General features: G+C 46.4%; 1 protein-coding gene across 1 annotated transcript; it reads right to left on the reverse strand.

The window, feature by feature from the left end:
• Positions 1-7,237: 7,237 nt before the first annotated feature.
• On the reverse strand, positions 7,238-24,633 carry FABP7 (fatty acid binding protein 7). Its single transcript, XM_069606593.1, has 4 exons — positions 24,239-24,633; positions 23,312-23,484; positions 8,880-8,981; positions 7,238-7,597 (listed from the first exon to the last, which is right to left on the reverse strand). The coding sequence occupies exons 1-4, from the start codon at positions 24,309-24,311 to the stop codon at positions 7,547-7,549; spliced, it is 399 nt and encodes a 132-aa protein (XP_069462694.1). The 5' UTR covers positions 24,312-24,633; the 3' UTR covers positions 7,238-7,546.
• Positions 24,634-72,089: the final 47,456 nt, after the last annotated feature.

The raw sequence follows: 72,089 nt of genomic DNA on the forward strand, positions 1-72,089 counted from the left end.
TATGGCGCAGCTCGGGCTAAGAGCACTAGAGGGAAAAGAGGCAATAATGGGGGCATCAAGCGATTTAGAAAGGCTGGGGGTTCGTGTCTCCAGTGCATGCCCAGTGGAAACCTTAATACCAAATCAATCAACATCAAAATGGCTGTTAATGGAGACATCTATATTGTCACAGGTCTTTCTGAAACTGGGGGTGGGCTCACAGCCTCTTTAATCAGATGGGGTTAAGACTGATATGCTGGAACACGCGGGGACCGAATACGTTCACCTCGAGAAAATTGAAAGAGCACATATTCTGCACTGGCGACATATTGATGTTGCAAGAAATATGGTTGGTTAACCCGATTGAAATTGAAGGGTATACAGTGTACACTCAAGCCGCACTCCAAAATGCCAAAGGCAGGCCAGCAGATGGCATGCTGCTGGCTTTTAAAAATGCATTAATTGGAGATACTCCTTCGATCCTTAAAAACGAAATGGGTATTCAAATCTGTAAGGTGTGCTTAAAATACCAGAGGCCCCTTCTAGAGGTGATAATTGTGAATGTATATTGGAACCCCGCTTGTACGAGCTTGCAGAACTTCCTGGGAGAATTGGCTACATCACTGGAAGAAATTAAGTTGCTCTGGGGGGGGTGCCCATATAATTCTAGGAGAAGATCTAAATACCCATTGCTTACGACTCACAAAAGAGAAACCCATATTGAGGCCTCATAAAGTGTCTGAGAAGGGTAGAGCCTGGTTGGAGTTTCTGGCCGGGTGGGGGTTGAGAATGACAAATGGGGCACTCCCGGGGTATAGACCAGCAAATACCACCAAACATCAGGGCTCATCTACCTCTACCATTGACTATATTTTTTTGTCAGCTGACCTCTTTACTTTTGTCTCATTGAACATCGAGAGTGAAGGCGGGAGTGATCATTCCCGGTTGGAGTGACCTTTCCTGACATCTCTTGTGGTCCAGACAGATGGAGGCGATCGCTCGAAAGTAGGAAGGGCAGAGTGCACCTGCCCAAATATAAATGGGAGGGGGAGGCCTTGAATAGCCATCTCATGGAAACACTTGAGTGCACTCTACAGGAAAATTGCCAGCTGGTCGTCCTACCCTCCAAGTGTGGGAGGGAGGGAGCAAAAGGCAGGTCCATCGCCACTCGTTTGACGAGGAAACTATGCAGAGAAAAAAGCAGTTAAATCAGAAGTTGAGGCCATTGAAGAATTTGAATCTAGATAAGGGGGACTTTGGAAAAAAGTCCAAAGCCCTTCGGCAGAACAATAAGCAGTGGTCGGTGAGGAGGACGATTCTTTGTCTTCAGCAGGATGGTGAATAGATGCCGACGCTAGTGGCAAACATGGGATCCAGCAACTTCTGGTCGGTCATCCACCAACTTGAGGGAAATTCAAAAAGCACGTTATGCAATTTGGTGCCAGAAAAGGACTGGATTGACAATGTTTCCACAGCCTTGAGGATACCCTCAGTACCCACGCACTTTGAAACAAAGGGAGCAGATTGACACTTCCCATTACATTAACAGAATTTAGTAGATTTAATTAGGAACAGCTCAACCTCAAAAGCAGCCGGCCCAAACGGGCTAACCTGCCAAGTCTTGAAAAATAATGCTCCACTGCGGGCAAAATTGTTATATTGGCTATTCAATGAGATTCTGGCGAGCCAAAGGTTTCCCCCATCTTGGAAATCTGCAATAGTCATCCCGCTGTTTAAGGGGGGTGGGAGGGGAATCGGTCAGTTCCAATAAACTACCGACCGATCGCCCTCTTAGACATTGATAGTAAGCTATTCATGAGAATTCTATTTGTGGAACTAGAAAACTGGGTGAAAGAGGCAAACATCCTTTCCATGCACCAAACTGGATTCAGAAGGGGCCTTTCGACCGCCCTAAATGGAGTAGCTTTAAACATCATGAGTGAAAAGACGTGGGGAAAAGGGAGAACTACTTTTCGGGGCCTGGGTGGACTTCTCAAGAGCATTCGACCAGGTCAACAGAAACAGATTATGGTCGAAGCTAAGAGCGTGGGGTATCCCTGAGGGTCTCCTGGCAATGTTGCTAGAGTTCCATAGGGACACCACAATCAAAGTTCGCCTGGACAAGGAAGGGCACTTATCGGAGGCGATCAGAGTTGAAAGAGGGGTCCCACAGGGCTGTCTGGGGGCTCCCCTATTCTTTCATTAGTACTTGGACGGACATGGAGGAATTTTTGAAGTCGTCAGCGTTGGCCAGGCCAGTGATCAATAGATCTAAGATTCACTGGCTGGCCTACGCTGACGATGTGGTCTTGCTGGACAACACAGCCGTGGGGCTGCAGCGGCTCCTGAACAGATTAGACTGTTATGCCAGAGAGAATGGTCTTTCTCTCAACCCCAAAAAATCTAGGATCTTGGTGTTTAGACACAACCTCAAAAGGGTGATCTATCCTCACTGGGAGATGGGAGGGCAGTGGATCACAAGGGTGGAGGATCTGATATACAGAAGAGCTAATCAAAGCCAACACAGATCTCCAAACACTAATCTAAAACCCATGCAAGGTAAAAAAAAAAAGGCATTGTACGAAATGTATTGGATTAGCACTATAGATAATATGCGTTCCACAGGTGGAGCAAACCAATTTATGATGGTGGAGAAAAGCAAGGCTATATTCCAAGGTACTTAGTGAAATTCGCTGATTGGAAGATCAGGAACAACTTCCTCAGAATATGACTAAACATAGCCAAAATGGGGGAGGTTCTCTAACAAAGGGATTGGGAGAATTGGTCATAAACGTATGTAATGGGTGCAAAAATCCAGAGGACCAAACTCTTAAACATCTGCTATTGGATTGTCAGGGAACTCTGCCTGTAAGATCACTGTTATTTGTTAGATTTGGAGTTGGCATGGAGAACTTTTTTCCAGAGATGTTCTGGGACCGGCTAAACTCAGGCCACGATCAGACTCTTACAATAGCAGTGGTACAAGTGCTGAAAAGTTGTAATATTGCATCCTAATCTGCTATATGCAAAGGGGACCCCAGGAGTTCCGGCGATGTGCATTGTGAATAAGCTGAGAAATTCCACTCAGTGATTGAAATCTAGAGCTGATGAATAATTGGGAATATGGAACACTGTCTTTTTTAATTGCTTTGTAGACATGTCTTTATCCCTTTTATTAATCCCGCCTCCGTTATGGTTTTTGTGACTAGATGAGCAAAACTTTTTATTTTTGTCTGATAGTTATATGCGCGTTTAATTTTTTATAGATTTTAAGGATTTCCTTTTTATTTTTGATCGAATTGGAAACAGATGTGAAATGTTACCTATTTTGTAATGCGATGACTTTTTGTAAAAGGTTAATTTTAACCAAATACAATAACAAAACAAAAAAATATGATGAGGTCTCAGTTTCCTGCTGTGGGAGAGATACCAGCATGTTCACCCCTAGAGGCGAATGTCTTTCCCGAGTGCATGAGCGGGAAGGTCACTTCAACTTTATATCAGGTACTGGTGGCCTTTGGATCTCTGGAATTGTCCTGACTCAGAGGCAAGTGGGAAAGGGATGTGGGGATGCTGGATCTGGAGGAGTGGGTCAAAGCACTCATATTGGGAAGGTGGCCAGGTTACGCCTGATTCAATATAAAATATTCCACAAACTATATTACTTGCAAACATCACTGATGAGATGGAGGGCGACGATAATTGTTTCAGATGTGGTCGAACTGCGGGTACCTTTTTTCACACTTTATGGGAATGCGCACAAATACAGGTGTTTTGGGAGAAATGTATTCACAGATTGCCTGCAATAATGTATGGAACTCAGTCACAACACAAGGCCCCCACGGCCAAAGTTTGGGGTGCTACGGTCAACTCAGGCTCCACTCATGTAAACCTAGTAAATTCTGATGTCACCGGTTCCATTCTGTCAGAAGTAGGAAACTTAGGGACCACTGGGTTTTGCTATCCAACTACAGGTTCCACCGCCTTTCATTTTTCCCAACCTTTTGATACAGGAAATCAAGGGGCGCACATTTGAGGTGTGCAAGAAAAGTCTGTAGGGGTTGAGCTGCTTTAGTTCTACGGCACAGAAACATTGGAGGGGACCTTCTCCACAAAAACTAGGCACATCTGTTCCCTCTCTGTTTGCCCGCGTTAGGAGTATGCAACACAGAAGCACTACCCCACTTCCTCAGGCTGAAGGTTCTCGTTGCCTCCTAATCATCTTAGTTTGGTGGAGCAAGTGGCTCCCAGTCTTAGGGTCTGATCCCTGAGAACTACCCTGATGTGGGGCCTTTAGTTTGCAAACCACTGACTCAGGAACAGGCAACACATTTCCCAGGGTTAGATACATACTTCTATATTGTTTGTGACAACTACCTGTCACCCTCCCTGCATCTCCTGTGGGTTGTCACTTGCGCTATGCTGGGAACCATGCAAGGACCAACCCTTCTAACCTTCCCCAGAGAACCCTTAAAGGTGCTCCCAAGCCACATACTTTCCCTCAGCTCAAACCTTGAATGCTATATCCCCTTTTTTTATGGTATATCTTTTGGGACTGATGTTACCCAGTGTTAAGGGTGTCCACCTCTTTCTTAATGTTTCTTAGGGTCTGCTGAATTGTCCCTTGACTTTTCGATTTTGGGTCCCTGAATACCATTTATGTTCAGCGCCCTTGCCTTTCCCCTTTCTACCTAACCACTTCTCTTCAGGTGAAACCCCTCCGAGAATGTCTCTACTTTTTGGTGAACTCAGCCAGCTGCCTGGATGTTGTGGTCTAGGGAACCACCTAGGGACTGTATGGATTCTGTGCAGGCAAATCCATGAGTCTCTGTGCTAGTCTTGAAAATTTCAGGAAATGTGTCACTTATTCCAGTCAGCCAAATATAAAACGCTTCATTCAGCCTTCATTCCTGTGATTTAAAGTCACCATTAGTGGCATAGATAGGTTCTCCCATCTATGCCAAATCAAGTGTTTCATGCATGTGATTTAAAGTGACAGGCATAGATGGGTTGTGGCAGCAGCCTCATTCAAATAATATCAAGTGTTCCTTTGTCGTGTTCTGTTGGTGACATGGCATTTCCTGGATTTTTTCATGCGTGACCCTACAGCACCAACTGCACATTGTATAGCTATTTTACCTCTTTTTGTCAAAAATTGTGCTGCAAAATGCATAATTTCACCACATAATTTGAAAAAATGCTCTGGGGGGGAAAGCCCCTCACTGTGCTCCCCTTAATGCTTTATGACTCGCTCGCTACGCTCGGTCACTCATGCTGATCTGAGGAAAAGTGTAGGTCTCTTCACTGAAAACATTTACCACCTCCATGAGGGCTCACCCCAGATTAGTTTAGGTTCCCTTCAGGAACTGCTCGCTCCCATCCTTTCCCTTATCCCGCCGCAACCAAAAGAAATCGAAGATGGTGGACCCCTCTCTTGGTTGTACCTTCTCTCCTGGGTTGCTTTATACTGCCCTCTTCCCGGTCAGCACAACATCAGATACTGCAGGCATGACCCCCTCTTGTGTGGTATCCCCATTGTGCCAATAAAGCTTTCTTTGAAACAGTGGTTGTTATCTGCCACCTTGAAGGAAGTTTGTTCCTCTAGGGAGGTGTCACACCTTCCCAGCAAAGAACAAAGGGAGCTTCTAGGGCTGGACCAACAGTTATTGGGTGAATTCAACACCAGACAGTGATATAGAGAACTCAGAGTTTCGGGGGTTCCTTGAAAGTCAGTTGAATAAAAAGACATCATATGGGTTTTGGTCATTTATAAATGTAGCTTCCTAAAGACCACTGCATCAATCCAGATATAGGTTTATATGCATTTTACCAAACTACTGTCAGGCCTTACGGATATGTAGTTGACAAATGAACTGTTTTTTACTCTCAAAGGGCTAACCATTTGTATTCCAAAGAAGGTCAATGAACAATTTATAATAACTTTGCTTCTAGAGATGTCAGTAATGCATCCTTTAAAGTAGTCTTGTAGAGTGCTGCCACTTTTGTTGCAGATTTAGCAACCAAAAACTGGTATGCACTTTTTAGCAAAGAGATTGGCTGGGAGCCTTTCTAAAGTAATGACCCACTGCTGCTAAAAGCTGAAATGCCAATTACTGCTGCCTAGCTGCTTCTATACAAGTAGTTGCCTTATATATGGCTGTTGCTTAGATTCACAATGCATCCAATGGCCGAAAGCCCCACCTGGGTATAAACCCACCAATGCCCGTTTGTAAAACACAGAGCAGTGTTTGAAAGCAAGGCTGTTTAGCTGTTCCAAATTTCATAGCAGAATCCACTTACTAGGGCTCCTAAAATTGCAGGAAAATCTGGGCGAGTCCCCATTGCAGATGGAAATCCGTCAGTCAGTAAGAATATATTCTTCCCTGCTGGAGTTCCCTTGTCCCTGCTCAAAAAAGAAGCAAACGGAAGCACCCCTTTGTGTTCGTGAGAGCCCTTAGCCACTCCCCCTTCTAACCAAACCACCATATGTTTAGTTTTCACCAATAAAACACGTGTTACACCTTTAACACTTGTCAAGTGTTGTGCACCGGCTCAGCATACTCTGTGACAAGTATTTGCCTCAATGAAGAATTAGAATGGCTCTCAATTGTGTAAAACAGTGTTTTTACTCATGGAACACTGTTTTTCTGTCCCATCAATTTCAATCCTTGATGTTCCTTCCTCATAAAGTGTAGACCCCTAGATCTGATAAGCTCTTACCAGTGATACTGAAGGGAAGGTCTGGGAATGGCATCAGATGGTTGATGTTACCATTGCAGGCCACTGCAATACAGATATACACAATCATCTTATCAACGTGTGCAGTACTTCTGTTCTGTATGAAATCGAAATGTACATGTGTGCATGGAATGCAAACAGTTCTATGCCAATGTTGATGAGGGGAAGAATTGGTCCAAATGATGTGCATAGGATTTCTACTGTTTAGACACTGCTGTTGTATTGGATTTCCCCAAGAATCCCCATCCCGAAAATGGGAAAAGTATTCACAGCATGTGAACTTATGAAAGTCCAATGCAGGGGAAACAGTGCATTTTTCAGGTAGCACCGGTCTGAAGATGACTACATCTCACTCCATATGGCTGGAAGAACAGTGCAAGTGTTAGCTAATGCACAGGCCAGGCTACTCTGGACGTGTCCCTGCTCTTGTTCAGACGGCTGCATACCAATTTGTGACATGACACACACACAGGCTTATGAAACCAGTTTAAACCAGACAATAAAACACGAGCCACCAATGTACATTACTGCGCAGATGTAAAACGTCTTTATTTCAATCTGACTTTAACTCCGAAAAGAGGAGTCATGTAAAAATATTTGCGGACTTCATAAAAATAATGTTTGGTTAATTTCATAAACAGTAGCCACACATTGGCCATTTAACAAAACACAGCGTTATTATGTGGTTGGCGTAAACAGTGACACTTTGTCCAAGAAAAACATTGTAACGTGTAATCAAACACTTTCAGTGATGAAGAGGACGACTTTGCTTCATCCACGACAAGTAACACTTTGATAGGCAAGGGGGCAGCACCCAGAGGGCAGCATTCTATGCTTTCTCATAATGGCGGGCAGCAATCACGTCACCAAAAGTTAATGTCTGTGGGTACAAAAGGGAAATAGAAAATCAGTCTGACAAAGATTGGTAACTAAAGTCTGGTGTGTCTGAGATAAAACCGTTTTCCCTCAGGATAATGATTCTTGTGGGTTTTATGCTTACCACCGAATACATTCTAAGACTCGTGCCATAGTCCCCTAAAGGGCTCCCTCCATCTACACACTGCATTCGGTTCCTCTGTACTAATCCTTGCGTTTTCCCTTGAGTTGCTGAATAACTTGTTTCCATAGTATGCAGTTGGTATATACATTGTTTGTAAAGTTGCCAACGCCAGACCAGGCAGCTAGAATACCATACAGTAGCCCCAAAAGTCTATGAGACAGTTGAGCCATGTGTATGTGTGACATGCCATATATACGGTTGAATGCATAGGGTAAAAAAATCCTGCACATTGTGGCTAATATTTTGCACATAAAGAGACCCAATGGGCCATGTTAGACAAGGGCCTCAGACAAAGAGCTCTGAAACCATTGGGTTAGTGAATATTTGGTTTCATCTGGTATAATCTCGCTGGGGAAGTACTCTGATGAGTTAGACCCTGGAAGGAACTTGTCATTTGGAAGCATGAAAAGGTGAGAAGAGTGTTGCATGAGAAGGAATAGTAAGGATGGTCTGTACCACAAAGCAGGCTATTTGTAAGTGCTGCACAGCCAAGAAAGGGAGTCATTGAAAGCCTACCCTTCAAAAGATGGCAGTGAAAGTTGGAGAAGAGGAAGGGTTAACATGGAGACCGTACAGAGTCCTTTGGTGCTGCAAAAGGCAGGAATCATGCGACTAGAAAGGCCTTTAGTTCCTTTACTGAGAACATGCTGCCCCAGTTTTCGCCGGCTATGTCTTATTTCAAGGCTTTACATGTCTGGGTCTCTGTACAGAACTTGTCAGGTTGACATCTCTCCACCGGTATTAGCTCTAGGACCGACCAAGGTCGCAGCTACCATGTAATGTATAGCTAGATTTAACTAGACAATTAGTGAATAGAACATCGTAATGTTAACATAGTCAGGTTTCACAAACCTAGTGGGTGCTTCAACCTCACGAACACCCTTAGAGTATGGATACAACGATGATACTTCATGGACAACTTGGCTACTTAAAGCTAATGTTTCCCTCTCAGACATACTTAAGTTTATGTGTATTTTAGTATGTTGATGAAAAAAGACCCTGTCTAGTTCGTGGAAAGCAGAATTAACAGGTTATTTCCCCCATTGACACACATGTACACGATTTACGCGAAATAATCTCTGTGCAGCGCACTCATACTCACCATTGTCATTTTGCCATCTTTAATTTCTCTAACAAAGGAGGTCTCCTTGCCGTCCCATTTCTGCACATGCACTAATTTGTCACCTTTCATTTTTATTACAGACTGCAAGGAAGAAAAGCACACATGTAATTAGGAACTCATTAAATAAGCTGTGCAGTATTCTCTTGGCTATCTTGTGCGTGCATGGCAAACAGTCTGATACCGGATGGCCCACATGACTGTAAACGGAGATCCTGTGATTATATATTAGAATCAATCCACAGTTACTGGACAGCAGATGAGCTGGTGAAGAGCTGTGCCATCGAGCATCATGACACACCAAATTAGGTCTCCTGATATTTTTTTCAACAATTGTCAAAACCACCATCATATAAAAGAAGAATAAGTACAATGTTTTTTTTTAAAGCAACAAGAAAACGGTCCCATAAAAGATGACATGAGCTTAAACATACATTTCCTCACCAGCCCACCTCTGAAATGAAAACTGCCAAAATGCATACACATTGTACAATGAACAGATATACAAGAAGCCCAAAACATCCCGAGAGGTGCTTTATAATGAATACAGTGAAAGGTTTTGCAAAGAACTGGCCCTGTGAACAGAGGCCTTCTTTTCTTTCTTGGATTCAATCTCTACGCAGAAACCAACAGGCTAAGGCTTTATGAGAAATGTTTAGTGTAACAAACGTTCATGTGTCCACTAAAAGCGGACACCGCCGTTTCCACCACACTGGAGACTTTAGGCAAATCTAGGAGTTCTTCCACCAATGAGGTATTGCTACTTCTGCTGCAAAGAGGATCTGACTTACTAGTCTACAGGTCTTGTTTTTCAGGTGGGTGGCGTTATCCTCATCAACGACTCCCAAAAGGACCCCCATAGGATCTGCTGATAAAGAGATGTGTGAGCCTTTATATATCAACGACATCTCACTCCATAATAGTTGACTGAGTGGGCAGCGTCACCATTCATGAAGCATTGTACCCGATGCCCTGGAGTTTCTCCAACATGGGGATGAACACGTGAGACAGATTTTGCTCAGACTGTCTGGGGTTGGATACCACCTAAAAAATATCTTCTAAGCAATGTCTCAAAGCTGGGTGAAGTGCGAGAATCTCGCTGTCCACTCTCAATTGTGGGCCTATGTAGATTGAGGCATTTCTTTGGGCAATTCCAATTCCCATTACTCCACATAAGAAAATAGCTGGTGTGAGCCGTTCTGGATTAGAGGGCCTTGTACATTGCAGAAAACAACTGTGCAGAGTAGACCCTAATCACTTGTCCGAATTGCATCTGTGGATGGGAGCCTCCTTCTTGAACAACTTCCTTGGTTCTTCAGTGTCTGAGCTGGATGTATCTGAACCTATTGCTCTCGGTTACACAAAGTGTCTTTTAGCAAAGTCTAGTGGAACCCACCCACCCCCCAGAATAACTGTCCTAAAATTGCAAGGGAGCCCGTTTGATAACGCACACAGGTTTGACCTGCAAGCCCCAGCAAAAAGAGTTTGAAACACTGTAATTTGGAGGGTAGGTGGCGAGGGAGGGAGGGGGTTGAGTGTCTGGTGGGATTGCATAGGTGTGTCGTGATACCCATATGTGATCATGGCTTCACAAAGTAACTGCAGGATAAAGGCCAACAAGGGGAAGATTCCACCTGGATCGAGCCAGGATTTGACATCCACCCACAATAGAATTTGTCGAGTGTCGCAATTCAACACATTCAAGCAGTATTCAGGGCCTATCAGTGAGGGCCAATTGTTATTACAACACTGTCTAGAGCTGGAAACCAGGAGCTGCAAGATCTCGAAACTCAGAAAGGAGAGATCAAATTCTCTTGAGAGACGAGCCGGCCTAACCGTCCATGAAAAGTTTGCCATTTTTCCGGAATTGCCTCAGCAGATCCAAGGGGATTTCTAGTGGGAGAGTGGGCAGTACATATATAAGGGGTGGGACAAAGAAGGCAGCTTTGAAGGAACTATCTAGCCTCAACCATCATGTTAGATCTTGATGAAAATCTAATGGCAGCTTGGGAACATTGTGTCTGAAAAGGGTATCATGCTTAGTGGTTAAATGTATCCCAAGACAAGTGATATATTCGTTTCTCCTATTCCAAAGGATCGGTCCTTTGCAGCAATTAGATCATACTTTCAGATGTGATGTTTAGTCCCTTGGATTTAGTGAGGTTCATTTTCTAATTGAAACCGACTGGCAAGTCCTTTGTTCTTTATCACACGGGGTATGGCTTGAACAAGATATCTTAGTGCTTCCAAGCCATGACAATGGCAGTAATACGCTATACAAATAGCAGTTAATATAACATGACAAAAACCAGCTTCAGTAAATAGTGTTGCTTTATGTTTCGGGTAGGCAGAATTTTAGCACAGAATGTTTATGTTCTGACAAATGCACTGGGTGAATAGCTCTATAGGCCATACCAAGGGGAAAAGAGGCACCTCTGCCTGGTACATCCCAGAAGACCTATTCTGGGCAAGACACTCATTGACTCGTATTCTTGCCCTTGGGTGAACATCATTTAATTGGATGAATGTACAAGCTACAAAATGTGCACTTGGCGAGTGATAACTCACCCTTGGAGAGTAAGATATGAATCCTGGGGAGAACTGCGCTGGGTGCATGTGGGAGTGGTTGACTTTTATGCCTGGAGAGTGGCTTGCAAATTGAGTTTAACCATGGAGGTACACATTACTGGGGTGAAGCAGGCCACCTTAGGACTTTTTAACATCCAGTGCCAGAAGGTTCACAGAGAAAAGGGCTAAGTGTATACTGGCTGATTTAGTAGTAATTAGCACTCTGTAAATAGTGTCACATGCTTGTCTATTGCTGATGAAACTGATTTGTTGTGAGTTTTCCAGAAGGGAGGTGATGTAGTCGGGGTGCAAGTATTGTATTTTAGGAAACATTCTCAGCATCCCGATTCAGAAGGGCTGGGAGCATTTAAGGAGAAAGTTTATTGCTTCAGCTAAGGAATTTGAGACGAATATTGAGTTATGGAAATCATTGAACAGGGATGCCATGGATTTTGATTGTTGTTTCTTTAAATGTCTATAAAAAAAAGAGAGGTCACTTTGGAATCACACCGAGGGCAAGATGTAGCAGATAGTCTGGAACCAGTTGCAGTTCTGCAGACTCCTCTGTGTAGAGTTTAATGTGATATGAGTGGAAAGTATTGAGCCTGACAGCTTCTTTATAATGTGCAGATGTTCTCTCCTGCTCTACCTTCTTTGATATACCTCTAGATGTTAATTGGTATGCAAGCAGCCTGCCTGCTTTGTTGCCCTTATACAATTCGTATGTTGAAAGCTGCAAGATTTTCTTTTCCGGCTTGGTAAGTGAGGAGTATATTCAGTTTTCGCTTGGTAAGTGAGGAGTACATTCAGTTGACCTCTGATATCTGGGATTCAGTGGCAGAGTCTAGTTGAACTCGTTAGTTTATGGGGTTTTCTAGGCCACTAAGCATGTGGGTAATTCATTGGCCTGCCATATGTATTCATTTCGCCCTTCCCCCCATAGAGTTATGCGTATTTATTCAGCAGGACACTGCAAACAATATACCATATGTGGTAAAACTGCGTTCCATCAATGTTCTCTTAAGCCTATGTCTTTGGTGTCAATCAATGACTTTCCATTCAGTTTGTTATCTTAGTCCATGTCTGCGAGTCAGAGGTGTTCATTGTTTTGAACTTCTAATCTACTCTCAACTAAGGGTACAAGATAGATGTCCAATTTCAGTTTCTGGCAACCCTGTGTCCATATGAGCAGACAGTGGCAAAGCCAATAGGCCAGGCCTTTTCTCCATAAGAAAAAAGGAAGGGGATGAGGGATGGAAGCAGAGAAACATTTACTTTGGTTTACAGAAGGATGGGTGCAAGTCGGTGAGCGAATGCAGAGATGGATGGGTAAGTGATGGAATGGGTGCGCTTGTAGGGCGACTTGATTGGTGGGGAGCAGTTAAATGGGGCGATTGATTAGTAGGTGGCTGAAAGAGTGGATGCCCAAAACAGTGTTCGTATCCGGCCTGAGTGGTGGACAGTTTAGATGTATGCATTCTATCTAATGCACTGAAGGATTTGCCAGACCCTAATAGGGCCACTGTTCAAGGGTGGTCAGAAAGGTGTAAACCTCCCATATAGCACTATGTCCTACCTGCTGCATTGGCGGCCATGTTTAAGTTATTGCATTTGGTGCACTTTACAATTCACCACATGCTATTTTTTTTTTAAAGTGCATTACGCTAACAGGGAACCCTGTTCGCAATGGTTATGGGGCTGGAGGAACCAAATTGGATGTCGACATTCTAAGTTGTAAGGGACCGATAAGAAGCACTTTCTGCATCGTTGGGCAGCTAATTAACAGCAGAGCCCTTCTAAAATACTCCCCGAAGTGATCTCTCTCAATGCACACCTAAACAAATGAAACAAGAAGCTACTTCTACTCCTGAACACCTAAAGATTATAAAGAAGGGAACTGTTCTTCGTACATATGCCATTGCCAGCCAAAATGGATTCCAAGGAACCAGAAAAATGTACAGAATGGAAAAAAAGGTAAACAAATCCAACCTTGATATTCCCACTGCTACAATATTCTGTAGGGAAAGGATATCCAAGTTGGGTTAAGTTTCTGCATAAAAGGGGTGACAGCAAGCTCCCAATATCTCATGTGTTGTTCCTCAACACTTTCCTTAGGTTGGCTGTGTAGAAGGTTTTCAATTAGTTGTGTGTTGGTTTACCCCAATGACCACAGCATAGTTAGTATTGCTTGGGAAATTCATATTGCTCAACACTGTAAATTGTTGATGTCTTTTTTAAGTACCCTACAGGAAAACTGGCAGACAATTCTGTGAACAAGAAAATTGATAAATATGTTAAAGTGGGAAGCCACTAGCCAAGCATAAACAATCAAGAGCCCCCCAATTCTCCACATGCACACAGCTCACCATTTCACAATTTGGCCTAATGGACAGGAGTCAAGTACCAGTCAGAAATTGATATTTGTGGGACCAAGAATCCTTATATCTAGTGACAGCTTTCAACCTCACTTAAATGGTGAGAGCTGAGCCGGGGCAAATCATAACTTTAACTGAGCATATGTCCCCTTCTAGGCCAAATTTAGAAGCACTAAGAAACTGTTTAGCGCGGTTAAAAAATCCTTTTTTACTACTTTGGGAGGGGAGGGTTCCGCAGTTAGCACCTGCTGCTTCCCATTCTGGCTCCTGCACTCCCCTTCAGTGCAAACTCCAAGCATAGTCCTTTCTGCCCTCATGAATTTCTTTGGTGGCCTAAACAGCCTATCATGTGTAATTGCATCACTAAATTATTTCTCTAGCCCATCATCACCCCAACCCCCCTTCGGCTAAGAGGGAACCAATGGTGAACAAGACACACGTCTATGCCTGGGTAGGTGGTCGTCCTGGGGTTGGCTGGATGATGAAAAGGATATTTTTTGGCTGTTGGGCAGTATGAACCTTGGCAGTGTTCTCTGCGTTTTTACAGCGCGCCGGTGTGTAGAAAGTGCCCCGTGTCCCGCTACCAGACTATGCGAACGTGTTAGTGGTGGCAGTTAACGGTGGGTTAGCGGAAAAGGGAATTTACGCGGTGCGACTGTCAGGCATGCAAAACAGTCTGGGGCAGGGTTGAGTGTTGGGGGAGAACCGATGTGAAGTTCTAAATAAACTATCAAACTATCTAGAGACATTTCCAAGCCAACATCATAGGAATCTCTATACGAAATTTCGTCTTAATCTATCACTGACCAAAGAGGTCACAGAAATGTGGAAAAACAACCCATTCAAAGATAACAAGTGCAGATTTTGCAATGACACAGTGGAAACACTAAAGCACTTAACATTATTTTGTTCGACATTAAGATCCTTGATAACTAAGCATATGGGACCTCTCATAAAAGAAGGGCCACTCCTATGTGGCAAAGATTGCTGGTTATTATGCTGCAATGGAACGAACAACAAACTGATCTTCGCATTAACCACCTGCTTGGACCAATTAACCAACCTACTGATAGTAGCAGATGATAACATGTAAAAATGAGGTCAAATCTGGACCAACAGTAACCGAAGAAAAGTCTGAGAGGCTTGAGACCGGTCTATGACCATAATGGGATAGATGCGTGCGAGTGTGAGATGCCATGCCAATAATGGAAAGAAGAGAGTGAAAGAACTGGAGTTGCCTTCCATTTATCTGTAAGGACATGGCGATTGTTGATGAATGATGATGAGCGGCCGGGACCCTGTGGGTGTGGCTGAAGGAGGGAGTGGTATAAGGTGTGGTACAAGGTTTTGAGCAAGGATGCAATTGAAAGAAAATAACAGGATCCAGGGGAGTTGATGAAGGGAACAGAAAAAATGGAAGAAGGAGAAATATTAGAAGAGGTCTATATCTGCTGGAAGACGCTGGGCTGGTCTTCTCTTGTTTGGGAAAGCTATTGGAGAACAAATAGTTAGGAGCGGCAAGGTTTGAATCAATTGTGTGAAGGATGGTTCACGGCGGAGCAATGCGTGATAAAGAAAGTTAATTCGGAAAGTTGCTCTTGGTCTTTGCTGCAGCAGGAGTCCAGTGAGGGGTTCAAGAATGAAGCAGGCATTTTCATCAAATTGTGAGGGAAAGAGGGTGGTTTTTGGCATTGGAGAGAATGCTCAGAAGAGGTGGCATGGGGATGGACCATCCAGCATGCAGGAATGCAAGGAATAAAGTAGAGGCCTGGAGGTGGAAGGCAACAACAGTGTAAAGAAGGTGGATGGGGAGGTACACATGGTAATGGAAGGCGGAACTAGAGGGAGACCTGGTGGTAACATGGGGAGAGAAGAGAAAAAAGCAATGGGCTGAAGCAAAAAAAGGGAAGGAGGAGATTGGGGCAGATGAGCATGGGGCAACAATGTAAGAAGCACCATATAACAACCATTGCTATAGGGTGTACATGATCATCGTGACAAAGGAAAGGGGAAATGTGTTAAATTATTAAAATTGCTGTATTAATACAGCTTTATGAAAAACATGGATGTGATCTGGAAAGCATACATAAACTTTGGAGGGATGGCATGTGTGCACTTCATCCTCCACCATTCTTACCTGTAACTCCTCATTGATGTGATGGGGGGCAAATTAGAAATGGATCTCAAAGGTAATTAGATTGCTACCCACTTGCCAGGCGATTTCAGCCCATATAGCAAAGGTCCCTTCCATGACACCCTTTCTCAGACACACCACCCAAGAAGGGAAGTGCAGGCTTTCAGAAACCAACAAACAATGTTGTGCCAGGCCTGCAATAAATAGGCATATTTTCAGACTGTGGAAATCCAGTCATTGGTGCAACAGATGTGTGGGACTGCAACTGGTCACAGAACTCCAGAGCAGTGGATTGGGGTGGGAAAATACCGTGAGCAGGGGAAACAGAAGAGTGTTGGGGAAGGGCACATACTACATTTAGAGTGGAGGTACTCAACAAATGGTTGTAATGTTATTGCTATAGTTTGGGTGCGATATTTTTGAGGGAGGGGCTTCCAAGCAGGCTTAAAATGGGGTGAAGGGAGTATTAGATGCAGAGGACCAAGAATCTTAGATCAGTTAACGCAGGGGTGGAAGAACTGGCTAAGCACACAGTCCTTAGGAGCCAGCTTTGGTGTGGCCATCTGGAGGTGACTCTAATGTCAACAGGTAAAGTAGGGATATACTGGGGGAATCTGTTGCCTGCACTGCTTTGCATGAAACAGGGGCACCCGATCCAGGAATTATTGTAATTAATGTGTGGCAAAAATATCCGTCATTAAGAAAATAAGAAGGAATCGCATATAATTGTGATCATGTGAATAGTTTGCAAAAGACCGAGCGAGAATGAAGATTTATATGGAAATGAACAAAAATGTAATGGTTTGGAAGACTGGCACTTCATGTTTCAAAAAAATGAAGATAAAAGGCTGTGACAATGTTTCGCAGGCCTCCAATCTGTGAATGAAATGGTTGCCAATGCAACTAGTTTATAAAAAATGTGCCTCGCGGTTTGAGGTTAGGCGTCACTGGCACTCTGATGGCTATTACATTGCACTAGAAATAGTAAAAGGACTTCCATAAACTGGCAGTTGCACTGAAGTCTTTTCACTGTGTCTATGCTTAATATTATAGTGTGAAAAGCCTATCTTGCACGTTTTTAAGTTTTGGTATCTATTTAATTGGTGTAAGGGTATAGTTTAAGTATGTTTTGTGAATTTACAGCGCTATCTGTGATGGTAATATCACCATCTGAGAGGTTACTACTGTAAGTTCACAAAGTGTACTGTGAGGTAGGCATGGTGACAGGAGAGGCACAGACACAAAAGATAGCAGTTTGAAAACCTTTCTTTCAAGATAATGGGTTGGTGTAATGTCTATCTTGTCCTCTCTATTTTGGGTATTCCTGTAAATTATGTTTCTAAGGATAGTCAAGGTCTGTAAATCGCTAAACAAAACCTGTCTGTGTCAAACCTATGCTTGCCCTCACTCTTGAAACAAATGTTGTGCTAGATCTTCTTAACAGAAAAATGGTGTTCCAAAAAGAAGTATAAAATAAGAGTGAATTCAGGTGGCCTTATCGTCAGGTTAATGTTACCAGTTCAAAAATAGTTCAACGTAGAAATGCCCTTGGAGTCTTCTAGGCAAGGATTCTGCAACTTCAAATCAATTTAGTTCACACAAGTTCCTAGGCTGGCATGGACTCCCTTCCCCAAACTTCATGAAACACAGATGGGCCTCTCAGGGTTCCCTTCGCCCAAGCTTAGGCCTGCTGGTTTCAAGATACACCACAAAGTTCACAAAAGCACAAAAGTTCTGCTTTTCAAGATTCACTTTCAAAACACAGTTCTTCCTCTTTAGTTCAAACAGCCTTTCACAATATTTTGGGGGTTTTGCTCCCACTTCACTTTCGGTATAGCTCCCCCTTTTTTCACCTTCTCTCAAGTGGTGCTTTTTTTATCTTCCTTTTAATGTTGAGTCAGTATCAGAGACTTTCGAGAACGCACAGCTTTACTTTCTCCTATGCGCATCCACTCTGACTCTTGTCATTCAGAAACTCACCAGTTTACGCGATGCTGTCGGGAAGGCTCGCCAGCTTTGGCGCTGAGGTCAAGGGGTCTCACCACCTGTCCCTCAGATACCCCTGGGAGCTGGACTCCTCCCAGGGGAACGAGCATCTGCTTGGCCAGGGCCCACAAGACCAAGTGCGTCCAAATCTGGCTCTTTGGAGACACAGCTCCCTCGCCACACAGCAACCCTCACACAGTACCGAGTCAGTGTCTCATTCTCCTCCAGATATTTCGGGTACTCCAGCTGTAGATTCCTGTTCTCTGGCTTCCACGGCTTGCTCATCATTAACAACTCCCTCTCTTTCTCTGGCAAAAACGGGTTTGGGATCAAGATGGGAGCCCCTGCTGAACTCAGCCATGCAGCCTCCCTTCTGCTCTCCTAACTGCTGCTCCCTGCACTGCTGAGTGCTCCACCTTTTATACACCCGTGCCCTGTCAAAGGGTTTCAGGTGTGAGTCCTTGGCCTCCCTTGCCTGACTCCAATTAGGCCAATTAATGGGACATGCCTCACCTATTTATCCCATTACTAGAGTGCTAGGTAATAGAGTGCAGGTGTGTATAGCAGTTGTCAAGTGCCTCACTTTGCCTGACCTTGTTAGAGGGACATATGGGTAGTGTGGTGTAGTAGGCCTCTCCATTCATCTTCCTCCTCACAGTTCTGTAGGGCCTTTTCCCATAGGTAATCTTTCTTACTCTGATACGCCTCTTCCTCGTCTCAGTATGTGTTGGAATTGGGGGGGGGGGACAGAATAGGACTGGTAATTTCATATAACGGCAGAGGGAGAGTAGGGTGATGGATAATTGGAGGGGGTACTGTGTCTCACCCTCAGACATCTCCTTCCCACTCCCCAAGGACACCCTACTCAGATGATCCTCCCTCACTTGTCCGCCCCCAGGGTTGGGATCCAAAAGTGATGGCCCTTCCCTGGCCACCTGAGTAAAGGATCCCAGGGGAGTACATGTGAAGACGCCCTCAGGTTTCTCACAGTACTTAAATAATGTGCCTATACTATGTGTGCAAGTTTTGCTATGCATGCAAGGACGTTTTTTTTTTATGGGTCTTTGCTTAATGAAATAGAGTGCAGAGACTAGCTTGCAAACATTTTGTGAAGAATTCTAAGATGGTGATGTCACCATTCTGGAAAACACTGTAAATTCATAAAGTGTATTTAAATAGTGTAAATATACCTAATAAATACACAACAAAGAGTAACGCATGCTATTAGATTGTTCTGCCCTTTTAACAGTAAGTCAATTCTGTTTCAAAGCGCCCACAGGGCAACAGGGAGGGAACATGGGATTGAAATATTAAATATAGAGGAGGGAAAAAAGGAAGAACCTGCTATGCCTTGTTAGTATTCAGAATGTGCAAGTGCAGCAAGGAAGAGAGTGTGGGGGTAGGTGCTGGGGTGTCCGTGCTCGTGGGTTAGCAACAGATGAAGTGCATGGTATGGTAAGTGCTAAACGGCCTGGAGCCGCCTTGGGTGAAAAAAGTGTGAACCTCCTGGACGGAGGCCCGCCAAGGCAAGTGCTGAATGGTAGACAGAAGCTGGGGCGATTGGGTGTGGAAGGTCAAGGACCCCGAGGATGCATAAGGGCCCTGGACACCAATCACAGCAACTGTGAGATTAGCCAAGAAGGGAAGGCAGAGGTAAAGAGTAAAGTCTTCAGGAGCTTGCAGGGTTTGAGAAAGTCCAGCTCAAGATGCAGAGAAAGGGGGAGGCTATTCCACAGGAGGAAGCATGCTTATGAAAGAGGTTGGCCTCCTGCCTTCTGTTTAGCAAAACACTTTACACACAAAGAGTTGGTGCCAGAGGAACATTGAGGGTATTGCGGGTAAGAGAGGATTGCAGATAGTGTGGTCCCCGACCCCAGATGGCATAGCTTTGGTAAAAAGACTTATGTGCTCTTATGGGTCAACAGAAGTCTTTTTACTTTATGTGTAATGTAAACGTGTGCAGAGACTAGCTTGAACAGTTTTTAAGCTGTCTAATGCAGAGTGTACTGTAAGTTCACAAAGTGTACTTAAATAATGTGCCAGTACCTAGAAGAAGTACACACATTAAAAAGGTTACATACGTGTGCAAGTTTTGGAATGCATCCAAGGACGTTTTTACTACAGTGGCAGAGAATAGCTTGCACACGTTTTAAACTGTGTTGATGTAGGCCCATTATTTAAGTACAAAAAAGGTAGCAGGCGCCTCTCTCTAGAAAGAACATGGCATGATAACCTGTTCTGTGGTTTTTACCCACTGTGAGAGTCTACAACCATTGCTTTTTGCTCACTGTACTTTTCACAAAGGAGGAAGAACCATTTGCATATTAATCTTTGTCCCACCCACAGGGGCAGTTCAGCACCGAAATGCCCCCTTACTCACTGCGCTCAGAGAGCCACAGTTCCACCTCACAGATGAGGCCCGACTAGGCCGAAACACATGTCTGGGGTTGCTGTTGGCACTCTTGTTCAGAGGAGGTTTGCCAGGCATTTCGGTGCTGGGCTATCCCTGTGGGCGGGACAAAGACTGAAATGCAAATTGATATTCCTCCTTTGTGAAAAGTACAGTGAGCAAAAAGCGATGGCTGCGGACTCTCAAAGTGGGTAAAAACTATAGAACAGGTTATCATGCCATGTTCTTTCTAGAGAGAGGCGCCTGCTACCTTTTTTGTACATGATTTAAGTACATTATGAATTTACAGCGCAGTTTGAGTTAAAGATGTCACCATTTCTGAACGCGCTATATATTCACAAAATGTGCTTTAATAGTGTGCATAAGTAGTCTCTCTAAATAATAGTCTCATAATACATGGCGAAACTTAAAAACGTAGGTGAGTTAGTTTCTGCACATTACCATAAGCATGGATATACCAAGTCTTTATACGTTGTCTATGATGTATCTAGTGTGCAGAGATTACCTAGCACACGTGTTTAGGACATGTAATGTATTTACTAGGTGAAGTACGTTATTTAAGTACTCTCTATGAATGTATAGCATTTTCTGAGACAGTAACATTACATATAATGCGTTGTAAATTGACTGACCCGTTGAAAAACACTTTTGAAAATCAAGCCCTAAAATTGTTCTGGGATTGGCAAACTGTCTATACTAGCACTGCAAAATGGAGATTGAAGAGCATTTTGCCAAAGCCGCATTATGGGTGTATATTTCAATGATCAAACCAGGCATATATTTGGTTTTCAAACTGGGAGTCTGCTTAAAATATATAAAAATGTAACAGTATGCAGAGACTGTACATGGAATGGATCTGCAATAATGCCAATGTACCCTAGTTTAAATAACTATTTCGAATTTTACATCAGTATAACTCCAGTTTGCAAAATGGGAAAATATATGGGGAATTGTCATACTAAAAGCAAGGAGGAATTGTTCAAGTTGGGATTCTACTGCTATGGCCTAACCAGGAATGTCAAACTGCAAATATACTTGGAGTGTACAAATTGGGAAATCGACTGGAATTATGTCCCAGTAAACTAGTAGTAAAATGGTTACTGTACAATAAATAGCATAGTGAGAGTATACCAAAATTGAGCACTGTGGGACTGTACTAATAAGTATATATATACTTGAAGCATATTGGAACTGTGCATACTAGGACAATCTATGATGGGTGGAAGCTTACCTTGTTAGTGAACCTTACCATATACTACTTTAGTGCAAGCAGACTAGGAACATAATAGGGTTATACAAACGGACTTTAGTTTTGGATTGACAACCCTTGGAATGTGTTTAACAGTTTGACAATCCAGTAAACTCTGAGAATGTAGGAGGATCATGCAAACTGAAAATATACCCATGTTGTTTTGAAAGGTGGGTTTGACAAACTGGGAGTTTGCACCAGTTTGCACCGGTCAAGCAAACTGGCAATATGCGGATGCAGGCCTGGGACGGGTGCCCATGTGGCTGCATGGTGCCCAACACCATGCTCCCAGCCCTGGACTTTTTCTTCTACAGCCATGTCCATTCTCGGAACCGCAGAGTAAGCAATTAACCTTTTGGGTTAAACGATATAGGAAATGGTTTTGCTAGTTTTCTTTCAATAGCATTTTGAATTTGCCAGTAGGTACGCGTCTTTTGATGCAGTTGTGGGGTTAGCAAATACATTAGGGTAAAGTTGGGATGGGCTTGGTTAGTTCTGCTTGGATGATCAGGCTGTCCTGGTTAAGTTACCAGCTGCCTTTTTCAAATATTAAGGTGTATTGTGATTGACTGTGCGGTCTCACCCTCCCACCCCAAAGTTTAACATTATTATTGCACCATTCCTCTGTCGTAGAATGTTCCCCTTCAGCCAAGCCCTACGACTTGTGTGTCCCATTCTTAATTGCCTGCTGCTTTTATGCCAGTTTTGTCTGTCAACAACTCCACCGCCCTATCCTATCAGCGCTTGGTTAACCCAGTGCGGCACCAGCCTCATATGACTCTTCTCTTGAGGTCTTACTCCCACCCAATGCTCCTTCCCAGTACACGGTATCATATATTACTCTCTCTTACCCTAAATCAGTGTCGAGAGCGAGAACAGTTGATGTCTGGAATAAGAAGATCCACCTCCCCGCCCACTCGGCGTCTCGCCTGATAAAATATGTGCTGTGAATCCGCTATCGGTTATGAAGCTTAGCCTCACAATGTTACATGTTCAGCTGGGACCAATTATACCACAAAATTACCTAAGGTTAAAATACAAATTCTAATGGGGGAAACGTGTGTTGTCAGATGGCCCTGCTTGACTTTTTTATAGAAATAATGAAATTGCTTTGTATGCCATCTATATGAGATACATGGCTGCAATGAACGTTGTGAGCTGCAAAGCAATCAAACCAACATTAATTAGAAACATTAGGAAATCCTTCGTGTTGTTATTTTACATTTACACAATTTCAAATACAATATTCCAACAATAACGAAGTCTCCATAAAACAAAAACGTAAATAAATCAGAGCATCTGTTGAGTATACTTATGCACCAGTCGTTTTGTGGTTTTTGTGTTTACCGACGATAACTAACCCTCCCCCTCCCCAACAGGTGGGCTCTCCCTAAATGTACGTCACGAGGGTTAAACTGCCATGCGCGCTAAGGGTTCACGGGACCGCAGCCTGAGGTAAATGTCGCGCGTGGCCCCCTTCAGGGCCTCATTTCATAGCGCAACCAACATTCCACATTAATCCCTAGTTCAGCGCTAGCTTCACTGTTACTGGCGGGTCCACCCACTCACTCTTCGTCTGGTGGTGGTCTTTGTCGTGGGGGAATTGTCAATAGGTTAGGTGTATGCCTGTGTGTGTGTGTGTGTGTGGGGGGGAGGGGGGGGAGCGGGCCCCTGCGTCGGGGGAGGGCTCACCTTGCAGACCCTGTCGTCCACGGTGGTCTCGGAAAACTCCTCGCCCAGCTTGAAGGCGATCTCGGTGTTCTTGAAGGTGCTCTGGGTGCGCAGCACAATCCTGTCGGCCTCCTTGCTGATGATCAACGTGGGTTTGGTCACGTTGCCCATTTGACGCGTGGCAAATGGCACTCCTGCGGAAAAGAGACTCGGTTTAAGTATAATGGTTTGGCATTGGGGAAGCAGGTGGCTGGCAACGGGGGCGCAATCTGCGCGCGCCATGGCGCCCTTTGCCCACATTGCAAAGGTGGCAAGGCTGGGGGGGGGGGGGGGGGAGGGTAGACGACAGTCTTCCAGCAACATTCCACAAAACTACAAAATGAAATTTTTGATTAAGTATGATAAAAATGACATGCACTGAAACTGGCACATTATGCCACGACATTTGGTAATGAACATCCACTGTAAAGAGGCAGTGTGAGACTTACTTTCTGGGGGTGAACCTGGAGAAGGGTCATAGTGAGAAAATAATACATTCTGGCACAGGCGTGTTCGGGTGCATATAAGTTAATACATGTGCATCTTGGAGAGAAAAGTGCAATGCGAGAATCGTGCAGGCCAAGTGTATCCCAAAGTATATAGGAAAGATGAAACGAAGAGTCAGGGAAATCAACAACATGCCATGTTAGAAACGTGCATTACTTTAATGTGGTAGCCCCAAACTGCCCTGAATAAAATTAAGAGCCAGAACCATGGAAATTTACAGCTAAGTGTGTGATATGAATAAATAATAATAACAGCTAAATTACGCGCAGCCCATGACTGTGGAGTATCGGTAGTGCTGCGCACCAGATAGGGCCTGTTGAGAACGAGAAGTTGCAAGGGAATTCTGCATAGCGTCGCCCAATTCTCACCCAATCGCAAAGGGGCACCAAAACTGACACTTACCCAGTGCTTTCATGTACTCATCGAAGTTGATGCTTTCGACCAGCTTCCAGGTGCCTATGAATGCGTCGACCATGGTGCCTGTGGTGAGGTGGTGGAGTTTAGATTGGGTGGTCGGACAATATCGGTGCTGCTGCTGCCCGCTTCAGAAGAATGCCCAGTGCCTACGCCAACACCAAGGACCCGGACACTGCTATTATATGAAGCGGATCGCCCTGCCATTTGGGCGAGTCCGACAAACCACACCCCTCCGTCTATAGCAGGGTGGTGCGTGTGCCTACATTTGCATCCCTGCGCTGATTGGCTCAGGCCACCTGGTCAGGAGAGACCGGACTGGGAAAAGCCAATCCCGGGACCCCTCCCCTAGAGTCTCTTTTCAGCTCTCTGCAATGCAAGCAGCTCCCTTGCTCGTGCGGAGCGCTTTTATGCCTGTGATACAGCTCCCACAATCATACTTGGCAGTTCCACAGCCACTTACATTTCTGGAGTTCTTCGTCGCAAACGGTGCATAAACATACATCAGCACCATCTCACCCACGTTGTTCCCTGATTAACGTACACATATTGGTAAATTAAATGCCACCATTTGCTTACATTTACGGGTATAATGTTGCCGCGTCGTCCAGCATCTGTGCTTCATCTGAATTCCACCCAACAACATATATCTGCGGGTTCAGGCAACTGGTGTAGTGGTCAATGATGTGCGTACCCTCCCGCCCCCGTGCCATTTAAATGTTACATTTTTGGCGGGCAAAAAGGACGGTCCCAGTTTGTTCTGCCCACGTGTTATTTGCAAGTGTATGCTCTGCGTTTTTTTTGGCAAAACAAGAATCCAAAGGTTTTGCAAGAAAATAATCCTATTTATGGTCTTATGTCCTCATTTAGCTTAGAACCGGGAATTTGATAATTTTCTTGCAAAATATGGATGGGTGTCTCCCACCTCTCCGGTAGCCAGAGAGCCAGAGTTTGTGACTGACTTCAACGAAGCGTGTCTAAAAATAGGTAATTAATTAAAAAAAAAAGCATGCTATTGCTCACGTTAATGACCTTAATGCCATGGAGAGTTGACGGTGATACCGAATATTTCACAACGCCTGAAATTATTTCACAATTGTGTGTGTCGCACGAGATAAATCAATAATAACTTGATACAGAAGTTAATCATTTTTTAACAATACAAAGAGTCTCAGTCTCCAATTACATTTATTACATATAGAAAACCTCTCACCTGTAACACAGGGACTTGTCTAATCCAATACAAAAATCCAATACAAATCACTTCATATAAAAAAAACATAAATGAAATCCATACCATACATATCCATTCAAACTTAGTCATACATCCATTCTTCCATTTACCTACACACATGTAAACTCATATATAAAAAAATATGTGCCCCATCATTGACAGCATCATCATACGAGCTGTTCGGTACCATACGTTCCTCAATCATTGACCTCAATAATACTATTTACAAGCATATGTTCTATCATTTTCCTTTTCTCAATATTCTATTTCGTGCAGGACAATATCTGTGACAATATTAGATATTAAGGGCATGATTTGCAGAAAAGTCTGCATTGATCCTGCAAAGTCCCTGTGCCGAAAAAAAGCTCTACGGGGCTCTATGTGCAAAGTTTACAATGCACGGTCCGCGTATTCATGGATTCAAAATCGCAAAAGCCACCCGACCCGCAAAGAAAACCCAGCTAAGCGAGGAATCCACACAACACGCCCCCACTCAAACCAAAAGGATAGCCATAGAGCAACCTTGGTGCAAATCTCTGCGTCCACCTCTGACCCCCCCATCCAGCACCTCTGCAAAATCGTGCAAGCCCCCTCGTAAGCCAAGGCTGCACCCCTGCGAAAACGCATAAGCACCCTTGTAAGTCAAGGCTGCACTGCTGCGAAACTGAGCAAGCTGCCCTGTAAATCAAGGCTGCACCCCTGTGCAGTGGCGCAAGCTCCCTCGTAAGTCAAGGCTGCACTCTTGAAAAACTGTGCAAGCACCATAGTAAGTCAAGGCTGCACGGGCTGCACCCTGCGAAACTGTGAGCCATACCCCTTACTCCTAAGGCGCCCAAACTGCCGGTTTATACCCCTACATCAGCCCCTCAAGCTCAGACACCACCCACCAGCCCCCCTCACCTCCAACACTATACCAGGCAGCACCCTCAAGCTCAGACACCACACCAGCCAGCCCTTACAAGCCCAGATACCACCCACCACCCCCTCACCTCCGATACTACACCAAGTAGCCCCCTCAAGCCCAGTCACCACCCACCAGCCCCCCTCACCTCCAACACCACACCAGGCAGCCCCCTAAAGCCCATACACCACATACCAGCCCCTCTCACCTCCGACACCACACCAGCCAGCCCGACAAGCCCAGATACCACCCACCTGCCCCACTCACTTCCAACATTACACCAGTCAGCACCCTCAAGCTCAGACACCACACCAGCCAGCCCTTACAAGCACAGACACCGCCCACCAGCCCCCTCACTTCTGACACCACACCAGCCAGCCCCCACAATCCCAGATACCACCCACCAGCCACCCCTCACGTCTGACACTACACCAGCCAGCCCCCACACGTCCAAATACTACCCACTAGACCCCCTCACCTTCGACACTACACCAGGCAACCCTCTCAAGGCCAGACACCATCCACCAGCCCCTTCACCTCTGACACTACACTAGGCAGTCCCCTCAAACCTAAACACCACCCACCAGCTCCCCTCACCTACAACACTACACCAGTCAAACCCCACAAGCCCAGACACTACCCACCAGCCCTCTCACCTCTGACACTGCACCAGCCAGCCACCACCCACCAGCCCCCCTCGCCTCCAACACTACACCAGCCAGACCCCACAAGCTCGGACACCACCCACCAGCCCCCCTCATCTCTGACACTACACCAAGTAGCCCCCGGACAGCCTGCCCCCCCACCAGTCCAATGTATAGCTGTAACTCGTAAAGGATGTTTTCCCACACAATAACTGCGCCACACTGTTTGCAAGTTCAAACTTGCACATCCGACGCACAGAGACTGCAATAAGCTACCATTAGGTGGGATTTTAACCCGTGAACTTTAGTCAAGTTTTGGTGGACTATATATTGTCACATGAAAATATATTTCACGCTTAGGACATGTGACTGTAACATGTGATTTCAATTTATGCCCTATATGTTTTGAGAAAGGCTCTTGTGAAGCCAAAACACGTGAAAAACCAACCCCAGGGCACCACAACATTTGTTGCAATTCATCCTTTCAAATATAACTTACCTGAAAAAGAAATTTAAACAGTGTGGCGGGAAACCTCCTTTACGCAACTAACCACGGAGGTAGGGGCTTTTGGATCCTCCACAACCTCCCACACCAACGCGACACGTCCGTACGGAAGGGATATCAGGTCGGAGACATAAGAAGTTGTACCCCTGTCTAACCCCACAACCTGAATATAGCTGTAACTTACCTGAACCTCTGTGGCCTGCCTCCACCATGAAGCAGACCTCCAACATGTCCACCACCAACATGATCAACTGGAAGCACTGAAGAGCAATCCAGGACCGGAGCATCTCCTTTCATTCCCTGGTAGACCTAAATCTGCAGCACCTCAACTGGACAGCACAATATTGCACCAACACCACTGTGGCCACCCCATCCACATGTGACATGTGAATCCAATGCAAAGTGGCATGTGAATATTGGCCATGGGTCATTGCAAAGGCATCAAAGCACAGCAAGTGAATGTGTGTTGAGGACAGATGCACACACAATCAAACATTGGGCAGTTCTACAAATAAGGACCAGGCGTGTTACAGCCCGAGCATAAGTATCCCGAGTGGTAGGGGTGACAAAGTTCCTGTCAGGGATGACAACATGACAGGCCTGTGTGTGGGTGATGGGAGGTCACTCAGAGAGTGCATGACTCAGGGAGACAGGAAATGTGTGCTGCCACACAGAAACAGAAAATATGGGACACAACTGCATTCCAGTGGCAAAGGTTGAGCATGACATGAGAGCAGGCAGTGTATAACTGCACATGCTCGTGGGCGTGTGAGCATGACATGGGAGTGACACAACAATGAAATAAGAAATGCGCAAGTGATGTGTCCAGCCTACCCATCCACAGTGAGCCCACCTCCCACCGCAGCAACCACAATGCACAATACACACTACAGTCAATAGAGTGTGGGCACATACACATTCCCAAACATGTGCAACTGGGGCACATGACCAACAGTGGACCTGAAATGAAAACAACGTGAACTCGTGCAAATACACATGAGCAGCTGGCAATCCATCCACAATAAGAGTCAACCAAAAAATACAGAAGCCTCCACCTCAACCACACTGATGCCAAACACGCATTGATGCTGGACACATAATGGAAAATGAAAATCCTCTAGTGCAGCCTCCACTCGCCTGATGGCCTCACCCCCAGATGTCAGGCACAAACATCACAGCATCAACATGACACACACAGGCACACCACGATACACATGACCTGCAATGAAGAGATGCACTGGGAGAAATGTAAACAATCAAATGCACAGACAAATTAACTGCATGAAGCGTGGAATGTACTCATAGACAACCTGTATTGAATAAAACTATATACACGAAAAACAGGGAAGGAATGTTCCAGAAGTCCGGGGTAAAAGAAGAAAACAGAAATGAACCATATTCCTAATTAACTATATACATGAAAAACTGGGACGAAATGTCACTGAAGTCTGGGTGAAAAGAAAAAAACTGAAATTAAACCTATACACAAAGAACTATATACAAAGGCAGCGGGCTAGTCCTCCTCGGCAATTTCTGACAACCTGCTGACCACGGCTGATTCACATGCAACTTTCTCCTCCCTCAGACGGGCCTCTGTTGTTGCCTGGAGGGCTTGCAGTGTGGACAACAACTGATGTTCTGTGTCCCGTACCGACCTGCAAGTCACCTCCAGGATGGCAGCCTGCCTCCGTGCCTGATGCAGCACCACCTCAGCCCTGGCCACCCTCACCTGCGCCTCCCGTGCCTGCTGCCTCTCTGTAAGCAGCTGCCTCTCATATTGCCGGAACACAGAAGAAATTATTGTCAAGGCCCCCCCCTATGGTCCTCCTGCCTCATTGATGCCACCTGCCTCTTGGTTTGCCCTGTAACATTCTGCCTCCTCATATTTGCCACTTGCTGTTGCTGTATCCAGAGCACGCTGTGTCGGTACGCCCTCCGACGTGATGACATTTGTTGGGGGTGTACAGCACCTGCACTGCCCCGAGTTGCTTGCTGACCCACCATTGCGTGTGCCGGTGCCTGGGTAGGCACGGTGACCACCTCAGCTGACGTAGATGGGACTCCTACCTCGAGTGGGGATGATAGCTCCACCAGACGTGGCGTTGGTGGTGGGACTGGTGCACAGTGTATGTGGCACGGAAGGCACCCTGGAGGACAACTGGTGCATAGAGGATCAAGCCAAGGAGGGGGGTTGCAGCAGTGAACATCCCACGGAGTCCACTAGAGAATAGGCCTGTTGCCAGCAAGGCCATGAGGTGGCACAGCTCATTGTGATGATGGACAAGCATACCACAAGTAGCCTGTCCATCATCACAAATGGCTGCAGTATGCCTCGTAAGGTCACCCAGAAAGGGGCAGCACCTGATTCCTAATGGGCACATAAGCTGGTAAGGGGATTCTGGTCTGGGTGGAGGCATCCCAGTAGGTGCGCACTGCTGCATCCGATGGCCATGGGACAGGACTTTGAACAGGCACCTCAGCGTTAGCCAGAACAACCTCATGCACCTGGGGCAGGGTTGCTGCATGAGCACCCACCTTGACACCCCCACCTGACCCCATGGGCTGGGCTGCAACGGCCACTGCCTCTGCTTCCACCTCCGTCAACCTGGATGACTTCAGGGTGTCTTACCCCTTGAATGGCCTCTGTGTGGCATTACCCTGTCCCACCGCTGCTAAGGAGTCCCCTGCCATCTTCACCTCCTGGGGTTTACCCTCAGCAGCCATGCTTAATGGGCTTGGTGCTACCTCAGCCACATCGTTCCCCGGTGGAATGGTCCCTGCTTCCATCCTCCACAGCACAATTTCCGCCCTCTTCTTCAGCTGCAGCAACTGCAGTAAAGGAGACACAGAACACCAACATCAGTGTACAGTGTCAAAGCCTGTGTGGCATACACATCATTTACAGTAACATGAAGTAGGCATGGTACAACCAGCAACATCCATACTTACACACATGGCCATGCAATTCCCACTGAAACAGACACAATCCAGGGTAAATGATGACCATAGTCATTACACATTCAGATGTAAACCCAGCACAAATAGGGCAGTGCGCAGACACATACCAAGATATATGACATGGCACAATGGCAAAGGCAATGTGACCCAACTGCAACCTGCTGTGTTGCTACGGGAGAGATGGCACTGGGGCGGGCAGGGATTCAACTGGTAGGTTGGCCAAACACAGAATGCATTGAAGCACTGATGGGTGGGGTACTGCTGTATATATATAGGTGGCAAGACACTCACTTCAAACAACATGCCTCCCTGACAGCCTGAACTGTGAGCATGCAGCACATAGATGCCTCAATTGCAGAGGCACACGTGAGTATGCCATAGCCCCAAGCACATACACATGGCATGCGCACACATCAACTCAGTGTACACATGCAGCGCCATGACAGATCACATCAATGTCCCCGAAATGGCAATGACACAACTTGATACCGCCAAACATCCATACACACATGTCTCCTCCATATGTTGAGGTTGGATAGGCACACATTGCAATGGTCCACACAAGATCATGTCCATCAAGCATGTCCCTCACATGGGCACAACATCCTCATCTGCCACCCTTGCTATCCAAGCACTATCCGGCAGGCTTTAGCCAGCCCACATGCTCAAAGACACACTATCTAGGCCCTCTTCTCTTTTGCCCTGCGCACCTCCGACACTGCAGTGCATGGACTTGGTCTCCTCCATAGAAGATGGGTGAAATGCGATCATCACCTCTTCAGATCGCTCTGCACTCTCCTCCATACTTCCTGGCACCAGTTATGAGGTCTGCACACTGCGGTTTTACTATTGAGGGAAAAATGGACTGGAAAAAAAAGAAAAAAGAAATCGACCAGCTGATTTTTATTTCTGTTCATCTGACTTTGATCCGGCATGTATATTTGTTGTGTGCCACCCCTTCTCCCTCCTGTTACCCTCTGTTCTCCTGGGCCTGTTCATGCTGCCGTGCTGATATTGTTCTCCATTTCACCTCCTCTTATGTGCTGGCCTTGCGGCTATTTCCATCATGGCTGCCGCATTTTGCAGTCTTCAGCAGCCTTCCCTGCAATCCAGAGCTGCTCAACACCATTGGCCAGGGGTTGGTGAAATGTGGCCTATCGTGAGCCGGCAGGCTTTAGCAGGCCCACATGCTCAAAGGCCCACTATCTAAGGCCCTGTTTGCCCCCTGTCAGCTACAGGTACGTGACCCACCCCCTCTGATCCCCCACTCCGTTTCTAGGTGCTCCCACCCCCTCTGATCCCCATTCTGATTCGATGTGCCCCCCACCCCCCTCTGTTCCCCCGTTCTGTTTCTATGTTCCCCCCACCCCCTCTGATCCCCTGCTCTGTTTCTATGTGCCCCCCAGGTCCCATGGTCCCCCGTTCTGTTTCAATGTGTCCCCACCCCACTCTGATCCCCTGTTCTCTTTCAATGTGCCCCTGCACCCCCTCAGATCCCTGTTCTGTTTCTATGTGCACCCCACCCACCTCTGGTCCTCCATTCTGTTTCTATGTGCCCCCTACACCCTTCTGAACCCCCGTTCTGTTTCTTTGTGGCCCCCTTTGTTCCTCTGTAGGCTTAAGATGTCTGTCTACTTAAATCCCTCTTCTTGCTGTCCCACCCTCTCCCCACTCCCCCTCTCCATTCACTTTTCCTTAGCACTTATGGTATTCAGATATGTTGCCTGACCTGTATGATAGCTTCTTGCTTGTCTCCCCTTATTTGTTTTCTCCCACCTCTCCCCCTCCAGCCCTATCTGAAATGTCATCAGGCCTTTTACGTTAGTCACTTGTTTTGTTCTTCTCCTTCCCCTTTACCCCTACACCCCTCACCTCCCCTACCTCTTGTTAAATTCCAGAACGACCTCAATTGTCGTCAGGCCTAGTACTGTAGTTGCTTGTCTGTCCCATTCTCCTGCCCACGCCTCCTCCCCTCCTTATCACTATCAGTAGCTCTTACTCTATCAACATCGTTTCCTGACCTGTTTGAACAGCTTGTTTGCCCCCCCACCCCTTTGTTTTTACCTGCAATGTCGTCAGGCATAGTAATGTAGCCGCTTGTCTGTCTCATTCTCCCTCCCTCACCTCCTCATCATTGTCTATAGCATTTGCACTATCTGAAATGTCGCCAGGCTGATTATGATAGTTAATTTTCACATTCTTAATGTATCAATGACTTATAAGAATGTTACTGTATTCTGCCATGTTTCCTCTCTGCCTTGAAGTGCTTTTAAACACATTGTGTATAGGCGCTATATAAATAAACACTCATTCAATCAATCAACCATCAAGTGACATTGCATTGACACGGTTTGGGCAACTTTACAACTACACACACTGCAAATACCAGCGCATGTCCAATGAACAGATGTCACACTTCACACTTGGGGAGCATTATCTGGGGACTGCATGGCACTGCAGTTCACAGAAATACGCATGCCGCATACATAAGGGTGTAACTACAAACATGCAGGCCCATGCACATTACACTTGCACTGTAGAGCAGTGCACCACATGGCTACTCACCAACATCCTCCAGGCGCTGTTTCCAATCGCAGATCTGGGTATGCAGCCTTGGGTAGAACCTCGCCAGGACCTCCATGTTTGTGTTGGAAACCTACACCTGCCAGCACAGTGCACCTCCACGGTTGCACCGGCTTTCAGGGCGCGCAATGCCTGGGTGTGGGTCCTGCATTTGAGGTCCTCCCATCGCTTATGAATGCTTTCCATGTTGATGGCAGCGGTTATGTCCTCCCAGATCTGCTCGAATCCTTCTTTCCTCCGTTGCTTTGCTAGGTCGAAGAGGGCATCATAGTTCTTCAGGACCTGATCTACCAGGATGCCAATTTCCCCCTCTGCCTCGCTGCTGCCGGGTTGCCACTCTCTTGTCAGGGGATGATGGTGCAGATATAGCAACCCCTCAGGCAGGTGTTGGTGTGCCGAGTGGTCCTGGAGATGTCCTGTGGAGCAGTGGTGGAGGAATGGAGATGTGGGAGTCTGACACGGCAGCTGAGGTGGTCACAGGGTCGGACACAGGTGCACAGCCAATGGCAGGCCAGCAGGCACTCCCAAACCAGTACATGTGGACAGAAGGCACTCACACTGGGGAGGCAGCAGCAGCAGATGGCAAGGTGGGAGGCAGCACAGGGCAGGAGGAGGCAGTATAACTGGCACAGAGGCATGAGAGGGTTTTCTTCTGTGCCTAGCTACGAAGGCAGCCAAAAACAGAGTAAAGGCCCTTAGTGCGTAAGTTACGTGATATGCGCTGCACGCAGCATGCCTACACGGTTCATGGCATTGACAGTGATATTTAAGAGTCATGATTCATGAGACTTGTGAGCGAAGGAACGAAGCCGGCGAGTATCATTTGCACGTATTTGGGGGTGTTACGCAAGCCCTTTTGTTCAGTTAACGCGTACTGTATTTTTCTTTATGGGGGTTGCCGCTGCGCATACACGCATTTATTTGTGTACATTTTAAGGCCTACGGTGTGTTGCCTATGCAATTTTTGGTTTCGGGGTGCCTCAGCCTATCGCGTACTGCTTTTTACACCTTTGCGAAGCTTTCCGGGTATTGCGTATGCAATTCTTGAGTTTTGGGGTGCCTCTGTGTATCACATACCATATTTCTTGCTTTTGGGGTACATTGAAGCCTTGCTGGACCACACATCTACATCGCACATCACGTAGACTGTTCCCTTCCTCATATTGCCCAGAACAATATCTTAGTGTGCCTTCCATTTCACCTTTGCATCTGAAACATGAGTGGAAAGGTCCCAAGAGGAATGGGAGTAGAGGGGGGTCAGGGACGTGTTGAGGATAATCTGCCCCAGCCTCAGGAGGATGTGGCGGGCCTCAGCCCACAAGTGAACAAGCACCGGCACGTCAATGTGGTCGCAGCCAGACTGGTGAAGCAGCACCACCTAGGGCCTCTCGGGCCAAGAAGGGATGCCCTGTAGAGCACAAAGAGGCTCCAACCCAAGACACGGCACAGGAGACGGGTCCGCATAGGAAGAGGCGCTTCACTGATGAGGAGCTCTAGATCCTCGTTGACTACCTAACCGATCATGATCGTAAGATGTGCCATTATACGGGGAGCACCCATACACCTGCACAACGTACAGTGGGTTGACAGCGGTTCACAGTCAACATCAACGCCTTAGGTGTGGAGATGCACACTGCTGAACAGGTCCAGAAGCGGTGGAATGATCTCACACATAGGACCAAGCACAAGCTCAGTTTCAACTTGGCCTCTACACTGGCCACTGGAAGGGGGCCACCAGAGGAGGGGCAGCTGACACTGCATGAAGAGGCCACAAGTCAATTCATCACGCTTGAGCAGGTGCCTTGGGAGGTGAGGAGACTTATGAGGACACATCTGGTGAGTGGCATTCCTTATGCATTGTATGTTCCGCCAATCATGTATGACTGAACCATATATGTGTAGTGGTACATCTCGCTGCAGTTATCTAACATCCTTGGGGAGTGCTTGTTTGCTAACGTGTAGACTCATGTCACATGGACGTAATTCTGCGAGTATTCTGTGTGGTGGACATGTGTGGCACATGTTCATGTGACAGTACACATCACTGCCTGCTGACCTACATAGCATGCCCAATGCCTCTGGTGACACATTGCTGGGCATTTGTGTACATTGACTCCACAGGACAGGTTTGACACACTTGCTGCATTTAGGGTTGTAGAGATATGTGCATGTGTACCCCTGACGGACTGTGTTCCCCAAGCAGGTCACTTGTCATTCATTGTTAATTTCTGTATGTTCTCTCCACCTAGATGTATTGCATGACTTTTTTTGTATTACTTGATTTAATCTAGCACTATGAGTGACTGCACAGTGTGTGCACATTGTGGGCCCATGCATGTGGTACATCGTCCACTCCCCCAGCTTGTCTTCATATGTTGTTCCTGTAGGTATTGCCAGTGCACCCTGGCATCCATGCACAATTGCTGGGGTTGTCTTGCACAGGGAATGTGGTCTGTTGGAGGGTGAGTGAATGGCTGCATATTGTCCTGAGGTCCATTTACAGTGGTGTCCAGCAGGGGAGTTAGTGCAGGTTATGGGTATGTGGTTGTAGGCACTTCTTTGCGGGGATGTTGCGGACATGGGTCTCTTTCATCTTTGCATGCCATGGTGAGTTGTGCATGTTGTTTCTTTGATGTAGAGATGCTGATTGGCATTTCACAGTTGGCTTTTCCTTGCCCATCTGCCCTTCTCAATCACCCACCTTTGTCCTTCCTCGCCCACTACATGTGCTATTTTTCCATCTATGTGCCTTCCAGGCTCTCTGACCAGGCTGTTTCTTTTACAAGTGTTCATTTCTCTGTCTTCCTCTTTTGGCCACCTTCTCTCTGCCCTCACCGACTGTGATGTTTGACATATCCATCCTCATCTCCCCACCAGCCAGTCTCCTTCTTTCTCTTTACTTTTCTCTCTCTCTCTCTCTCTCTCTCTCTCTCTCTCTCCCTCTCACTCTCTCTCTTTTGCACTGCTATGTATTCATCACTCTGTGACCTATCTCCCTCTTACCCTTTGTCATCCGTCTCATCAGCTACCACACTTGTACTTCCACTCCCAAGTCAACCAGATATGACTAGCATTAATGAGCCCCTGATAAGGTTGAAAGAAGTCTCTTTAACACAAAAATAGTGGTGTGGTTAGTAGGGATGTGAGGAAAACATTTCAACCATTTCGTGTATCCTCATGTTGTTGTGTAATTGTCCTTGACTATGTCAACACTAAACAATGTTTGTTTGTTTATTTTATTTTATTTATATAGCGCTCCAGACCCGGGAGTAAAAGAGCGCTTAAGGATAGGTTACAAGGCACAATAATAGAGATTGCAACAATACATTTGTCAGAATATGTACAATATATACAGTCAGAGGTAGTTAGATATACAGTTGTGGCATTTATGTAAGTACAATATATACCATTTGTGGTAGTCTAAATCAAGCTATGGTAGGTGTTTTGTTCAGTAACCATCCAATGGCGAGTGTCCTAAATAGTTGGAAGGATTTGGTCAGCTTGATGTTCAGAGGCAGAGTGTTCCAAAGTTGAGAGGCGAGGACCGTGAAGCTCGAACCGCCGGCTCTTTTAGAGGTGAATCTGGGCACTGTGAGGCAGAGAGTGTTGGAAGATCTGGTGATTCTGGTGGCTGGCTTCATGGTGAATTTGCTCGTGAGGTGGGGGGGCTAGGTGGTTTAAGGCTTTGTAGGTAAGGCACAGGGTTTTTAGATCAATTCTTTGTTGAATGGAAAGCCATTTGCAAGAGATTCTAGTGGCAGAGATATGCTCGCGCCTAGAGATGTTTAATGCTGCCCGTAACGCATTATTTTGGAGAACCTGTAGTTTGTTGATGATGGATTGGTTGGCACCTAGGTAAAGGCTGTTACAATAGTCTAACTTAGATTGTATGAGAGCTCTAGCCAGCGTGAGGCAGCAGGTGGTGGATAAGAAGGGTCTGCAGACTCTAATTAGTTTCCCGGTGTAGGCGGTGGCTGAGGCGGTCGTGTTTACTTGTTTAGTGAGGTCAGTATTGGCGTCAAGATAAAAGCCAAGGGTTTTCACATTTTCTGCGATGGGGATAGTGATGCCATCGATAATAATGTTGGTGTAGTCCGGGCTAAGTTTCTGTAGGTTGTTAGGTGATCCGACAAGGAGAAGTTTGGTCTTCTCATCGTTCAGGCAGAGGCCATGTGTGGCCATCCATGCCTGAATGATGCTAAAGATTTCATTAATCCTACTGACGTCGACACTGTAGTTGCCCGAAATGGTGAGGAGTATCTGGGTGTCATCGCGTAGTTGGTATAGGTGACACCCAGATGGTCCAGTTCATCAAAGAGAGGCTTTGTAAAGATGTTGTAGAGGGTGGGGGATAAACAGGATCCTTGTGGGACACCACATGTGATTGGGATGGGGTCTGCTGCTGCCGCTAGTGAAATAACCCTCATGGTTCTGTTAGCCAGGAAGGACTGTATCCACGTGACAGCGGAGGGGGAGAAGTGGGCGGCGGAGGAGAGGTGGTTGCAGAGTATTTTATGGTCGAACAGGTCGAAGGCTGCTGAGAGGTCTAGGAGGAGTAAGATGGCAGCCTTGCCTTTGTCCTTTATGTTGTCAATCTGACTTTTGAGATCAACAAGGGCAGTTTCTGTCCCGTTTTGAGGTCGAAAGCCAGATTGGCACAATCCTAACAGTTGGTTGGTCTCTAAGTAATCCTGAATTTGCAGGTAGGCAACTCTAACAAGGATTTTTAACAAGAATGGAACTGTAGTGATTGGCCTGTAGTTAGTAGGAATGGCTGGGTCTAATGTATTTTTTTTTAGGAGAGGGAGAACCCATGATTGTTTCAAGTTATTGGGTACTGAGTTGGTGGAGAAGGATAGGTTTATTAGCTTGGAGATGAATGGGGATAGGTCTCTTGCTGCATCTTTGATGATCTGGGCAGGGCAGCTGTCTCCTTTGCAGTTTGATGGTTTGAGGGATGTTATAATTTTTTGGACTTCTGGTATGGTTACCTTTTTGAAGGTGAAGCCAGTGGTAATGTTAGAGGTGGTAGGTATGCTCGGGGTGGGGGGGGGTTACTGTTGGAGAGTTGAAGTCTCTTGGCTTCAATTTTCGTTTGGAGGCCAGTAATTTTGTTGGCCAGGGCGTTTTGGATAATTTTGCACCAAGGTTTGTCTTTCACAGACATGTCTGTCGGTGGGTTGGGATTTTCTAGCTCCTTTAGGATGGTGAACAGTTCTTTGGTGCAGGAGGCTGCGTTGTTTATTCTAACGTTGTAGGCTTCCTTCTTGGTGCGGATTATCTCCTTTTTGTAGAGGGAGGAAATGGTCATGAGATTGGATTTATTTTCCGCTGATGGAGTAGTTTTCCATAGGGTTTCCAACTTGGCTTTCTGTTTTCTAAGTAATTTAAGTTCAGGTGTGTACCAAGAGTTCAGATGAGTTCTAGGTTTGCCTTTGCGTAGCTTTAGTGGGGCAATGGCATCAACGGCTTTGGCCATGGCATCATTATAGGTGCTGACTAGTAGGTTGATGTCTGTGGTGGCAAGGATCATATTTAGGATAGGGAGAACCAGTGGTGTAAGTGTTTCCGCGGTAATGTTGCGCTTGTTTCTAGTTAGGCAGGCTGGTGCAAGGGGGCGCTGTTTAGGGTTCTGGATGTTAATGGTAATGTCAAATGATATGCGGAAGTGGTCTGACCATAGGAGAGGTTTGGGGGCTTTGCAGGTGATATTGCAATTGTGGGCAACAAGCCAGTCGATGGTTCTGCCTTTCTGATGAGTTGGTAGAGTAATGAGTTGAGTAATGTCATGTTCAGAAAGGGCAGTAGCAAGGGAGGACGCCGGCGTGTCGCTGTGGTCGTTGTACCCCAAGTTGAAATCGCCTAAGATGATGTTTTGTGAGTGAGGCTTGGAATTCCCGGCTATGAGAGCTGTGATGTCTTCCTCAAAGTGTTTCTAGGTCCTAGTCACAAAAATGTTTGACAGTCTGTGGCCAATTTAATATGCTTTTTGACGTCTGCTGGACCCATCTTCAGGACACTGTGTGGTGGCACAGAGTATTTTAAGCTGGCCCATGGATTGGGACATTTCACATACAACAATCTAAAAACCAAAACGAAAAAAACCTATTGGTAACATTATAAAATCTTTTTACGTGTTATAGCTCTATCTTTTGGCAAATGCAACAAACAACACTAACCATCTAATTTCTTTAGAGACGTGTGAGGCTTCATCTACAGTCAATTTGCCAATGTTGCTTGTTCAACAGATGTTTCAATCTTCAACAGCACGTAGCTATGAAATCAAACATAAACACTCATGTCTGTTGTTTCTCAAAGTGGCATCTCACGTATTTCCACCTAAGTAGCATGTTTGTTTAACACTTTTCACATCACAAAGATACTTTAACGGGCATGGAAGTAGACAATTGTACGCAGTAGGATGGTGAACACAAATACTATGTTTATGTGTATCACCTCCATCCACATTGTTCCCTTATTATTTATACAGCCATTGTCTGGGCATACAATGGGGTTAACAAGTAAATTTGTTGAGCTTCGTTGTGTCTTTAACAGAGGAAACATGCCCAAAAATTGAGTTGTGACTTGGCAAAATGAGTTGAGTAATTAAGAGAAACACCGGTGCCTGTGCGTGGTATACTCGCACTGGCCTCTTTGCATTTGGTTTTATGGGCTGGACAGAGAATTCCGAATTCTGCCGTGGTGCGGGTGTCACTCACTCTGTAAAGAGACCCATATCAGAGTTAATTTAACTCTGTGTCCGAGAGCGCGGCTCGCGGGGGACCCTTAAAAAAACTCTGTTTAGGCCGCAAGGTACTTACTTCTTGCATACAAATCATCCGTGTCCAACAAATGCTGTGCGTTCAATGCCAGAAAGATGTAAGCCGCGGCTTCCTCGACTTCTTTTAATTATATTTGAAGACTAGACCTGAGGGTCAGTAGTCAGGTAGCGTACTGCGGCCGCCATCTTGGATGGAAAAATGGTGGTACGCTCGCGCTATACAGATATGTTTTATCTGTATCTGTATTATTTCACATGGTATAGACACAGATTAAACATGCCTATGGTATTATTGTGTTAGTATTTTATATATTCACTAAAATATGTAAAAATCTCTATTACTCTGTCTAAATATATTCAAAGACATAGTTCCTCTTGCGCTTTTGCAATGAGACACACCTAGTACGTGTGAAGGTGGGAAGCTGTTGTGGACACCCCCTTTGTATACATTGGTATTACCTGTCCTCTTCCACAGACCCCGCAAAAAGAGGACTATATAGCTCTATTTTTGTATACCGTGCCTGCAATCAATGTCCCCACTTGGGCCCAGGTCTCAGTGACACCTGTTTTCGGGGTGCATGTTGTGCTGTGCTTGTAATCTATTTGCTTTGCTGCCAGTGATTTCTCTGTTGGTCAGTTCTGCTGTTGTGATGTTGATAGTTGCTCACGCTTGGTTCTTTGTACTTCCAGATGTTGACACTGGGTGGTCTATGCCCATTTCCTTGTTCCATACATGAGTTGTCATGGCTGTCTAGTATCTTTACATTGATGCAACGCATGTCTTTGCTAGTTCAAAATGCTGTTCAGTTGAGATGCAGTGGATGCAAGCCAGATGGGTACCTTTTGCATGTAAGTCAAAGGCACTCAGGGGGGGCACTTGTGGTGTTGTTGATGGCAGGGGGTCTGGCACTGTGTGGGGTTATTTTTCTTTTACCTGTACTGAGGTGAGCGGGTCCAGCTTCATGGGTGCATGTGACACATGGTTATGGTTGGCTGGTGTGTCTATGCATGCTGTTTTATCAAGACAATCAGGGTGGCACTGGTTACAGGGTGATTGTTGTGAGGTAGGCTGTCACTGTAGGGTGTTTATTGGTGTGTTATCATGAGGGTGGCAGGTCCGGCTGTATGTGTGCTGGGACACATGGTGATGGGAGTGATGGCAGATGTTTCCTTGCAGTCTTTGCATGTGTCTTGCCTGCCGCGTAGAATCCCGTTCACTGAGCTTTTCTAGTCATGTCTACCCATGCAGGTAATCCACTCTTGGTCCATCTGCCCCTTCTGGGGGTGCTGTCCCGAGACAAATCCACACACAGCACAGCATTGATGGCCATTTGCGGGATGCCATGTTCACCACCGACACAAGGCACACGCCATTGGCCAGGTGTTGTTGTTTGCCATGCTGAACATGTACCATGCACGGAACACCAGCAGATATCTTGCAGCCTGTTGACAGCTGCTCAGTGCATCTCAACGCTCCCTTCAGTTCGAAGCACATTAGTCACCGTTCAATGTAGTCCCTATGAAGTCGGCCTTCCCTTCCTCTTGCCTATTGCCTACTCCCTTTTGTGTGGCAGAGTCATTGCCTCTGTTTCTCATTCCTTTCTCATGTCTGCTTATCTCTTTCATGCCAGTTGCTTCTGTGCCCATACCTTCCTGCTGCCTCTGTGACCAGCTGCCTTCTGCCGTATCCTGTATTCAATGTAATTGCTGATATATTTCATCCCATCGTCTTGGGCTTTACATCATTCTGCCCTGCCAGTCTTTACTACACTTCCCTGCTGCCACCTTAATCAGTGTTGTGGCACTGGGAGTACTTCCAAGGAGATCCTGGGTTTCCAACCTCTCAGTGATCTCTTTTGGGAGTCCTGTCAGTGTCATACTGCCTCTGGCCAGATCAAAGTATTCACAATGTCCCATCACCATGACAAAGGGTAAGTGGTACCTGGTCCTTTCATGCATGGAACTCTGGGGGGCAGGCAGTGTAGGTGTTGTCGGTGGGTAAGGTGTCACTGCGTGGGGTGTTTTCATTGCATTAGCGTGAGGTGGGCAGATCTGGCTGCATGGGTGCAGGGACACATGGTGATGGGTGGCTGGTGAGTTCTTTTTTGCATTTGGGGCACATGGTGCAGTGTAATTGGGTGCATGGATGTGTTGCCTGCCCTGACCTTGTGTTGCTTCTCTCTACAGAGGCATTGTACAGGAGAAGATGGTTGCTGCAATTGAAGGGGATGTTGTACAGAACACATCATCAGAGTTGGGTGGTTTGCAGGCCTACAGAGGGGGGTGGGGGGACATCCATGCATTCCAGGAAACAGCTGGTGCAGGCTCACAAGAGAAAATGTGTGAGGTGAGATGTGCATCTTTATTGCAGTGTACTTGCATTTTTCAAAGTCTGCATGACTATTTTGATGTGAATGTGTATTGTGAGCATACTTGTTAAGGAATGGGTTGGCCAGTCGATCTGTATATTGTTGTGGAACACACATAGGGGGTCCAGGGCAGTCCTCACATGTGTTAGTTGCTCATTTCAATTGTGCACTATGCCTTCCTACTTGCATGCTCGTGTGTATAGTTTGAGGGCTACCTGCAGAATAGTTGTTGGTGTCCTTGTGATGATGGTCGGGACTATGTTGCTTGTGTTGTGTGCTTTTGGGTGGATTACATGGACACTGTTGGTTCCAGCTGCTATGACTGTGTTGGTGATTTTTGCACAGCCCTACAGATAAGGGGTGTATCCGACACTTTTACTCCCTAAAAATGGGCAAATACTCGCACAAAAAAATAGGCAGTAAAAATACCCCCAACAAAAAATATGAAAAAGTCATGTGGAATCTTGTGCCCCTGCTTTCACCCTCACAGCGACACGGATATGTTTGGCCCAGTAGTGCCCCTAGTACCAATGGTAGACAATATTATTGTAACAGATTGATTGGAAGAAGTAAACATCTATCTATTGATGAGCATATATAACTAGGTGCAAATAAATACATATTACAAAAAAAGCTGTTTTTCGTTAAAACATATTTTTACTCACTTATGAATTACTCTCATTGGTAATTGGACTTACATTTTTACTCCCTAAAAAATCCTTTTACTCCCAACTTAAAAAAAATAGTGAGTAAAATGCTCCCACTTACAAATACTATCTGGAGCAATGTTTGTGCATGGTATTTTATGTCTAATGGACGCACACAATTTGTCTCTCCCAGACACACATTATCAGGGTGTTGTTATGGGCACGGAGGATAGGCCCCAATTCATCATTGAATGGCACCTGGGATGTGTCCTCACTGTGTGTGCTCCATACGGGCAGGTTTTTAGGTGAAGTATGTTTGTAGCAGCTGGGTTCACGCAGCCTCTCCACATAACCTTTGGCCAACCAAGGGCAAGGGTGGTGCCTGTGGCTAAGGGCAGTGTCCCACCTGCATGTCCACTGGTACGCCATGCCATGTGATGACATTGTGCAGTACAAATGCTGCTTCCATGATTTTACAGACTACTGGTGGGGCATGTAGCGAAACCACACCAGAGTGGTCAAGGGAGCAGAAACGTGACTTTAGCACCCTGAATGTGCGCTCCACTATGACCCTAGTGGCTACATGTGCTGAATTGTACCTTACTTGAGCTGGCGTGGCAGGATTCCGGTATGGTGACATCATGAACGTTGATAGCATGTACATTTTTGTTATTGCCATTTATTGTCTTGGTCTGTTGTGCAGTGTGTCACGTGCATGCATGTGTGTGACAGCTCATACTCTCTGATGAGCCAGGTGTTGCCATATTCTCTCGATGCCAGGGCCCGAAGGAGTGGTGGCTGCCGGTAGATGTTGCTATCATATGTGCTGCCAGGGAAATTGTCACTCACTTGCATGATGAATCCATTAGCATCACAGCCTACCTTCACTTTAATGGAATGCCAGTGCTTGCAATTGCGGTATATGTGCTCCGTCAATTGGGGGCGGTGTAGCACAACATGTGTACAGTCATTTGCACCTAGTGCACGTGGAAACTGTGCTACTGCATAGATTTCTTGGCACACTCTCTGCCTTTCCTCCATTGTTCTGGGCATATATATGTGCCTGCGCACACATGCACATGCTGTTATGCAGGCCAATACCTGGTGGAGACCGTGGGATTGTGTGGCCTGCGATATCTCCCCAACTATGGCCGTGGTATGCTGGAAGGAGCCAGTGGCTAAGAAATGTTGTGAAGTCAACACTTTTTCAAGGAAGGTAAGGGCCTAGGAACAGAGGGTGGGTGATGCTAGGCCTTGCTCCCATTTTTTGACAAGGTCTAGGATAACATGGGGGGTACCGGTACCTAGCATACACCTGGTCAACAGGCATCCTAAACAGCATGGTGCACTGTGCTAAAATATGGGCCACCGGCATCCTCCTCCACATTCTGTTTCCATGTACGATAGCTCCTGCTATTGCGGGGTTCATCATAGCTGTCCAACGTTTGTTTGGTGTGCATTGCATGCTTTATACGCATTGGATACTTTGCACATTCACCTTTATGCCTGCTATCATGTGTCGGATGGATCACAGGGTTTGTGCATGACTTTCCTGGTGTAAGGTTGCGCGTTGAAATACATACATTCGGTTTGCGATGGGCTTGGCGTGCGATTGCTTGGCGTGGACCGTCCCTCAACACGCCCACATTTTTCCTCATTCTGCATGGGAAATTGGGAATATGAATGTTCCGCCCCCTATTTTATTCTATGTGCAGGCCCGGCACACACTCTGCAAGGATTCTCGGGCAAGGCGCTCGACCGCTCGCAGAGGCATGCCGAGCATGCGCGTATTCCGGAAAAGTCCTGCAAAGTCGATTGCATGAATCGATGAAGGGGGTTTTAGCACAGAATGGCACCTGTTCACTTTACATATACCTGTACAGTATTGACTCGGCCTACTCCTTCTTTGGCCACGTTTAATGTTTTTATGACCGATCATTTCCGTTTCTGGGTCACTTTTTGAGCCGATTAGCAAATATATAGATTATTTAATGAAACCATTAACAGTGACAGCAAATTCTTACTTGGCAGATTCTAGAGCAGTAATCAATTTAATAGAAGGCTTGCACTTCAATCCAGAAGTTGAGACTTTAGTAACATTCTACATCGAAGCGTTATATACAAACATTCCACAGTAATAATCTGTGGTAGTGGTCAAAGAAGCGTTGAAACGCTGTCCAACACCACAGACGGTGCCTGCCCCATTCATACTGAAATTGGCCGAATTAGCGCTCAGCAAGAATTTCTTCTTGTTTAAACAACAATTTTTTTCTTCAAGTGAAAGGCATATCAATGGACTGTATTTCTCCTAGAATGGAAAATGTGTACATGACGAATTTTTAACAAATATTCGTACTACATGACATCAATCCTTTTTTGAGTAATCTGAAACTGTACAAAAGATATATCGATGATGCGTGCCCGTTAACCCTTTTATGGATGGTTCCTGGTCATGGGGGCGGAGCTAGTACTTAGGACAGTTTAATCTGTAATTGAAAAAAGAAAGTGGGACAATGCATAAATAAAAGTAACTCAAGGCAGAGGGGATCACAGAGTAAAGTAAAGGTCCAAGTAAAGGTCCAACAGGTCCAGTACAGGCAGTAGCACCTTTTCAATATTTCCAACAGCATCCACAGCATAGACAGCGAGCAGCACCTGCCCCAAGCACTTCCTCCAATGCGCGTGTGCCAATGCATGCACGTTAACCCTTTTATGGATGGTTCTGGGTCACAGGGGGGGGGGGCTACTACTTAGGACAGTTTAATCTGTAATTAAAAAAAGAAAGTGGGACATTGCATAAATAAAAGTAACTCAAGACAGAGGGGATCACAATACACTTGTGGCCGGAGTAAAGTAAAGGTCCAACAGGTCCGGTATAGGCAGTGGCACCTTTTCAAGCTTTCCAACAGCATTCACAGCATAGACAGCAAACGGGACTTGCCCCAAGCACTTCCTCCAATACGCCTATAAAAAGACTTGCTTCAAGAGGGGCAGGAGCAGAGCCGTTTGTGTACTTGACAGAGCTGGATGAGGCAGACCACCAAGGAGCAGATTGGCACCCAGAAGCAGACCTGAACCATTCTCTCAATGTACGCATATGCAGAGGCGAGGGGTGGTTTCTCCTTGGATTTTGGAGCACATGAAATTGCATTTTTGGGCTTCTGAGTCTCAGGAAGACTTTTTGTTTTGCTTTTTGAGAGGAACTGCTCTATGTTTGACTGAGCTGCAAAGAGGGTAATTCCTATCAACTCACCGCCTATGGACATATTTAATACTTAATTGGCTGCTGCTTGCAGCATGGCCAATGTCAATTGACACAAAATCCTCGTAAGACTTTTAAAAATATATTTTGTCTGTTTTTTGCTAAGAGACTGTTGCAGTGTGAGTGGGCCTCAGGTACCGCGAGCGGCGCACGTGGAAATAAAGACAGACCCAGAGGATTGCAGAACATGTCTTGTCTTTATTCAATACAGGCATCAACTAACTAACCCCTCCTGCCACCACCCGTCATATCCCTTTCCCCAACGTCACTTCCCTTTAACCGCGGCCCGCCCCCCATAACCATGGAGACATCAACATGACATCTCCCACCTTTTTAAACAGTTACCAGGACATTCGCAACAGGCAAACATCTGCGGTGGGCATCTTAGCCCATTTCTTCGATCCAGCACCCTCAGAAGTTGTGTTTGGGAGAAATGTCCAGACCCGAATTCCCCAAGCCCCGCCACGAGAACAGGGCTCTGACCTCGCCAGGGAGCTAAGGGAGCGAGACGAAACCACCAAGGAGCGAATGAAGGACTATGCTGATCAGCGGAGAGGGGCCCGGCCAACACAGATGAGGTAGGAGACGTTGTGGCTGTACAACAGACACAAACTCACAAGCACACCCCTATCTTGCAAGCAGAACCACTGCTGGTCACACAAGGGAAAGGGTCCATGATCACGGCGCAGGGCTCGGGAAGCCCTATAACGAGCACCACTCCCTGTAGGGCTTCCAGCCCTCCTTGTGTCATGCTTTCTGAGAGATGCCTCTGCTCTCTCGGTCCCCGAGGATGGCCGCCTCTCTGGGCACGAGCACCATCCGTGTGTTTGTGTCCACGTGGGGTTGGAGCCTGCTGCCTTGGTCTACCGTGTAGTAGGCTGTTCCTCATTCTTCTTCCGGGCACGTGGCTGCTTGCTTGAGTCCCCTTCCAGCCTCAGCATTCACCACTGCAGCCCGGGATTGGAACGTTTGGGTCCCTCTGGAGCTGCAGCTTGCATCAGCCTCTCCACTGCGGGCCTACGACGTTCTACATGCGCTCCGGTGCATGCAGCTGTAACAGTTTTCTTCAATCGCTGTGTGGGCGACGGGCCGTAGTGCAGCCTTGCACGCGCCCTCGCCTCGCTCTTCGCTCCACGTGTGCCCCGGAGGAGGGCACCCGCCTCATCGCCAGTGTTGCAGCGTGAGTGGGCCTCAGGTACCGCAAGCAGGACACGTGGAAATAAAGACAGACCCGGATGATTGCAGAACATGTCTTGTCTTTATTCAATACAGGCATCAACTAACTAACACCTCCTCCCACCACCCGTCATATCCCTTTCCCCAACGTCGCTTCCCTTTACCCACAGCCCGCCCCACATAACCATGGAGACATCAACATGACAGAGACCATAATGATTTTGATAGGTGGTTTTTCAAATTGGATTTGATATTGTTTGGATTGTGCAGGCCACAGGCCTCCAGGCACCCAGCCTCCAGCTCTCACCTCCCTACCCTCTGAGGACAGTAGTGAGTATGAGAGCTTGATTTACCCATTCTTGACATCACATTGGGGAAGGAGTGAGGTATTGGAAGTTCATTTCATGAGGTTGCCTAGTGAAAACTAATGAGGTAGTCAGTTGCTTTTGAAGTGGCTTTTAAGCTTCTGTGATGGTTGACCGGTCTTGAGTATACATAGAGGCTGTGACAATGATAGATGCTTATTCATTTATAACCTTTTGCATATTCAGTTTGTTATGTATAGTGACACTAATCATAGCAATGTTTCTTTATTACTTATTTCTCATAATACAATGAATTGCACTATAAAGGAGAGTGTAAGAGCATTCTTTGAGTGTTCATTATTGAGAATCAAGTCAGAAACATTAGCATGCCCATATGAAGTGTTGGGCATCTATACGATGCATGTTTTGATATGAGAAGGGTTAGTCAAAGGTTTGAGCAGTGGACCATCAATAAAATATATGTGACATTAGTAAATCTATCCCGAGTAGATGGTTTAGGGTAGCTGCCCACTGTAGGGGGTTGTTGCCTACTCCCTCTTCTGACGCACAGTGACAGATATATGCTTTTCTCTACCTCTATTCTTTCCACAGCCTCTACTGGGGGGTCTAGGACACTTACCTAGGGGTGGAGGAAAGGCTCTGTGAGGTAGCCGGTCAGATAGCACAGCGAGTAGAGCGCTCGCTTTGACATCCGTGCAGAGCCTGCCGATGCAGGTTCGAATCCTGGCAGGGCCAAACTCAGTCTTTCATCCTTCTGAGGTGGATAAATGAGCACGACACACTGTGGGTAATAATAAGCAACGCTCAGGTGCCTGAGGGTTCGTAGGTCTATATAAATGATAAATTATTTATATTATTATTATAATAAGAATTACATCAGTAATGCATTTATAGAGCACACTACTCCCCTCAAAGCAGGCACGGAGGAGCTGCCACATCAGAAAAACCACTGCCCTACAAGCTATTGTGATTGTTAACTCGAAACCAACAAAGGTGTGAGGCGATTTCTGAACCCTAAGTGGTTCTGGATGGTTTGAAGGAAGAGAGAACTCAAGATGTGGGCTTACTGTCTGGTAGCCTGGCCATCGCTGCCTGCTGTTACAGCTGTTGGTTTAAGAACAGATGACACTTGTCAGTGGTGGAGCTCTAGCAGCGCAACCCTCCCCCTGTGGTTGGGCTGCCGCTTGGAGGAGGATCTGAGGAGGTGTTTGTGTTAGTGCTGTCCCCTGATTGGCTGTTGAAGGCCAGCAGCACAGCACTGCATAATGGAGGGTCAATGTCTGTCTCTAACGGAGCCCGGCTTCGGAGCATTTATGCCTCATCATGCTTCTGTTTCAAAAGTATTTTGAGCAGCCCCCAAGCTCGGGGGGGGGGAGGCAGTTCACTGTGTGCAGCCTAAGAGGGTCTTGTCATGGTCATGAAGTCAGGGGCACAGGCATGCAAGGGTCACATGCACAGGAGACATGGGTGGACACTGTCCTAGAGCCTGGCACCAGGCTCATGAACAAAAGTAAACAAGAACATTCATTTAACACCGAAGAGCTTTTATTATGGACATAGCACTTCAGATGCATTAACCTTGAACATTCCATCCATTAAGCAGGATGCATTAACCTTGAACATTCCATCCATTAAGCAGCCCCAAGTGTATTCTTGGGTGTGGCTGCTAATGGCTTGCCTTCGCACGTGCTCCCTCTAGGAGTGGCAGGGTGTGGCTGGTATGCCGGCCCTAATTGTAAGTCTAGAAACTACCCTAAGCAAGTATAGACGGTATATTATGTTGGCCGAAAACCAATCGCATCATATGCCCTACATCGCCAACAGAGAATCGTCAGCATAACCATAGGGCGTCCATTTTGTGTAACATCCGCCATTTGCTTTCTCTTCCCTTCTGTTAAACGCTTTGCAAAATGTATTTTATTCCGAAAAGCTCATGCATGGAGCAATGCCACAGTCTACATGTTGAGAGACCGGCCCAAACAGAAATGCCAAACAGTACAGAAATATATTGTTTTTCTCCCTCACAAGTCCTTGAAGGCGAGCAGAGAGGCATTTAATCAGCGACCCAGGTTCCGGCCGGTCTCGCTGAAACTGAAGAAACAGGCCATTAAACATGAATTATACTTTTCTAGCGGCCCCCTCTCTGGGGCTCTTCTTTGAGCAGACTGACCCCTAGTTCACGAATAGAAACCAGTAGATAACACGCTTTGGAATGTGTCTCTCCCACAAACACAGTATCCTTGCCGAACAAGTGCCTTATGTTCTTCATAACAAAGAACTATGTCTGCAAGCTGCAAATTGCAACTGTTGCTAAAATGAGTAATAAAGATTGAGTAAGAAATGTGTCATAATGTGTCATAATTGTCAATTACCGAACCCTAGCTCGAGAAGATACATTATGGGCGGTTTTGATGTGTCACAAAAGATTGTATGATTGCAAATTCATATAAATGATACTGTTGTAGAATGTTTGCTCTCTTGCGTCTCACGAGGTCTGGGTGACACACGTTGCGAGACGTTAGACCCAGTTGGCCGACTGAGAATATATTTGCTTTGCAATAAACCCTAGTACTTGGAAATCGAACCTTGTGTCTGTCGTATCACTAGTGTATGGTGATTGTGCCTTGTTTCCATATGCAAAGGGTCTTCAGGGCCTAGCAAAAAATGGCGCCCGAATAGGGGCCCTCCCCCTTTTGCTCCATCGTGTATGTTGAATTTGAAGAAGGCGAAAACAAATCGAGGATGAGGCCGTCGAGCTGGGATCGAAAGGTGTTCGGGGCACCCCTGTGAAAGTGATGAGATACTCCTTTGCAGATCTGTACACAGCCAATCCCTGATCGACGAGCAGCGGCCAGAGAGCATCGAGGCTAGTGTCCGGAAACAAGGCAGATTGAGCCAGAGACGCAGTCACAACGATTCTTGGTTGCGTCTGTATATGGACGAATTGCGTCTTGAGTGACGAACTGATTGATCAGGTGAGTCGGGCCCCGATTCTTAACAGCCCTGATATTGATTGTGTGTAGCTCTTGCAAGATCAAACGCCCAGGGTAAGATACGAATAAGATCAATATGCCTGGGAAATTGTCTTCCTGTCTAGTGGGATTTTTCCATTGTAGTAGACAATCTTTGGAAACTGTCCAGGTTGCGCCATCCGTAGGGTCGCCAGCGTTTGAAATATATGTGAAATATGGAATAGGAGCAATAATGTTTAAAGAAATTTGGCATAGGCAGACCAGACATGTAGCAGATTTGCAGTGGCCGAAAGATGGGACTTTTGAATTGGCACGTATAGAACACTTAGAATCAGTACTGCTAGGCAAGAAATGACGCTCCGTAACATTTGATGTCATAAGAGACTGGAGGAAGGAACAAGTTACTTACCTGTAACTGTTGTTCTCCAGCATGGGTCTGGCATGGATTCACATGCTCATGAATATTCCCCGTCGCCAGGCCGGGAATCCTCGGTAAAGAAAAAATCAGTATCAGTTTTGTTTCTGATCTGTCTTTCTTAGTAGTAACCAATCACTGATCTCTGGGTCATACTGCCCTCAGCCAATGACTGCCCTCTACCCAAGCCCCTCCCCTGGCAGCCATCCTCAGATTTGTTAGCACGTAAAGTGGCAGTATGACCAAGTTGTCATGATCCCTGCTTCCAAGGGGTCAGGACTTGCCCCACGACCTTGGAAGCAGGCCCATGACTCTGATCCCAGGAACCAGCCAGTCCCTATAGGGACCCTCTGGACCTTGTCCTGGCGCCAGTGGCACCAGGCTCATGATGGTGACTGGTCCCGGCACAGGAAGCGCCGGGCTCATATTGGATAAGAGTGCTTGGTGGACCTACCTGTAGCAGACCATGCTGCTTACTCACCAGCTAACTGGTCTCCTGATCCTTCTCTGCCTGGAACTACTTTTTCTGTCTGGGTGGAGCAGGAGCCACTCCCTGGAAGCAGAACACAGGAACTCTTTTAGAAATCTGGAACTCTTTTCTTACCTGGGTGGGGCCGTGGAAGGAGACGCCTAAGCACTACAGAAGGCTATTCAAACCACACCCGATTGGTTTCACGTGCTTCGCGTTATTCTGCATCTGCAGCAGGACGCTCACCGTGTCAGCTCCAGGAAACCTCCAGCTCCAGATCCTGTGAACATGAAATAACCTGCTGGAATCCAATCTTCAGTCTTCTTCAGTCTTCTGCAGCTCCTGCAAAACAAAGGCACAGGTTAGGCTAAAGTAAAGGCAGTGAATCTACTTACCTAATCCAACGGCAGCATCCAAGGCGCCTTTTTCTGCCTTTCTCTTCCGGCATCCGACATCTGCAAAGAGAGAGAACATCGGTCAGTAATATTCAACTACAAGTTCTGCTTACCTGTGTTACGCCCGTTCCAACTCAGCTCGCGCTGCATTCCGGCACCTGCAAGGCAAGATACATCGGTTAGTAACGCTTAGTTACAAGACTGCTTACCTGTGTTATGCTCGCTTTCAATCTGTTCGCGCTGCACCTCAGCACCTGCAAAGACAAAAGAGACATTACGGAGCATTCTCCAGTGCTAGTGCAGTCTTTCTACTTACGTGCCATTAGAAGGATAATCTTCATCGTCACAGCATCTGAAAAGGGAAAGACATAGACTTTACAGACTTAAGACTTTTGAAAGAGAAGAGAACAAGGCCAAAGGAACTTTAATACTTACAAGGCACGCTCGTGCATTAACGGCGTCTTCGCTCTCAGCAAATCCTCTGCTATCAAGAGGCAGAGCTCGCATCCAGTGAAGCAACTGGATCCAGCGCCCCTGCATAAGATGCAGGATGGAGAGCCCGGCATTTACCTATATAAGGTAAGCGCAATATCAACCCAGTTCCACGGGGAAAGAAAGGGCGAGAGGGGCTAGGAACTTTCCGAACCTTCCAAACACTAATACCTTGGTTTACCCTTGCAGACACCTCACTCTTCAGCTTAAACTGTCGGTGGGAAGGGGGCCCAGTCCGGGAGCAAAACGAACCCTGCGCCTAACCCTGAAGACAGTATCCTCGCCAGATCAAGACCTGCGCCTCCGGGGGAACCAGGTGAGCGTTACAGAACGCGAAGCCTTACCACAAAATTCCCGCCCAGGCGCAATGGAAACCTCAGACACAGACCAGTTGGCCCAATTACTCGGGGAGTTGAGGGCGGAAGTACACGCTGCACGTCAGGAAACAAATGCCCTAAGGAGGGAGTTAGTGGTCTCCAAAGAGCAACAGACGATTTGGCTAGACAATTGCTGCAAGCCCAAGCTGGACAAACTCCTCTACCAACCCCAAGTGGGGGCCACGCTCCACCAGCTTCCTCGAATCCGGTACAAATCAATCTACCAGGAAATATACCTTTGGCTCCGCCCGAACGCTTTTCAGGTGATTCAAAAAAGTTTGCTGTGTTCTTCAATCAATGTCGCTTGCACTTTTTGTGCAGACCCGCCGCTTTTCCAACGGACCAGGCTAAAGTGGCCTTCGTGCTCTCTTATCTCAGTGGCAGTGCCGCAGATTGGTCTGTTCCTTTAGTGTCTCAAGATGACCCCATTCTCCATAACTTCCAGGACTTCCAAGCCAGTATGGAGAAACTGTTCGCAAGGCACTATCAGGGACAGGCCTTGGACAATGAACTTCTTTCACTACGACAGGGCAATCAAGATCTTCTGACTTATATTGCATCATTTAACAGACTAGTGGTGGAAACCGGATGGCCGGAGGATAAGAGGATCACACTGTTTTACAGAGGTCTGCATGGGGAATTAAAAGACGTTCTGGCTCAAGTGGTAAATCCTCCACAAGACTGTTCCGAATATATCGATCTGGTAGTGCAATTGGATCATCGACTACAGAATCGGAAAGCCGATCGATCCAGATTTGAAACCCGACTTTTTTCAAGGCCGCAAAGTTCTACGAAAGGAACTGATTCCGTGGAACCCATGCAAATAGGGGGTGTAAAAGGACCTTTAACCCAAAAGGAGAGGGAAAGGAGGAGACAACTGCAATTATGCCTCTATTGCGGAAACTCAGGGCACTTTCTTCGAGATTGTCCAGTGAAGCCCAAGAAGAAGATAGTAGGGGCGTCTGATAACGGTACCGAGAATTCTGAGCCGGGAAACGACCTCGCCCGGCAAGTGTAGAGGTCCGCTTGCCGAGCGTTAAAACCAGTTCTTTGACCTCGCATTTCATCATGCCCATGGTCCTCGTGAGTCCTGAACAACCTAATCGTATGCATGCCATTAAAGCATACATTGATAGTGGCGCAATCGGGAATTACTTGGACTGTGAGCTGGCCGCCAGGATGAATCTATCTCTTTGTCCAAAGACGGTGAAAGACGTCATTACCACCGTGGATGGGACGGAAATAGCTTCCGGACCCGTAACTCACACCACCATGGAAGTAACGTTAGTAAGCCAAGATGGGCATCAAGAGAAGATCGTGTTTGATGTGATCAAGGCCCCTCAGTTTCAAGTCATCTTGGGAGTTCCTTGGTTGGAGAAACACAATCCTCAAATTGATTGGCGAGCAAAGACAATCCGGTTTCCAGAATGCGCTTCTACCTGCTACCCTCAGCTCTCCACCAAACTAGCTGCAACTGTTTCTGAGAGTCCGCAACTGCCTCCTGAATACCAGGAATTCCAAGATGTCTTTCGGAAAGACCAAGCTAATTCTTTGCCTCCCCACAGATCATACGACTGTCAGATAGACCTGATTCCCGGATCCACTCCTCCATGCAGTCGGATTTATGCCCTTACTGAACCTGAAAATCTCCACCTAAGGCAATATTTGGACCAGTACCTGGCTAACGGATTCATCCGTCCTTCGAAGTCCCCGGCCTCCTCAGCTCTGTTCTTCGTGCCAAAAAAGGAGGGAGACTTAAGAACGTGTATAGACTACCGTGCCCTGAACCAGATTACAATTAAGAACAGGTATCCATTGCCATTGATCCCAGAACTACTTGACCAAGTCAAAAACGCCTGCATATATACTAAGTTAGACCTCAGAGGAGCCTACCATTTGGTGCGAATAAAGGAGGGCGATGAATGGAAGACGGCCTTTTGTACCAAGTATGGACTGTTCGAGTATCAAGTGATGCCCTTCGGGTTGTGTAACGCACCGGCCGCATTCCAGTTCTTTATGAATGACGTGCTCCGTGAACTCATTGATGTGTGTGTAGTTGTATACATTGACGACATTCTGGTTTATTCGTCCTCTGAGGCAGAACACCGAAAACATGTAACCGCAGTACTGGAGAGGCTCCGCAAACACAAACTTTTTGCAAAATTAGAGAAGTGCGTCTTTCATGTTACTGAGGTCGAATTTCTGGGATTTATTTTGTCACCTAACGGAGTTCACATGGACTCGAGGAAAGTAGATGCAATAATCAAGTGGCCCTCACCATCATCTGTAAAAGGGGTTCAAAGTATGTTGGGCTTCGCCAACTTCTATCGCAGGTTTATCCCCGACTTTTCTCGGGTAGTCCAACCCATTACAGCTCTCCTCAGAAAAAACAAACGTTTTGAATGGTCTACCGAGGCAGAACAAGCCTTTCAGGAGCTAAAGACTAAATTTACCTCCGCCCCGATTTTAAAACATCCCCGCCCGGAACTACCTTACATCGTCGAGACCGATGCCTCCAGCCTTGCTATGGGAGCAGTGCTTTCACAAAGAGATCCAGAAACCAACCAGTTGCACCCCGTGGCGTTTTGGTCTCGCAAATTATCAGCCCCAGAAATCAATTACACCATTACCGATAAGGAACTGTTGGCTATTAAGTCCGCCTTTAAGGCCTGGCGGCATTATCTCTTAGGAGCCCGACACACAGTCACAGTCATTACTGACCATCGTAATCTACAGTATCTTAAATCAGCCAAAGCTCAATCCTCCAGACAACTTCGCTGGGCATTATTTGTTGCCGAATTTGATTTTATAATCACCTACCGACCAGGCAATAAGAATGGTAAAGCGGATGCCCTCTCTCGAATCGGAGTAGAGGAACACATGGTTAACCCCGAGCTCGTACCTATTATTCCTGAACAAAGAATCCTGGGTTTGATCAGCATGCAATCCATTGAAGAAATTGAAACCCAGGTTAAACAACTTGTAACTCCAACAGACATACAAAAATGGCAACTTCAGGGGGAAGACTTCACAGTAAAGAACGACTTATTATACTTCAAGGAACGACTTTATCTACCCTGTACCAGCTTACAAACTCAAGTCATCTCTTGTTATCACGACTCCTTAATGGAAGGACACCCGGGTATGGCCAAGACCTCGGAAAAGGTCAAGCGTCACTTTTGGTGGCCACCTTGGAGAAAAGACATCAGAAACTTTGTCATGTCCTGTGGAGTGTGCGCCCAGAACAAGAGTCCTAAGGAAAAACCAGCAGGCCTCTTACAACCACTTGAAATTCCACCTCATCCCTGGCATACCCTTTCCATGGACTTTATCACCGACTTACCTCCCTGTTCCGGATACAATACAATCCTGGTAATCGTAGACTTATTTTCAAAAATGGCACATTTCATCCCACTAAAGGGGTTACCGTCAGCAGCAATCCTGGCTCGAGAATTTCTTGAAAACATCGTTCGGTTGCACGGCTTTCCTTCAGTTTTAATCTCAGACAGAGGAAGTCAATTCATCTCCCACTTCTGGCGGAGTTGCTGTCGGTTAGCTCAAATTGATGTGAGGCTTTCCACCAGTCACCACCCACAAACCGATGGTCAGACCGAAAGGACCAATCAGACTTTGGAACAGTACCTATGCTGCATGCTGCAACAGACAGGAGGAACTTGGAAGGACATCCTTTAGATAGCCGAGTACGCTTACAATAACTCAGTCCACTCTGGAACCGGAAAGACCCCGTTTTTTCTTTTGTATGGTAATCATCCTCGAACCTCTAACCTGGATCCACCTCAGGATCTTGGAACACCAGTAGTTGACCACCTACATTCAACCATCACCCAAGCCTTCAAGGAAGCTACTATCCACCTTCAAAGGGCCAAGGAACAATACAAGAAAGGAGCAGATCAACATCGAAAGGAAGCCCCTCAATACCAAATAGGAGATCAAGTCTGGTTATCCACCAAATATTTACCCCTAAAGGGACCACGCACCTTTAACCCAAGATACCTGGGACCCTACTCTGTTACTGCCATAATAAATCCAGTAGCGGTCAAGTTGGATTTACCCCCTCGCATGAAAATGCACCCAGTCTTCCATGTTTCACTACTAAAACCTGTTCAACCAGAAACCCGATTGACTAAATCTCCTGAACCTATCCTAGTTGACAGAGAACTTGAGTTTGAAATCAAAAATATCCTGGATTCCAAGATCTCCAAATCAAAACTACACTACCTGATTGACTGGAAAGGCTACGGCCCCCAAGAAAGATCTTGGGAACCTGCAGAACATGTACACGCTCCCCGACTAATCAAGAAAGTTCATCGGACATTTCCTAACAAACCAAGACCTCCGGAGAAGTCAACCTTGGGAGGGGCCTTGAGTGGGGGTGCTGTCATGATCCCTGCTTCCAAGGGGTCAGGACTTGCCCCACGACCTTGGAAGCAGGCCCATGACTCTGATCCCAGGAACCAGCCAGTCCCTATAGGGACCCTCTGGACCTTGTCCTGGCGCCAGTGGCGCCAGGCTCATGATGGTGACTGGTCCCGGCACAGGAAGCGCCGGGCTCATATTGGATAAGAGTGCTTGGTGGACCTACCTGTAGCAGACCATGCTGCTTACTCACCAGCTAACTGGTCTCCTGATCCTTCTCTGCCTGGAACTACTTTTTCTGTCTGGGTGGAGCAGGAGCCACTCCCTGGAAGCAGAACACAGGAACTCTTTTAGAAATCTGGAACTCTTTTCTTACCTGGGTGGGGCCGTGGAAGGAGACGCCTAAGCACTACAGAAGGCTATTTAAACCACACCCGATTGGTTTCACGTGCTTCGCGTTATTCTGCATCTGCAGCAGGACGCTCACCGTGTCAGCTCCAGGAAACCTCCAGCTCCAGATCCTGTGAACACGAAATAACCTGCTGGAATCCAATCTTCAGTCTTCTGCAGCTCCTGCAAAACAAAGGCACAGGTTAGGCTAAAGTAAAGGCAGTGAATCTACTTACCTAATCCAACGGCAGCATCCAAGGCGCCTTTTTCTGCCTTTCTCTTCCGGCATCCGACATCTGCAAAGAGAGAGAACATCGGTCAGTAATATTCAACTACAAGTTCTGCTTACCTGTGTTACGCCCGTTCCAACTCAGCTCGCGCTGCATTCCGGCACCTGCAAGGCAAGATACATCGGTTAGTAACGCTTAGTTACAAGACTGCTTACCTGTGTTATGCTCGCTTTCAATCTGTTCGCGCTGCACCTCAGCACCTGCAAAGACAAAAGAGACATTACGGAGCATTCTCCAGCGCTAGTGCAGTCTTTCTACTTACGTGCCATTAGAAGGATAATCTTCATCGTCACAGCATCTGAAAAGGGAAAGACATAGACTTTACAGACTTAAGACTTTTGAAAGAGAAGAGAACAAGGCCAAAGGAACTTTAATACTTACAAGGCACGCTCGTGCATTAACGGCGTCTTCGCTCTCAGCAAATCCTCTGCTATCAAGAGGCAGAGCTCGCATCCAGTGAAGCAACTGGATCCAGCGCCCCTGCATAAGACGCAGGATGGAGAGCCCGGCATTTACCTATATAAGGTAAGCGCAATATCAACCCAGTTCCACGGGGAAAGAAAGGGCGAGAGGGGCTAGGAACTTTCCGAACCTTCCAAACACTAATACCTTGGTTTACCCTTGCAGACACCTCACTCTTCAGCTTAAACTGTCGGTGGGAAGGGGGCCCAGTCCGGGAGCAAAACGAACCCTGCGCCTAACCCTGAAGACAGTATCCTCGCCAGATCAAGACCTGCGCCTCCGGGGGAACCAGGTGAGCGTTACACAAGTGAAGAGCCGCAGAGGGGAAGGAGGGAGGGTTCGCATGTGAATCCATGCCAGACCCATGCTGGAGAACAACAGTTACATGTAAGTAACTTGTTCCCTCTCCAGCATGGGGTCTGGCATGGATTCACATGCTCATGAATATAAGAATACATAGCAGTATACACATGCACAACCACGGGAGGTGGCAACAGGCTCAACATTAAGCAATACAACAACTCAACATTAAGCATCTCTTACATCCTCACCAGGCTCACCTTTAAGCGAACAGGTTGCTCAGCAGTGCTTGGCCGACCCTGGACTCCTCCCTGGAGTCCTGATCGACGCAGTAGAATCTCGTGAAGGTGTGCGTCAACCTCCACGTAGCAGCCCTGCAGATGTCCAGCAGGGGCACACCAGACAGGAACGCGGTGGTAGCAGCGATCGCTCTGGTTGAATGGGCTCTCGGACGGCCGGGCAGCGGTCGGTTCGCCAACCGATGACAGGGCATGATGCAGCCAGAGAGCCATCTGGAAATGGAAGCCTTCGAGAGAGCCTTCCCTTGAGTCACAGGTTCAAAGTTCACAAACAGTTGTGACGTCTTCCGAAGACTCTTTGTGCGGTCCACGTAGAACTTTAGCGCTCTAGCCACATCCAGCGAGTGCAAAGTCCTCTTGGCCGGAGACGAAGGCGACGGGAAGAAAACTGGCAACACCAAGGGCTCGTTGAGGTGGAAGTCCAACGGCACCTTGGGCATGAAGGAGGGGTGCGTCCTCAGCACCACCCTTGTGTCGTGAAAAGTCAAGTATGGAGGCTTGCAATATAGGGCCTGGATCTCTCCCACTCGTCGTGCCGAGGTGATGGCCACAAGAAATGCTGTCTTCCACGACAGGAACTTCAACGGCGCCGAGTGCATAGGCTCGAATGGGGCCCCCATGAGCCTGGTCAGCACCACGTTGAGTTCCCACGCCGGGGCAGGGGCCTTCACCGGCGGGAACGATCGGAATAGTCCCTTCATAAATTCCTTCACCAGGCGATGAGACCATAAGGATGCCTGTCCTGTAGTTCTGGTGTATCGGGAAATGGCAGCCAGATGTATTTTGATGGAGGCGTCAGCCAGTCCAGCTTTGGCCAGCGATAGTAGGTACGGCAATACTTGAGGGGCCGTAATCCGCAGAGAATGTTAATCTTCTGTGCACGGCACCAGACAGAGAACCTCTTCCACTTATGTCCATAACATTTGACAGTTGAGGACGCCCTGGCTTTTGCAAGAACCTCTCTGCAGTCAGCCGGGATATCGTATCCTCCAAACTCTAGTGCTGCAGGAGCCAAGCCTGCAAGTTCAGCGACACCGGGTCGTGATGGAGAATGGTGCCTCCTTCTCTGGAGAGAAGATCCGCGTCCGTCGCCAGCTTGATAGGTGGGGACGCTGACAAGTCCAGAAGGTCCGGGAACCAGATCTGTCTCGGCCACGCCGGTGCAACGATGATCATCCTGCACCTGGACCTCTTGAGCTGTTTGATGAGATGGAGCAGCAACGGCAACGGGGGGAACGCGCACAGGAACAGGCCGTCCCAAGGGAACGAGAAAGCATCGCCCATGCTCCTTGAAAAGCACGCGTCCGCACTCTGACCGCACAGCACTTCCTGGTCTCACGGGATTGGCCCGCGCATTGGAGCTAAAAATCAATTGTCATCCCCAACCCTCTGATTGGGTACAACGTGTGCACTCCACAATCTAGGTCATACTTAGATACATACATACGTGTACAAATTTCTTTCTGCTGATCCGTACCTACCCGACACATGGGATGAGCACCGGACCGTCTCCGTACGCGGCGTTTCAAAGGCTGCAGACCCGTGCTTTGCACGGGTCGCCATGGCGATTGATTAAACAATCAGACGGAAAAGTGCGTGGCCGCACTCTGACCACACAGCACTTCCTGGTCTCATGGGATTGGCCCGCGCATTTGGAGCTACCCGCTCCACGCACGCGCGGTTGCTAAGGACGCGGTCATTTAGACCTTGGCTCCCAGCGCTCACGGTCGTCCTGAGTACGCTTAGCAGCAGTCCACCCGAGCTAGCCAGCACGCTACCTGATGTGGAGACATACACAGGTGCTCGTCCTACGAAAGGTATTTTACCCGCCTCCGCGATACGCTTGCAGATGAAATCTAACACACACTGGGGGTTACTATAATACAAATCAACTACAATTTTTTCTTGCCACAAACTATATGACGGCACCACATGGTCAGTGTCTATTTGTATGGTGGACCACTTCTTACTTCCGACACACTACTAATGCTATCTGTGCCATCTACACATAACCACACTAACCTCTTGACAGTGTACCCTCACGGGAGTTCTTTATATCTCTTCTCCCGTACCACTCCTTTAACTGTCACTCTCTACAATCACATAGATGAATGTTTTGCAGCCAGATTACTATAGACTTACATTGACTGCCCAGTTCATTCATGTTTTCTTCTCTTTTCCTTACTTTCCACTCCCTAGTTACCCTGACCTTTCCAGGAACTGAATACAGCAATCTGTTGGCTGTTTCGAAGTAAAGAGGAATAATATCACTAGCACGTGGAACCCTTTCTCCCTACAGTGAATCATCCTTACTTGTTCAGCAGGTACCCCGCCTTTTCGCCTTTAAATATATTCTTGTAGCATTACTGCGAAATTTAATTTCCTGTCTATGCACTGCCTTCAAGTTTCTCCACCACAAGCAATGTGGTCTAGGCACCTGTTCCTCATGTACTACCCCGTCTCTCTGCTTTTACCCTCTACACAGCACCATGATGTAGAGCTTATCCTCCACTGCAAGGGTCCACATCTCCCAGCAGGACCAAACTGGAGGATAACCTAATGCTCAGCCCCTGGCCCCTCTGTGATTCAGAACCGAGTACTTGGAATCTAAAGCACCGGCAGGTAAGCTGCCAGCACAGTGTTTTGAGAACGTGTATTATGTTTTACTATGCTCTTCTGAGTATTGGCACTTCACAATTATACTCACTGGAGTTCTCTCTATATACATTACAGGGTCGCCCCTACGGAGCCCTGATGAAGGCGGACACAATTTGATTGCAAATCCGCCGAAACGTGATTCGAACTGGGAACACTTGTTTCCTCTTTGTACGAGATTTTGTACCTTCAGTCTCTGCCACGTTGGCCTAAAAGATATCTTGTTTTCCCCAAGACCCTGGAACGTTTATTGTCATAATTGGAAGAAATATTAACTATAAAAAGGAATTACCCATAAATTAGGAAATTTAATGAGATTTGGGAAGCCATTTAGTCCCTCCTGTCTCTCTCAAGTTGTTTACTTTGGATTTATTTAGAAAAACACTTATTCACCTATATCAACATGTATATTGTCAAACAATAATGAAACTATTGAAACCTATCTGTATACTAATCATACAGGATTTTATGTTTATCTGGTTGTATATATTACACTTTTTTTTGTTAAGTGATGTCATTATGAACTAGTATTGTTTTTGCACATGTATGCTGTACTCTACAGCACTGATTTTCTTTTAAATCTATGCACTATGTGTTAGTCCGTATGAGAAAATAAATCTCTGTTTTTTGCATTTATGTATTTCTGAACACAGTGAATGGTTTGTACATGTCTTTGACCCCCCGATTGGATCTGCTATTTAGCAACCAACCACTTTACTAAAACAAGTTTTTGGACCAACTTTAATACTTGAACTGGTCCACCCCAATTATTACCTTGAGTATTGTTCACTAGCAAGGGTACATCTATTTATCTTTATCCTCGGCTGGGCGAACCTGCTGGCGAACCTCTGGCGCTTGGAGTTCGTCGCCGTCGCAAACAGGTCGATCTGGGGTTTGCCCCATCATTGAAAGAGCCGATCCCCCTGGTCCTGGCGTAGTTCCCACTCGTGGCACGAGCGCAGCTCCCTGCTGAGTGAGTCGGCGATGGTGTTTTTTATTCCTGCCAGGTGGAAGGGAACCAGAAACATCCCCTGGGCGACGGCCTAGTGCCACAGATCCTGGACCTCCTTGGATAGGGCTGGGGATATGGCTGCTCCACTGGGCCCTCGTCGTCGCCATTGTCACCATCTTCGATCACATCAGCGGGAACCGTCCCCTGGGATCGAACCTCTCGTTGAAGCCAATGAACCTCTCGTTGAGGCCTTTCACGGTTTCCACCGGATCCTCCTCGGAAGATGAATCCGAGTCCGTAATGGCCACCGCCCCCCCTCTTTTTCCGCCGGGGTCTTCACGGGGGTTTTAACGATGGTCTGGAAAGAGGATTCCCTCCGTGGCGGCAGGGAAACACTCTGGGCCCTGAGGCCGCCTCCACTGGCGTAGCCTATGCCGGCTTCGCCAGGGCCGCTGCGACAACCTCGATAGAGGCCTTTGCCGGGTGGATCAAGGCCCTCACCACCTTAGGTGCATCCTGGGCCTTCGCTTTGGGGGGAGGGTCATTGCCTCGCTCCCCCTCGGCTCCCTTCGAGATCGACCAGGGCCTCTCCAGAAGCTTTCCCGGGTTCTCGGACTTCCTCTTCCCCGAACCAGAGCGCTGGCTCAGTCGCGCCCTGCCTGGCAGCCGAGGAGCCCGACCTTTCGGCGCTCCTGGTGCCCGCGGACTCACAGTGCTTGGCCTTCTGTTGGGCCCCCGTCGTCGGGGCGCCCTCACAGGACTTAGAAGACCGCTCAGACTTTTTCTTCACCTTCTCACCTCCTGTGCCTTTCTCCAGCCAGGCGGTGAGGCGGGAACGACGATATTGCTTGGTCCGTTCCGACAGGTTCTTGCAAAACGCACAGTCCTTCTCCACGTGCGTCTTGTCCTCATGAAGGCAGTAGAGACATCTCGTATGCTTGTCCTCCTTGAAAACATTTTGCAATCCGCATCCTGGGCAGCTCCTGAACAGCTTGGATCCAGGCGTCGAGCTTCCATTGTCCTGAGCCATGTCCGTTGAGGTAGGCCACAGATCTTCTGGAATCCTCCAAGAAGCGTAACTCGACGAAAACTTTACCTTTGAGGGGCATAGAAGAATTCCGAGATGGGTCCCCGTTAACGGAAGTAGAAACGGTGGAGCTTGAGGCTCGATTAACCGAAAAATTAGAAAAATCTCCTGAAAAAGCGTGAAAACGCAGTAAAAGCTCGAGAGCTAAACATGAGGACTCCCAACACTTGAACGTGCGGTAAAAATCTGAGGATGGCTGCCAGGGGAGGGGCTTGGGTAGAGGGCAGTCATTGACTGGGGGCAGTATGACCCAGAGATCAGTGATTGGTTACTACTAAGAAAGACAGATCAGAAACAAAACTGATACTGATTTTTTCTTTACCGAGGATTCCCGGCCTGACGACGGGGAATATTTATTAGCATGTGAATCCATGCCAGACCCCATGCTGGAGAAGGAAGCCAATCTTCATTTATAAAGAAGGGAGAAACATGCACGAAGACACAAATCAAACACAGAAAAAGCGCTAGAACTAGATGAGCTCAAAGTGACAGAGGATATCAGAAGAGGGGATAGGAGTTTTCAATTAGGCATACAACAAAATATATCCACAACAAGAGTTGCATGCATCAGATGAACTGATAAATAAAATTCTGAACGAACAAAGACAAGAACGTCCTCAAAGTAAGGTTAACACGATTGCACCAATACACATTGCTCCACCTCAGTTGCCACCCCCCATTCCTGTTGTTCCATCTGCACCATCTCCCCCTGTGCACGTGACACCATTTCCCCCACTACCAACAGAGCATGAATTAACAGCTGCCATAGGAGGCAGGTCTACGGAGGCAGGGCCTACGCAAAGAGAGGGCACTAGAGTAACTCGTAGTACGGTTAGCAGGGAGAGAAAAAAAGAACTGAAAGAATGGGCAGCAACGTACATTGAAGGCAATGACGAGGGATCCGCACTGAGTGCAATGTATGACTATAAGAAGCTTGGTGAACAACAGGTATTGTTGGAATGCATGGGGGAGTATCTTATAGATAGATGGAAGAAATTGACTCGTATGTTAGCAACGCAGAAGTTGTGGGATCTAAATGGTTTTTAGCGTATGAGGGAAAGTGCGGCAGAAGTCAAAGAACACGTAGATCGGCTATTTGAGTTTAAAAGTGAGCTTGATCAATTTCATGGAGAGATGAAAAGAGGGAAACAACAGGTGGTACCATATGTCAAGCTACGATTTTTTCCACCGTTAAAACCTGTTAGTGAAGAGATGAAAATGTGTACGCGAGAGGCGATTAGATGGATTACGGATGCTACCATTACTCCAATGGACGTGCATGATACGTTTGATCAGTATACGGTAGAGATGCAGAAGAAGGTATTGCAGGTGATGGTTGAGTATTTGCAAGATGAGTGTTTTGAAAAGAATTTTTGTTGCCCTCCGTTTTAATGACAATATACAAAAGAGCGTTTTTACCTGAAACAGGAAGTTCTGCCCTCTCCCTCGATTTAGCTGTAGAGCTTAATAAGCGTACCAATGAGGAAGCGCCTAGTTTGCAATTGCCCATGAGAGAAGTGCCCCCCACATTTGTCCCAAAGGTAGAGATTGCTGCCACTGCAACGACTGACGCGCACACAATAGAAGCCCATTATACAGCACAGTTTGTGCATGTCCCTTTTTCCAGACGGGAGGTGAATAATATAAAACAAACAATCCCTGATTTAAGGAAGAATCCGGCGGGATTTTATAAGTAGATTGAGTCATATTTGAAATCATCTATTTTTACAATGAGTGATATTGATCTATTATTTCCAGTGATTCTCCCGATAGATATATGGAAGCACATTAGAAATGTAGAGGATGTTGATATTTTGGGTGGGACATGGGAACATTTGATTAAAGAGGATACAGACAGAAAAGCTGGCGAGAAGCCATCGCCGGTTCTGTTAGCATTACCAGCGCGAATAGTACAGAAATTAAAAATATTAATACCTTAAAAAAGAATTGTCTGGGACAAATTAACGGCATGTGTGCAAGGTAAAGATGAACTGGCTACTGACTATTTTAATAGATTCGAAGAAGTATTTGCAGATTTTAGTGGCCAAGATTTGAGTACTGAACCCGGGAAGAGATTATTTGTTGACAAGTATGTGAGAGGGTTAATACTGAAAATTCAAAATATAATAATGACATCTGAAAGTGCGTGGCAAGTAAAGTCACAGAGTGAAGTATTACACATGGCACAATACTATGAGAATAGAGTAAATGCAGAGAAAGAGAAAGAAACAAGGGACAGAGTTAATCTAAAAACGAGAGTATTAATGCAGCAGGTAGCGAATAATAACAGGGGCATAGGGAATGCACAAACGAGAGGGAACTTTTCCAGTATGCACGGAGGTCCAGTTGGACTGAATCAATGTGCATATGGTAGAGAAGAAGGTAATTGGCGAGCACAGTGCCCACATTTACAGATCAGGAATGAAAATGCCCCGAGAAGGCAGAATAGAGGTCGCCCAGGAACACAAGGACAAAATAGAAACTCAAGGATGCCACAAAATCAGAATAACCAGGGGAAATCACAACCCGAATCAGAACCAAAACCAACATCAGCAGAATAGTGCAGGAGAAGGAAACGTTTTTGATACTCAGTACAATTCATACTACTCTGGCGACTTTACATCTGATGATGTATTGTTCAACTAGGACAGCCCAAGACAGAGGTTGAAACAAGTATCTATTCCCGTTGATCAGAAAGAGCCCTACGTAGAGATGAAAGTTGGGAATAGAGAGCACACTTTTCTAGTGGACACAGGTGCACAGAAGTGCTCAATTGACCATCACTTGGTTCCAGAAATACCACTGCCAGGGCAAAACAACGTTTCAGTAGGGTTCGCTGGTACACCAGTAATTAGCCCGTTGTCACAGTCAGTACCCATAACATTAGGCCCATTCACTGAGTCTTGCCCATTTCTCTTGACACAAAATTGCAGGGCAAACATTTATTGGGTTTAAATTTGTTGAAAAAATTGAGTGCGGTTATTCATTGTACTCCTGATGGAGTGTTTTATCACCACAAAAGATGCCAGTGTCACAATTTTTGTCTAAATCATTACCAACTGAAGTAGTGTACCAATCTGCATATGGGCAATGGATGATAATGATGTTGGTTGTTTGAAAATAGAGCCAGTAAAAAAATGTTGAAGGAGGGAAGTACATTGCCATGCATTCCACAGTATAACATTTCGGTAGAAGGTGAAAAAGCATTGAAATGCATTGTTTCTGATTTGATTTAACGAAACGGAATTGAAGAAATTACTGGTAGCACTTACAATAGTCCAATTCTTCTAGTTTACAAGAAAGGAGAGAATGAAATACCATATCGGTTCATAATTGATTTGCGCGGATTGAATAAAGTAGTTGATCCCCAATTTCCATTGGTCCCAGATGTCACTACCATTTTAAATATGATTCCAGCATCCGCATCACATTTTAGTGTTGTAGATCTGAAGAACGCATTTTTTAGCATTTCGGTACATCCAGATAGCAGATATTTATTTGCTTTTACATTAGGAGGATGTTCTTTCACATTCACACGAATTCCACAAGGTTACACTGAGACCCCGAGTATTTATAGCAGAGCATTAAAAGAACTAGACATGCTAGAGTTACCAATGGGTTGTGTTCTATTGCAATACATCGATGACCTATTGATTGCGGCTGACACAGAAGACATTTGCAAAGAGAGTACCGCTAAATTGTTGACACATTTGGCAGTGCATGGGCATAAAGCGTCATTAAAAAAATTCCAGTATTGTCGAAAGGAGGTGGCCTATTTGGGCTACCTACTTTCGAAGTAGGGAATGAGATTTAAACCAGAAATAATAGAAAGCATCTCTGATATGCCTATTCCAGAGACACAGAGGTAAGTCAGAGCCATAATAGGCATGGCTTCATATTGTAGGCTGTGGATTGCTAACTTCGCCATGATTGTGAAACCAGTGGTGGCATTGACAAAGAAGGATGTTGCTTTGCCTTTGCCATGGAGCATGGAATGTCAGGATGCATTTGATCTTCTCAAAGTTGCATTGTGCTCAGCTCAAGTTTTGGGCACACCAAATTATGAAAAGGATTTCAAGTTATTTGTGCATGAGAGTAATGGTTGTGCTTTGGCTGTTTTGACTCAGGAACAAGGAGGGAGAAATAGACCATGCGGTTATTTTTCTTCCATGCTTGCTGGATCCTGTTGCATGCGCTTTGCCGCGCTGTTTGCGAGCTGTTGCTGCGGCTGCTGCGTCAGTAAAACAAACCGAGGGAATGGTTTTGGGTCACGCCTTAACCTTAATGGTGCCTCACACAGTAGACGTTCTTTTAAATAGAACGCAGATGCAACATCTTACATCAGCTAGACGGACGAGATATGAAATTGTCCTATTTGCACCGCATATTCAAATTTTGAGATGTTGCGCTTTGAATCCTGCAGAGTTAATGCCCCCTCCCAATGAAAGAACGGGTGAAAAGGAACCACCACCCCATAATTGTATAATGGTTACAGAACAAGAAACGAAAGGAAGAATTGACCTAACAGATACCCCACAGAAAGAGCCAGATGGAGAACTGTTTTGTGACGGTTCCTGTTTCAAATTACCCAATGGCACATCAACTGCTGCATATGCCATCACGACACCAAAGAGTATTGTAGAGAGCATAAGGATCCCGTATAATTCAGCACAGGCTGCAGAGATAATAGCGTTAACCAGAGCATGTAAAATTTCTGAAAACCTGAATGTAAACATATATACTGACAGTCAGTACGCATTTGGGGTGGTACACAAGTTTGGTCGACTCTGGGCTGAGAGGGGTTTTCTAACATCACATGGAACCACGATTCAACGTGGTTCTTTGTCTGCAGCCAGGATAATGGTTTCTGGTAAAGAATTTTGAAAGAAAGTCTTTTCTTGCACCGCGTTGGAAGGGCCCCTACCAGATCCTCCTGGCAACACAGACTGCAGTCCGAGTGGATGGTCGAAAGGCATGAATCCATGCCACTCACACGAAAAGAATTCCATTCCCGTTGAAAGAGCTGCCTGATCCAGACGTCAAAAAAACACTTGATCAGAAAGACACCATCGCCAGTTCTCTGCCAAAAATGCTGCCCAAACACGAGAAAGGGCCTGGGGAAATTGCAACAAGGGAAAGAGGGCCGGAGGTGCTTCCGCAACATTACCCAGCTGAGCCTGCATCATCCCTCATTGCATCATAGGCTGACACTAAGCCTGCATCTGGAAATGAAACTGCGTTATTCATGGATCACACAGTACCTGGAGCGATAAGGTACACCCTATGTTCTCAAAATCGGAAGTGATCTGATCTACATGTTTGTTTTGCCTCTATTCCCGACACTGATGAATTGGGAATCGAGGCCTAGGGAAGTGGAGCGTGGGAGCTATATCAATCTGCATCAAATTGAAAGCTCCGGAACGCGGCTTCACAGTGCTATCTTTGAAAAGTGAATGACCTATGTTGATCACCCCATGTGAACAAGCGGGGCGCATACTGTACCAACACAACTGATGCTTGCTCTAAAGTCTTTGGAGCACTGTGCAGAGTCATAATAATCTTGCCACACCTTTATCAATCCAGGCTAATGAGAACTGGCCTAGACGCTATACTGTTTTTTTGGACGCTTTGCTGCTTAAAGGGGTGCTGCTGTGAAGAAATTATTCACGACGAACATTGCAGAGAGAAGAATTACAGACAATGCCTATACTCACTTCTTGTAACGCTCACCTGGTTCCCACGGAGGCGCGGCGTCGAAGGCGCAGAACTCTGAAGATGGACAGGAAGGGCCCCTCTATTCTGGCTTCCCTGGCTCATTGGATACCCTCCTGTGCGTGAAAAGGGAGTATTACCAACTGTGGAACAATGCTCAAGCCTCCCACTCCCTTCCAACCCTCCACGATACCTCCCCCACGATTCCCCGTGAAGCCTCACCTTAGGGTTTGGAAGGATGAGCTCTCCATCCTGCTTCTGATGCAGGGGCGTGTTGAAACCCAGTTACTTCACTGGATTGAGGATTGATGGGAGTTCAGGTAAGCTTGACTGTTCAGGTAAGGCGCTGTAAAAGTTCTGTTCAAAAGTTCAAGCTTAATAATAATGTTTGTTGTCTAATTGCAGCAAGCGCTAATGCTTATGTCTTTTTCCCCTTAGGGGCCGGGGTTCAGAGTGCCGGAGATATGGCGCCGACCCGAAGTGAAACAGTTCTGGATGAGCGCTCAGGTAATGTCTTTGCATTCGCTCATTCAATGTCTTTGTCTTTTTTCCCCATAGGGGCCGGGGTTCGGAGATGCCAGGAAGCGGCAGGACCCGAAATGCAGTGGGAATAATCCAACAGGTAAGACTTAAAAGGAAACTGGGCTTTCCTTATTCCTTTTCTCCCTCTCACCTTTGTTCTTGTCTTTTTTCCTCTAGGCGCCGGGGCGTAGCTGAATCCGGAAGATCGCTGCTGAAGATGGAAGCGCCTTGCAAAGGTGAGTAAAATGCAGCGCTGCCTTTAAAATGATGTCTTCCTTTTCAGGGCCGATGGAGAAATGACTCCGGGATGCAGATTTAGCAGGTAAGGGCTTTTCTTCTCCTATTCTCTTCCTTTCTCCCCTTGCAGATGTTCCAGGGTGCTGGCAGGCGTGGCTGAAGTCAGGATGCAGGAGCTGACACGGTGAGCGTCCAGCTGCTAGGTGCAGAACAACGCGAAGCATGTGTGGCTGTTCGGGTGGGGTTTAAATAGCCTTGGAAGAAGTTCCTGGTATGTATCCTTCTACCAATCAGGTATGTATCCTTCCCCGACCACACCCGGGTGGTGAAGGTTAAGTAGTCCCATTCAGGCCTCAAGAGGGCCTGGATGAAGCAGCAAGGTCTGCATCAGGCAAGTGTGCACCCAAGCACTTAAACACATATCCTCTTCTATGAGCCTGGCGCCTAAGGCGCCAGGACTGGGGTCCGCTATGAGCCTGGCGCCTAAGGCGCCAGGACTGAGTCCAAAGGGCCCCGACTTGGGCCCGCTGAGACTTCCCTGGGGAAAATGATGTCTGCCTCTGGGGTTGCTGGGCCCGGCCTGGCTCCTTAGGGGTAGGCATCATGACACTTCTGTTCCCTCCTGCACCAATGCTGATGATATTAAAGATATAGAGACTAAAAAATTGTCTAGAAGGATTTGCTGTAGGAAATTCATGCTAATGATTATAACACTACTTTGCATTCTGAGTACACTGATCCCAGTATTATGGTATCTGGAGAGTGTGCATCCATTAAGTTATCTTTTGCCTGCTACCAATGATCCTGCTACAGACAGTCCAGTCCATGTACTCTCTTATACTCTCTCTCCACTAGAAGAAAGACACAGAAAAGGGTACGACAATAACACATTGCTTTTGATCATGAATATGACTCACACTATTCTGAATAGAACAAATTGTTGGGTCTGCTCCCATTTATCCCAGCATGGCGGGAAAGGAATGGGTTGGTACGTACAGCCATTACCCCTTAATACGGCATGTTATGCATCATTAAGTGCACTATTTTATGGGAAATGGAATAAGAGTGATACGGGTCAAATAGATGGAACAAACATAGATGAGTTTGAAAGAGTGATAATCGAACCGGTGGGTTGTTCCATATTTAACAGAGCAAGGGTAATCAAACCTGTGGTGAAACCAGTAGATAGACTTTATGTGCCTTATAAATCATCTGTAATCACTTTCCACATGAATCCAGTAGGGAACAAGGACGTTGTGCCCCCCTCCTACACTATCAATTATAGCCCACGCACTGTCCCGTTTTGTTTACGAAAGAAGGGTTCTTACTCAATAGAAACATTGACTAGATGCATGAATATTGCAGTACTTGAAAAAGAAGAAGAACCAGTACATGTAGGTGACCCCGTTTATTTCATATGTGGGTAACAAGCTTATCTCTGGTTGCCTAGAAATTGGGGAGGGACGTGTTACTTAGGGATCCTTTTTCCTGGTGTATTCCTTTCCAAAACATCAGACATATCCACATTATCCAGATCTAGGCCACGGCGAGATGACACAGTATTAATTGCAGAGTACATAGCAAAATCATTTATCCCATTCTGGGGGCAAGCCATACACTCTTGGAATATAAGAAGACTGCCCATGGTATTAGAAAAAAACGATAAATGGAACAACCGATATATTATATAATATGACATTAGAAGAAAAGGCAGTTAGATTAATGACACTTCAAAATAGAATGGCTCTTGATATAATCTTGGCCGATCGTGGAGGTGTGTGTAAAATCGTGGGGTCAGCGTGCTGTGTATTTGTGAGTGACTCCTCCCCTATGATTTTTGAGGCAATCAAGAAATTACACGTTCTGAGTTCTGACATTCATACCCCGACAGGCGGTTGGGAGCTGAATATAAGTTCATGGTTTTGGGAGTTACTGCGCTCATGGGTATGGAAACTAATTGCAATTCTAGTAACATTACTTGGAATCCTCATGAAATGTTGTTTGTGCATACACTGTCTGCCAATCTTTTGCTCTGAAATAACAAATGAAT

Source organism: Ambystoma mexicanum, chromosome 4p (assembly GCF_040938575.1).
Source record: "Ambystoma mexicanum isolate Mex_15411 chromosome 4p, UKY_AmexF1_1, whole genome shotgun sequence".
In the NCBI taxonomy this organism is placed as follows: Eukaryota; Metazoa; Chordata; class Amphibia; order Caudata; family Ambystomatidae; genus Ambystoma; species Ambystoma mexicanum.

Bases quoted from the DNA above. Each gene is read 5' to 3' on its own strand.
- FABP7 (XM_069606593.1), bottom strand. From the start codon at position 24,311: ATGGTCGACGCATTCATAGGCACCTGGAAGCTGGTCGAAAGCATCAAC. The intron at 23,485-24,238 runs GTAAGTGTCAGT...TCTTTTCCGCAG, and splicing joins TGAGTACATGAAAGCACTGG to GAGTGCCATTTGCCACGCGT. The intron at 7,598-8,879 runs GTGAGTATGAGT...TTGTACCCACAG, and splicing joins AAGATGGCAAAATGACAATG to ACATTAACTTTTGGTGACGT.